Source organism: Temnothorax nylanderi, unplaced genomic scaffold (assembly GCF_030848795.1).
Source record: "Temnothorax nylanderi isolate EJ_2023f unplaced genomic scaffold, tnyl_v1.0 TNYL_tig0136_pilon, whole genome shotgun sequence".
In the NCBI taxonomy this organism is placed as follows: domain Eukaryota; kingdom Metazoa; phylum Arthropoda; class Insecta; order Hymenoptera; family Formicidae; genus Temnothorax; species Temnothorax nylanderi.
This window is the reverse complement of record NW_027249198.1, coordinates 424,371-495,408: the sequence shown is the minus strand read 5'-3', so window position 1 is coordinate 495,408 and position 71,038 is coordinate 424,371. Positions and strand designations below refer to the sequence as shown.

The window sequence follows — 71,038 nt, the reverse complement described above, 5'->3', positions numbered from 1 at the left end:
CTGACGTGGCGTTAAATGAATTCCCGGCCATTACGAAGGACACATCTTCGCTGACCTAAGATCACAGAACTGTCGTGGGCGGCCGGCACCCTCTCCTTCCCCTCCCCCCTCCCTCCTTGCACTCGCCAACCCTCCGTGTCCGTTTACCGCGAGCGCGCCAAGAGCATTGGTTTGTTCCAGATACCAGATAGAGCCATGCGGTTCGCCGGCCTGGTACCGGGCCTCTCTCTCATGAATGGAAGAGGGTTCGCCAGGATCGATGGTGAGGGCGTGTTACCTTCAGGGGAGGATTGGCATATAACCGTGACGTTGCCAACCCCACCTGAGGCAAGGTTGTACACGTGCTCGGTTACGTCACGAGGACGAGCGGCCGCAGGACTCGCGAGCCATTCAGGTATCATTCGTGAAAAGAATTGAAGGAGCGCTTCCACGAGGAACCAGCGCGATCCCGAGGTTGGAAGAAAGAGAGACGAGATTTCGCGGTAAGAGAAAAGGAGAGAGAAAGAGAGAGAATGTGAGAGGTGCGAAGGTGACACGAACGTCGCATGTGGAACGATAATAATCATAGTCCCGTGATTTATTTATTATCGGTTAATCTATCGATTGACGAACTAGCTTCAGCGTCTCGAAATAGCAAGAGAAGTTCCATAAATTCTGCCTCTCGAAATTTCATCAGTCGATCAAACCGCGCTTTTGTAATACAGCGAACCTGTCGCACGCATTTTTAGTTGTACAAAAAATATATATTAGAGGATAGAAAGCTCAGTTTTCTTAACGCGGTGAAAAAAAAAATTTGAACGGAGAGGGTGCGAATTTGGATAAATTTCGAACGTGCTAATTTATGTACGCATAAAACAGGAAGTAATTCTTATTTTAGTTTTAAATATGTCCTCTTATATTTATAAATGGCTATTATTACGTATATCTTTTATTAATCTTGATAAAATTATTGGAAAGTTATGTGAAAGTTGAAAGAGAGATAGCCCGGGGGAAGGACAGGTCGATATATCTCGATCGTGTCAGCGTCACTCTTACCCCCGCGACTTTATAGCGCTTATAATTAGCTTCATACCGCCACGCCCGATTACACACCCTTCTGCCCTTTTGCGTCCCTTGTCTTCTGACTCTTCGGAAACTTCAGAGGCTATTACCGACCGGTTTCGTTAACGACTAAATCTTGGCCAAATTACATCATTTCGACGTCCGCCAGCAATCAAACATCTTGTTACGAAACTTATTCTCACATCTCTAATTAATTAAATTCTATATTTTAACTAACTTGCACAGAACAGTAACAGTATATATTACGCAATAAAAATTTTTAAATTGTGAATATAATTAACGATACAAAATAATACTAATGTACGATTGTAATATTATTATAGATATATGAATGCACGTTACGGTAATTATTTTGGAAAACGATAAATAATCCGGCGCTTTATCCTCGTTTCGCGCATGTTATCGAACTAGCTGACTCTACACTCGTTATTGGATCACCTCGCCCTTCGTCCCTTCTCCGTCCGGGAATTTATTTTTTCCGCCGATAATAGGGCATCGCCCTACGTCGCGCAGATGTTACATGTGACGGGGGCATTTAAATATCTTCCTATTAAATTCCTGGCTCTCCCGTGCAAGTCTCCCCCCCCCCTCCTGTTCACGAGGGTTGCGTTTAAACCCCCCCTTTTGCTTCTCTCTCATTCTTGCGGAGGTAACCCTGACCCACAGCTTCGGCCGGCGAGGTTCCAGCCCTTTGAGGGAATGCCCTTATTGTGCTGCGGAGACCAAGCACTCCCCCTCCTCCCCCCTTTTCTCTACTCGTCCCACGATTCCTTCGCGATGGATATGAATTAGCCTTCGGGAAAGGGGGGAATGGGATAGAGTAACTACAGACTGCGGCAACTATATACAGACTCACCCTCCGCGGACACGCGTCCTTTAAAACGAGCGAAGCCCTCGGAAAAAGTAACGACTTTCTGTTCCCCTCGTTTTGTCACCGAAAAGAGAAAAAAATCTGGCATCATGTTACGTTTCTGAGATTGACAGGAGTTTAAAGTTTTTACGAAGAGAAACTTAGAAGCACTCTTTATAAAGCACTATTACGTAGAATTCTCTTTTGAGTTTTTCTGAATTTTTTAATCTATGAATTTATGTTTTATAATTAATTTAATTTAGTTTATTTGTTTTCTTAAATACTGCTTTGCACATTAGCATTTCTTATCACTTCACTTATTGGATACATGATAATGATAATTTACATTAAAAATTCATTATCAGCATCTAAGCAATCATGATATGTCAGTCATTACTTTTCAATTAATTTCACATTTTAGTTTCTCAAAATATTTCTCTCTCTTTGATTCCTCGCTTGAGATTCTACGTAATAAAGTAAACGAACCAAACGCGGTAAAATGAAACGGTAAATAAATGAACCATGCCAAGTATAAAGTTATGAAAAAACCAAAAGGACGAAGATCACTGACACGAGGTGCCATCGCGTCGAATCGGGGTTCAATGAACCGGGATGAGAAAAAGCGCCGTTAATGGAATAGAGTGTCGCGAGTGGAGGAAAGTCCCGCGATTCTCCGTGGAAACTATCAATCAGGATCACCGTCGACGCCGGTTACAGCATCCCCTATGCTCGCCGGCGTGAAACGCGCGTAAGCGTCGGTCGGGCAGCGGCGAGCGCGTGGACGAGGGGGTGTCGCGGGGAGGGAGGGTGAATTTTTCGATCATGCGAATATCTACCGTGCACAATGGGAACCCCAATGTCAGCTGCTCCCATCATCCCCTCGTCCATCGAGCGACACGGAGTCTCTCGCGCAACCCCCTCCTCTTCCCCGCGCGAAATAAGCAATAAGTTACGTTAGCACTGTGACGAACCATTCCCCCCCTCCATGATCACCCTTCGCGCGCGCGGCACCGACCCCCCCTTGACCGAGGGCACGCGCCGGGGTGAACGTCCCCCATAGTGCAGTTTCGGCGTTCATCATGTTCGCTTCGAGTCTGTGCGAGATGTAGCCGGTGTCCCGGAATTAACGCGATCATTAGCGACGGGATCGAGAGAGAGAGAGAGTCGCTTCTTTTCTTCTTTTTGCGCGCAAGAGATAATTTTTTATAATTTTTCTTTTTTTCAGTGAAAATTGGAAGAGGTCGCGAGATTTTGTTTCTCGAGTGCCAATTTTTCTGCAACCCAGTTTTCGAAATTTAATTTATTTAGTGTCCGGTATTGACGTCGAACATTTCTAGGATTGCAAATTTAAAAAAACATTGTTTTGTCGATTGTTTTAATTGACTAATTTGATAAAGAACTGGGTTGCAATTATTTCCAATGCGAAACGTTCATCTCGGCGTTCGTCACGTGACTCTGCTCTCGCGGTTGTGTGGATGACTGAACTATTTGGAAAAAGTATTTCATAGTCCCAGATATATTTTTATATTATATTGAATAAGTGCGTAATTAATTGTAAGTGGAAAAAAATAACGATCGTTTATTGTGATTATCGATCAATTATCTATTTTCGATTCGAAGGTTTCTTTTACAAGCAGTGACTCGTTATGCAAAATACATGAAACATTTTGCCCAATTAATTAATATAATACCGAAATACAATAAAACGTAAATTGCATTAAGAAATCCGGTTAGGTGTGCGCGAAATATTTCCAGGGAGGATCGAAGAAGGAAAACTGGAAATATCATCAAAAGTGACAAAGTGTGTTCTCTGAAGGTTTTAGAGAGAAATGTCTTACGTCCACGACTACGACAGATGTCTCGTTCTCTGTCATCAGCCTGACGAGTTTCAGTTACAAGAGGCCTGTTCGTTTTTGCTGAACTTCTTGCACGGTCCCGCACGGTCATCTTTCCTCTTTTCCCTGGTGGAAAAAGGTCTCAGGATTTTTCATATTATTTATCAGAATTTCTCGGAAAATTTCATTATTTTCTCAGAATTTTTATAAGAATGGAACGTTTTTTTTTTCAGAAAAACTCAGACAAAAATTGAAAAATTCTGAATATTTCCGAGTATTTCTTAATATTTCTCCTGAACATTTCGAGATCAAAATTTAACCACATAATTGATTAATTTCAAATTTTATGAAAATATTTCAGATTTAATATGGGGCTCGATTCTTGAATTTATTCGCAAGAAAAACGTATGCGCAATTGGCTATCGCATAGCTTCAAAGCCAATCAAGTTGTAGATTTTTCGCAAGAACCGGATTTACACACGTTTATCTTGCAAATTAATTCGAGAATCGGGTCCCATATTAAATCTTAAATATTTTCATAAAATTTGAAATTAATCAATTATGTGGTTAAAATATCATTTTTCTGTGATACACACTTCGGATTTAATTGATTAATTTCAAATCGTACAAAATTGTCGGTGACGTATTTTCTTCTACTTTGCTACTTGCTTGGAAGAGTCCAGAATTTCTTATATAAGTATATTATAATAGTAATGAAATATTTCAGATTTTTCCCGCTAACATATCTTTATAGAAATCTTAATAAATATGAGAAAATCTGCGCAATTTATCAGAAATTTTCGTACATACAAATACTTAAATTTTCCGAAAACTCTCATTTAATTATTTCTGAAAGTATCTGAGAGATTTCCTAAATATAAAATATGAGAAATTCTTAGTTTTTTGAGAAAATATGAGACATTTTTTCACCAGGGTTTCTTTTCACGTTGGAGAGAAAAGGAGAAAAGATGAACCGTGCAAGGAGTTCAGCTAAAACGAACATGCCTAAGGTCTGCTGGTACCGGACAATATCCGAAGGGCGACAAGGATCGAGACGAGAAGAGATGGGGAAGTGTGAGTCTGTGCTCCTTGCGTTCACTGCGGGCTTCCATGTGCCAACTTTTCAAAATTCATAAGGCACGCGGTGAATGCCAAGAGCGGACCAAATTCAACGATCTGCAGCGACTCGCGATCGAACGTCTCAGTGTGAATTCGTCGAGAACGTCTCAGGAGTGACATGTCTCACGTCTGATCTCAAGGTGGGAAAGGTCAGTATCAACGGATAACACGATGATACTATCTCCGTTTCTACTTCTCTGTAATCTTTAAGGAAACGTGAACGTAAATGCAAACGTGACTGACTATTCATTTTTGCATTTGCTTTTTCTTTAAATAATGATTAGTTGAATATATCCTCGACACACACTCTATTTATCCCCAAAGATTGAAAGTCTTCTGTGATTCATGTTATCTATAATTACCTATGCAATACATTCATAAGCTTTTATCTTAATAATTATTAATTATCCTTATTAATCGCACGTTAGTTGAATTGATCACAATTATATAAGTAGATATCTGATTTTGATAAAGTGGCTATCTATCGGCGTTCTATCACTGTCTTTATCTACTTTATATCTTATAAGATATAATCTTATATATCTTATATATATTATCTAGCTCATAGAGAGAGATCTTTTATTCCTTAAGATTTAAAAATATAAAATTTGGATAGAATTATCATCTCTTTAATTTTTATTACGTGTAAAAAAATATTTTATATATAATATTCTTGTGATACGTATTGATAAGTATTGTGCATTTGTGCATTTGTCACAATTTTACGACATTTTATCGTTCGTAATAATATTCCAAATCTTTGATATAACATTTAGAAATGTCCTATTTTTAGAATATCTATTTATTTTATTTGTTTACGAATCTAAACGCTGACATCCTGGCTTAGTCACAAGGCAAAAAAATCGACCTGTCGAACATAAAAAATTAGATATACATTGGATTCCTGATTTCCTCCGTCAAGCGCATCGAGCACCAAGATAGAAAGAGAAAGGGGGTAGAGTGGTTAACGGTAATGGTGGAAAACAAGCGTTCCCCGACGGACGGGGGTCGCCGAGGTCGGGTTTAAAGCCGAAAAGCCCCTAAATGGAAATCGGGGAATTCCCAGGGCGTAGGAGGACGAGAGAACGGCTGTCGGTTGTATCGACCGAGACGAAAGGGCGGGCGAGGGGAGATGCCGGCGATGGTGGGGAGATGCTGCGCGGTTTAAGGGTGGACGCTGCACGTTGCCTGGCAACCTTCCCGCAGCATCCCTCCTGGACCGCCGCCGCCACCGCCCCTATCCGCCGCCGCCGCCGCCGCCGCCATCGACGACCTCCACGATCATTGTTGTCGTCGTTGTTGCGCGTCCGCCATTATTCAGGATCGATATCTCACCCCGAGATGTCTCGTTTTCTTGATGCGTCGTGATTTCCGTGTGCACCTCTGTGCGTGTGTGTGTTTGCCTTTTTTCGGGAGAATCCTGGAATATGACATTTTGAATCAAAATGGAAAACTGGAGTTTGCGCGATTAAGAGAATCTGGAAATCAATATTTTAAAATTTTTATATAGCAAAGAAGAGGGAAAGAGAAAGTCGAGGATTCAAGGATTCTCTAGCGGAAAAGATATTCATGGTATTGTAAATATCTGATGTGGCAAAAGTTAGGGTGGCACTAAAAAGATACTTTAATCCCCTATAAATTATATTGTAAAATATTATGTAGAGCACTGATGTGTGTGTGTGTGTGTGTGTGTGTGTGTGTGTGCGTGAAAAATAAAATGTGTATGCGTGGAACAATCAGTTCGTTGCGTCCTCATTTCCTCATATAAATCCCGTAGATATTATTTTTACTGTTATAAATTATATCAAATTAATCCTAAAAATATATAATTGCTTTTCTCTTCGAACAAAGTTATGCAAAAATGCAATATTCAAGAAAGCATTATAAACTCTCTTAGCCACATTTCTTTAATTTGCTCTAATTTTGTTTTTATATATTAATTTATTGCAAAAGTATTGTAACAAAAATTAAGGTATTCCTTTCATGACACAAAAGTCTTAAGAATTAACTGATTTTTTGGTACGAGAAAGTTAAAATGCATATCTTTACGCCAGAAAAAAATTAAACCACATTACCGAACATATAAAGAAGAATTATGACTTTGAAAATTCGATATTTATATGTGACGTTATCGAAAAAGTCTATTTTCCACATTTTAATGTAATAATTTGTTTATCAAATATCTTAAGATATTAAATATTAACTGCGCTACATATTCGCTAAACTCTATACTTTCGATAGTGCCGATAAAAATACAGAGTCACCGAATATTTAAACAAAATATTTATGTTAAAAGTTGACTTGAAATATGGTTTATAGATGAATATTTTTAATGGCGACTTTCAAGGAATTATTTGGCAACGCTGCAAGCTGTTCGCTCATGTCACAATTCAGTAGTTCATCACGTACGGTTTATTATCAATTATTTATTATGTTTTAAAAAAGAAAAATAATCCAAAAATATATATCGCATAAAAAATATAAATAAAATATATAAATATAAACAAAAATATATATATAAAAATATATAAATATTAATATATATAAATTTATGTATATACGGTTTACTAATGTCACAATATTCTTTGATTAATGAAATTGACACTTACATTGACACTTTTGTTATCAACTTCACATTTTACAATCGGCGCCCTGAAAAGCGCAGCGTTGCCATATTGTTCTGACAGTAAAATTTACCGAAAAATGAAAAATTTCTAAATACACATAATATTTTCACTTTTTTCTTATAATTAAACATAATAATCAATTATAACTTGATTTTATATAAGTTTAATGCAATATACAAGAGTTTGCTGAGGCCCTGCTTAAGCGCCTACAAAATACGTTCCTCCGTGAAAGGAATACCTTAAGCAATGTACAGTAGCAATGAATACCAAAAGTTTCAGTTTTTTGTTAATCAATTTTTCAAATAATCTGTATAATTAATTAAGTGAAATAAATTTATCATACTAACTTCCAACGTTGAAAAAAATATATTCCCAAGCATCATAATCTAATTCCGAAATGTTTTGTTTAACTTTATTAATGCATTCATTCATCTTAATAAAAACTTTCAGCTTTGTGTATGGAATTTCCCTACTATTTTTCTTGACAAAGACCTAAGAAGCTAAGTGACAGAGAGATTGATCGTTATATGAAAACTAATTTAGCGATCCTTTTATACTTACTTTTTTCCGTATCCGTATTATTCCTTTATGTAATATCCGAGAAAAACGATATAATCGCGCCGGAGATAAATCTCTCTCTTTCCACATCTCCCAACATAAATCGCGCGAGCTTTATCGCTTTCGGGAAGTTACGCCAATTGTTTTGGCGGTAGAGAATACCAATTAAACCGCGAACTTTCCACGCAAGGAGTTGTATGTGCGAATATCTTGCGAACTTATAATCCCCGGCAAACCCGAAGGTAAATTGGGTCCCCAACGATGCTCGATGATAATGAGAAACAACAAGAATAGAAAATAAAGTTGTCGCAGGTGGTATAAAGTGCTCCTCGAGCAAAAGAGACATTACCTAATTATTCAATTGTAACTTAATGTTATTGAATCAGCTGTTGCCGCAAGAATTGGCAACAATCCTATCCAATCCCAGCGGCCGCGATTTGCTATTCCGAGATTTCTCGCGTGACGATTGTCGCAGGTAAAAATAAAAGAGACCGCCATTTCTGGCACGGTCCCTCCCGCCCGCGCGTGCCCCCCCAGTTTCCGTCGCCATATCCCGTCGTAAATTTCCTCGTCCCATCGACCCTGTGAAGCGTAGGCGCAACAAAGAAATTCAGATGAAGGTCACTTTGCCAATAGGAAGATAGCCTGACGGCGAACGGAGTTACGGAAGTAGGCGAGGGGAGGGTCCGCGAAGAGGATCCATGCACGCGAAACGGCGGGGGGGAGGAGAGGCTCGCCGCGCTCGCCGTGAGTTTTCCACCCTCCACGACCCTCCCGCGGCTTGTATCGGGAGCCTGACTTCCATTCAAGCGATGTGTTCTTAGGCGACCGCGGCCAATCCCAATCGCATTAGTCAGCTGTTAACGCGATTATAATTATTAACGCGACCGTTCCCGGCCCGTCCCAACATCGGACTAGAATTTGCAAACATTGCTTTTTAAAGTTTGCAAATATATTTTCGCTCGTTATTTATGGAAAACATTTGTTAAAATTACGTCGAGAGATTATTTAAGACTAGATTTAATCACTTTGTATGTTACAAGATTAAATATTAATGTATTCGTCGTCTTTCATTATATTCGCTAACTTTGTACTTCGTTACTTCGTAATTTCTGCAGATTTTAATTTTAATTATTTATAATCGTTCTCTTGGATTTTTAATAAATAGAATCAAAATTATCAATGAACATATCAAGAAGATCGACAGAAGTATCGACAAAAATAAGCATTAATGTGCACACAGATTGCATGATCTTCGAATTATATTTGACAATTATATATAGATCGACTAAATATAAGAATCTAAGATAATTATAATTGAAGCCGTTATTGCGTGCCTCGTAAGAAACGGCTCGTATTCGCCCCGCAGTTGACTTAATTGGACCTCAGATCTACGAGATATCGCGAAGCGAGAAAGAAATTCTACGACGGGATGGAGGGCGAGAGTGAGAGAGATTGAGAGAGAGCAGAGTGCACTTTATGAAATTGCATCGAGTATAATCACATATTTTCTTCATGGCTCGCGTCGCGGGCTTAATTCGAATGATGGTACTTCGCACGAAGAACGCGAGCGAAAAGGATGAAAAACTAGGGAAAGGTACTGCGAAATAGAAAATAAACAAGATGAACGGGGGAAGAAGAAAAAAATAAAAAGAACGGCTAAATGAAAAAGAAATAGAACGAGATGGTCGCAGGTGGACGGAAGATAAAAGAATCTGAGTAAATTGGGAAAGGGAAATAATTGTAAAGTAAATAAACTTCTCTAGACAAATTGATGGAAATTGATCATCTATCTCTCAGCTGTGATAGACCAAATTGAATGACTGCGAATTGATAGGGTCGCTTGGTAAAAGTGGAGAACACCTGGTCAAGGAAGCTTCGCGGAAACTGACACGAAAGACGCAGAAGTTTCAGGGTGAGGAGAAGGTGGGACACGCGCGAACGCGGTGGGTGGTGGCAGAGGGGACAGCCGGAGAGAAATAATCCAGCGCTTTTTCGGGAGGGAACTTTCGGCCTGGTTCGCGCGACAGGAACATGGTGCGATTACGTCTCACATACGCGAGACGTAAAATTATACAATGAGAAATACGTTTCGCATAATAATCGCGAGAGAGAGAGAGAGGCAGAGAAAGCAAACAAGGAAGAGAGAGCGAGAGAGAGAGAGAGAGAGCGAAGAGGAAAAGGGAGACATGCGAGGATGTTCGCTGGAACAGGGGGTAGGGACGGGAGATACGCGGGCTGAGATCAATACGGGGTCGCTAGGCAACGAGCCTCCGGCGATCTCGGTCCGGGTAGACAGGGTGCCGCCAAGCAAGCCGCTGTAGCCACCCCCCGCCACCCCCATGGTGGCTCGACCCCGCTCTCCCCTGATCGCTCCCACTGCTCCATCCCCAAAAGCGCCCATATTCCACATAATAAATACCGGCAACTGTGCAACACGCGCGCGGGATAACACGAGGAGAGAAGCGCTTCCCAGCGAAAATGGTGCTTGTTGACGAAAAGAGATCAACGAGAATTCGACGAGAATTTCTGGCGAGTTTAATTAACGGGCGGTTTCCGTACGCTTTTCAGCCCCCCCTCTCCCCATTCGAATTTCCCACGGCACTTTCGCCGATATCTTCCTCTCGAGGTTGTTTAGTAACAGGACTGATGCTGTTCATGTAACAATTGTTCTTAAAATACTTGGATTTAAAAACCAATCTAAGATTTGAATTTTCATGTATTTAGATATTATTCATAGGTACAAAAGACAATATTTTAAATTTTATTTCATGTCCTAGTTATTGTTTGTTACGACGCTGTTTATCGCTGGCATAAAAGTTTATTTTTCTCGAGCGAAAGAGTTTCATAGAATTATTGTTCTATTATAAAACGCAGCATTTTAAATACATAAAACGTGTTTTATGTATTTCAAATAAATATTAATGTAATTTTTATTGACTTGTAATCATTATGTATTCTATTTTCTCATGTTTACTATGTTACGTGAAAGGCAGGGGATGTGCGTATTACGAGACGGAAATTCCCGAACGCATCGCTAAGTAAGCTAAGCTTATACTTATGCATTTTCTTTTCTCAATCGCACGAACACCAAGAACTTAACATTGAAGAGAAATTAATTATCGCGACTCAGATCTGTTGAAGTAAATCTGTTCTTTAAAGACGGATAACTGAATATTCTCCATTGAAACAGTTCGAGGAATTTAATTCGCTGAAGAAAGTCAATTACGGCGACGTATATATTTTCCAAAGCGAGAAATGTCCAGGATTTTCCCGTTTATCAAGAGATCGATCCCCATGTTATTCTGACAATTGGCACAGCATGGCGGTGCCACGCAGGATCCAGTGCTCCGGCGGATGCGACGTCGGTAGCCAGATCGCGATGACAAAATTAGTTGAATGGCCGGTGGTCGACAGCACGCCCTTCCGCTCGCTGGTCTTGTACACCGGACACGTGTACGTGTCCTTGTCCTGCACCTGCTCCTTCGTCACCGGCATCAGCCAAATCTGAAAAGCATAACGCGTGGGAGTGAGTCAACGCGCGTTCTAAACCCCCTGCCCTGTCGCTCGATTTAAAGTTTGAACAGCCACGACGGAACATGTTGCATTTTTGGAAAAGTTCCAGAAGGTCCTTCGCAGGAAGCTCTGCGCCCTTCCACAAAGGAATTTGTGAATTATTTAAGCACCACTCGAAAAACATCGAATTTAGTTTGAAGAGAGATTGAACTTCGTTTTGTGTTGACACTTACGTAAGGCACGGTATCGTAAAGGATCTTCGGGAAGGATTCGTCGAGCTTCATTGTGCTCATGTTGAAGCGAGCTCCGTCGAGAAATAGCCCGTAAATGTATACCCCGTCGACCGGCGGCTTTTCGAAAACAGTGTCCTTCAGAGGGACGAAGTCGTAGATCAGTAAATCGATGGGAATGGAATACTTTCGTGCGTAATTCTGACGGGCACCGGTGAGGAACGCTTGCGTGAAGTAGAAACCGGAAATCCAGAAAGATGTGGGAGGTCCTTCCGTATACCAAGCCTAAAAAAAAACAGTTACAATCTGTTTAGATTCTATGTAATTAATTAAGATAATTTTAAAATTCTTTTATATAAATAAATCTAATTTATTATAAAATATAATGTTTACGGTTATATTGTATTGATAAAATAATATTAAATAAAGCTATGTAGATGTTACATTGTAAATATAACAAATTGTAAGATTATTAGCGTAACTTGATCAAAAAGCGATAGTCTTAAAATTCTAAAACTATGGTTTACTCAATTAAAAGACTACGAAATAATTTCATTTTTACGACAAAGCAAAATAATTCAATATATAATCTCTTTCGTTTTCTCTTAATTTCACCTGGAGAAAGTTCAGCCTCTTCAGAAAATCGTGTATGTAACTGCCGAGCGGCTTCAGAGAAGGGTAAGAATCCGTCATCCACATTTTGGGTATCCTGCCGATGATGATCGACGAGTAGACCTCTTCGAGGTCGGGACTCATTATCACCAGGCCTAAACGGATATAAATAGAATTCAGAAGGACCGTAAGACTCTAGCGAAGCGCAAGGACTTGTTTGTTCTTTACCCTTGATCGCCTTCTGGATGTTCACGAGGCTGCTGCGGATGGTCTGCAGGAGTCTGTTGAATCTGCCCATCTCCTGAACCAGCACGGTATTCATGCTCTGCTCGTACAGCGTGGGATACCTGTCAAGGGCGACCGCCAGATCGTAGTCCTGCGGCAATCTCGACAGGATGTCGGACGCGACGCCGTAGACGACCTCGTCCGGCGATCTCTCGGCGTCCACTTCCGCCTGGCCGGTGTCCTGAAAAATCAGAAGATTTCCTTAACGCGGAGCTTTCGTAAACTTTTGACAAGGTGCCTGCACCGCGCTGTTTTAATTCTGTTATCTCTGACAAGTAAATAGATTCTGTTCAACTTAAATTGAAGAACGGAGACTCGAGTTTAATAATGCTGTTGTGTAATGTTGTTAATTTTAATAGAGGTTGCGACGTCTGAGAAATCTTTCTTCGCATTATTTTCATATATCTGAGTCTAACTTATCATTCCTTCATTATTTCAAATAACAACGTCAGGTCTTTTCGTAAATAGTAAAAAATAAAATATTATCGTATGTACATATTCAGGTTTATATGTATGTACATATTCAAATTTATTTCAGTCATTATTGGTGTTACAGAATGGTAGCAAATAAAATATTCTTTTCTATATAGTCAGATAATTCTTCTAGAATTAATTCTATATTTAATAATGCAATTTTTGGATTGCAAAAATGAATAGGAACAATATTATAGAATACCCGCATCTTTCTTGATTTTCTTCCTTGACACTCGTGTGAAAGTTAAACGACATCATTATTTCAGTTATTTCAACTTTTCATAAGATTTCTTTCTTTAAATAAATATTACTTACTTTGAACTCCTCTACATTCTGGGTAAAGATAAAAAGACAACAAAAAATTCTCATTATTCCATCATATTGGAGGAATCGAGAAATTAAACAAAGATAAGAAAAATATATTATATAAGAATGGATATCGTTTACCTTGTTATATTGGAAACTTTAATTCTTATGTAATACCAGTCACGGAACAATAACGAAAGTTTTATAAGAAAAATATCTCTGAAGTTGAGAGTGCAATATTAAATTTAAAAAATTATATTAAAAACATTTTATTTAATAATATATCGTTAATGTATTATTTTTATAGGAAAATAAAACATTCTACCTTATTTAAAAGCTTTTTTATACTGTTAGCTTATCGTTATATAATTAATTAAAATAATTTTGAACAGTTAAGATTCGTGTTATATAAATAAGTCTGATTTATCATAAAATATAATATTGCGGTTTTGTTGAATCGATAAAATAATAAATTATAAATAAATATATATATATGTATATATACATGTCACATTGTATAAATATAGCTAAATTAGTACAACTTGATTCTAAAAAATCAAAAAGTCATAGTTTTAAAATTCTAATACTACGATTCGCTCGATTAAAAAAGCCCGACAGCTAAAAAATAATGTAAAAAAAACATTCAATTTTTACAACAATATAGCTCGACATATAATCCATTTTCTCCTAATTTCACCTGGAGAAAACACCTCTTCAGAAAATCATGTAACTACCTCCTCGTTTCACATTCCAGCGCCTTTTTATAATTTGTAATTTATCTCGAACCGACCGGAACACGTGTATGCGTGCGATAAATCCTCTTTACCGAAGAACCACGTAGAAGTGTAACAATCAATCTCGATGTTTCGGTTTAATACCTGAGTAGTCAGGATGGAGGACAGCATCAAGTAGCTCTCCTGCTGATCCTTGATGATGTCGGCGTTCTCGTGCATACCGAAGACGCTGGGCGCGGTGGTCATCGGCAATTCTCTCACGTAATCCAAGAATTGACCGTACTCGCTGACCGACGGTACGTAATAAAGGCCGCTGGGATCGAACAGATATTTCCGATCAGCCACGACCACGTCCTCGTGATAGAATCGCATCAGGATCGTGTTCAGGGTTCGTCGGTCCCACTCGTCGGTCACGCGACCGCCGTAATTGCATTCGCCTTGAAGAAAAAAAGGATTAAAAAACACGCTGACGAAAACTTGTTGCTTACCATGGCTTATCGCTTCGGATATTTCTTTCCACGACATTTCATTTCTACAATTTCTTGTTTCTAACGTCAATCAAAATTTATAATCTGTAATATACGAAGACGCAAATTACATTTAATATAAATACATTTTTAGATATTTATATTAATAGATATATATTTAACATAAATATAATTTTTATTCATTTATTGATTTTTATATTTTTATATGAGATGAGAACATTGTGAATAAAAATGATTGCTTAATAGACCCAATTGGGGACAATTAAACAATCATTTGCCACATTTATCGACTCTTCGCAAAGAATTGATTCGATAAATGTGGTCAGTTGGGTCGAATTAAACAATCATTTTTGTCAGTTATTATTGACGAAGCAAAAGATCATTTCCTATCATTTCTATATTTGTTTTTAATCAGGTTCCATTATTAACGTTAGCTAACTTTTCAACTTAATCCCGAATCTAATTAAAAATACGTTAAACGTTATCTATTTTTAATATATCTATTTTTATTGGGTTGTCGGAAAAGTTATAACGTATGGAACACAACTCCTTTAAGATTAACGAGTTCTGGACGTTTCTGGATGACAGATTCGTTCAAACTGTCCAATTGCCGACAGTATACACATTCGAATTGATTGTTTGGTTTCTTGGTAGGAGCTCGAAAAACACGACACCTTTAAAATCCCACCACACTGAGAGCATAACCTTCCTCTGATGAATGTCTGCTTTCGATGTCGTGTTCTTGTAGAGCATTGTCACCGTAAACTTCACGCAACTTTTCACAAGCTTGACGCGCGTTCTTCCCTTTACGGAAGTAAAACAGTAAAATATGGCGAAAATGCACAGTTTGGTCTTCCATTTTCAACTTGTTGTAAAATCTCCAAAACTCAACCAAATCGCTCAATTTTTTTTTTAGAATGAAGCTAGAACCGTCAGCTGTCAAATGACATAGCAATAACATACATACGAATGACTCTAGTACTTCCAAAACTGAATTAGTGCCATCTGTTGCAAAAATACGTCATGACTTTTCCGACAACCCAATATATCTATTTTTGACGTAAAAGTTCCATTCGCACACGCAATTGTGTGTAAAAAAGAGTTTAGACAAGGGAGGAGCAACGTGCGAGAAGTAACTTTTTCACAGAGTGACCATAAGCAATTTCATTCGAATACCGGTCAGGTATTTCAATGCGGTGAACTGAACGTCGTCGTATTGGTCGAGCAAGATCTTGAGCTGCAGCGCGCTGATACGCAAATCCGTCTCGTTGAATTCGTACTGATTGTTCCAGCCGATCGGCCCGAACTTCCGTCGCTCCTGCACGATACCGTGGAAGAAGCAAAGCGAGAACAGCAGCCGTTTGAAGGTCACCCGCTGCTTCGACTTGTCGAAGAAGTCGGGATCGCAGATCGGGTCCTGCCACGAGATTTAATCGAATCTTTTAGAGCAACTTGTCTGGTGAACGAAACGGGAAGTTGCATCTACCTGGTGAAAAGATCGCAAAATATTCGCGCGCAGTCCTTTGGGAGGCTCATTCGTCATCTTCACACCGTTCTGCAGAACGCTGACCGGAAAGTGCTCGACCGGATAACTCGTCAGCCACAGCCGGAAGTCCGGGTGCACCGTTTCCTTCGTGAAGCTCTCGCATATCTAAATATGACGAAAATATTAAGACAGCAAATAATGGAACAAAAAGATCCTCTTTAAACATTTTTTTTTAAGCTGCTCAAAATTCAAGTTAGAAGTAACAAAAAGTTTGTAATAATCTTACATTTAGATTCAAGTGACATATTTTAAACTAAATAATCCTGCACTTAAAGGTTTTATGTACATTTATAAATTAATTATTGAATTTAATGAATTTTTATGCTTCCCGAATTTAAAATTGACTTTCAAATTTAGAAATATTTAATAAATGTTTAAAAGTATAATCTTAATTAAAATTATATGTAAAAATTAATGTTCTTTTTCTTTTACCCTAGAGCTAACGTATACCTTTTTTACTATTTAAATGTAATATATAATGTATTTTTAAAAAGAATAATTTAATATATATAAATCGCTTTAAAAAAAGGGATAAAGGAAGGAAGTAAATTAATCAATTTAATTATTTACATATTGCAACAAAAGTCAGAAAATTTTACAAAATATACCATCATAAATTTGATAAGAAATTACAAATCAGTCATTTTAATTGCTTTGGAAGTTCTAGCGTTAATCTTAGTCGTGTAATAAATTTGAATTTATGCGAGAAGTTACTTTTTCCAGAGTGACCATAAAAGTTTTGGCGACGTGACAATTTTGCAACACCACCCAGGTGCCGTTCTTCACGCCTTCGTCAATGAGACCCTCGGCGATAATCCCTTGACCTTGGCCCAGGGACAAGGAGAACAGCCTGCTGGCACCGAAACCCTGATCGTCGGCGAATTTCAATAAGATCGCCATGGGATCCGCACCGGGTGTCAGGACGAATATCAGCGGGATGCAGGAGTGCGAGTCCGCGAAGGAGGCCGCCAGATCGAAGGGCGGTGGCACGATGTACTGATGCCCTAATTGTTCTATCGGATGATTGGAAAATTTAGGCGAGCAAAGTAGCAACACTGATGATTTCGGTCCAACGAATTTCTGGCTACATTATATATATCGAGTTTCTTTCGTATTTTATAAGGAAAGAGAGATACAAAGGGATAATATTACACGAAGAAGGATCTACTTCCCATTGTCGTAAAGAATTTAATTTCGCCCTTTCGCTCCGAAATGTATGGCCTGTTCTAGATTCTTCCCCCGCGCCATACCCTTCAGCTGGGTCGGTCTATTTTTAGATGTCGGTGGCCTCCTTTCTTTTTTAACAACTTTACCTTCGACGAACAATTGTGCCGCCGGCACTATCTTGTCAGGACGAATGCAACGAAGCACCAGCATCTTTTCGAAGCTGCTCAGTTTATTCCAAGGAGCGGGAAAAGACGAAGTATGAGGCTCTTTGTGATCGAATATCTTCTTCCATTCGTCGAGATTTTTCATAAAGGAGTCTCTTATTTCCTGAATGACAAAATGCAAAAAACAACTTTGTTGCAATAAGTAAAACTTTACGTTCTAATAAATTTATGTAATAAATTTCTCAATAAACCAATAATAGATTAAAGAAATTCCGTTAAATTTCATGAAAATATTCGATCGATTTTTACAAAGAACTTTTATTGGCTCTTATAAAAAAACTAACAATTCTTTTATAGAGAACGTTTGTATTAACATTGATGTTAATTTGCACCATTCCGAGAAATTTACCGAGAATCCTGGAACGCTGTCCAATCGGCAAAGTTCGTCCCAGGACCTCGCCGGCAGCCATTCGGTTGGATTGGCGAAGGGATTCTCGAGGCCGACGCCGCCGGTCAGCAGGAACATCCACTGGGCCATCGAGAGCTGGCCCTGCTTGTTCAGCAGGTTCACGGACAGCAAGAGCGAAAAGAGCAGCTTGTCCTTCTCGAAGAGCGAGCGGCATATGTTGACGTATAGGGAATAGGTGAAGCACCTGGTGAGGTCCTTCAGACGCTGCTTTATGTCTTCCACTGGTGGCGTGTTGTCGATCGTATTTTTAAAGAGATTGACGAACCAAGCGAGGGAGTACTGATACATCGGATCGATATTTGCCAGCATGGCTGCGAGAAAGATTAACGAACGATAAATAACTACGATAAATACTGTCTTCCCCCAAAAAAATATATTATAAATTATTATCATACGATTTTTTATATGACTTTAAATATATTTTAATTATACATTGCTTTTAAAAATTATTGCTTTCTATTTAATCCTTAGATATATATGTATATTATTTTTAAAGATTTTAATATGTAGGGGAGACCGGGGCTAACTCGACACAATTTTTTCAAAGGCAATTTTCAACAATTAATTAAAATTTTCAAGCAAATTTAATGGTACACATTTAAAGAGCGTTCCTTTAGGTACAAAATTGCTTCAGGAAATTTTGCTGTACGTCGCTTAGTTTTGCCCCCAGGAAAGGAAAAGTGACGCAAAGACAAATTTTCAAATTGAAAAATGCCGGCGTAAACTCGACACTTTGCCTGATCGACACAATTTGATCTGGAATTTATTTTTTATTGTCTGAAACTAAATATACATTTGTTTATCGTGTATTTAGAAAGTACAAAAATTTGGAATTAAGTAAAACAATCATTGGAAATAATGAGAACAAAAATTGTTGAACATTCAATTATTTTCATCTAAACTCATGTCTGAAAAACAATTTATGCAAGTAAATTCGCGATTACACGTGTGCACACATTTGTCATGGGCCATATAGCTGCATCACAAGCATCGTTTATTATTGGAAGCCAATAAAACAGCGTGTCGGCTTTGCCCCGAACGTCGTTTTTTACTTTTGTTACTCCAAAAATATAAAAATTTTGAAAATATGCAAAAACTATTATCAGATTCGTATAAAGCATCGAATTTCCCATCAAAATCACTTACCGGTAGATTCGGAAGAGTAAAGCTCGATGAAAGAGTAGACATTTTCGAGAGATCAGAAAAATTACTTTTCACTATCAAAAACGCTTATATCGTGTTAAAAATTACACTATAACTCAGAATGTTACCAAATTCCGTTGATAATACTGGCACATAAAGACGCATTTACAGTAGAAAAGGCAAGTTTCTACGATAGATTTAAATTGGCAAAAAGCCTAGTGTCAAGTTTGCCCCGGTGTCGAGTTAGCCCCGGTCTCCCCTACTATGATAGTTTAGGAAAACTAAGGGTAATTATGCATAAAAGAAACATCCTCTCCGATGACCTTGACCTTGACATATGTTGTCAAGGTCACCCTCCTGAGTGACCTTCAGAAGTTTTTAGCCGGCGGTCGTTTTTTATTAAAAAGTTATTAACAAAAAAAGTTTGAAAAATATAGCAATTATTTTAAGTACTGAGAGGCATAAACGACTAATATTACGTTTTTTTTTTAAAGCAGAGAATACTTTATTTCGCGAGAAAGTCGCTGCTTTACCAAAACACAACATTTAAAGCAGTAAATTGTTGATAAATTGAAGTCTTTTTGTTAAAGCAGAGAATACTTTATTTCGCGAGAAAATCGCTGCTTTACTAAAACACAACATTTAAAGCAGTAAATTGTTGTTAAATTGAAGCCTTTTTGTTAAAGCAGAGAATACTTTATTTCGCGAGAAAATCGCTGCTTTACTAAAACACAACATTTAAAGCAGTAAATTGTTGTTAAATTGAAGCCTTTTTGTTAAAGCAGAGAATACTTTATTTCGCGAGAAAGTCGCTGCTTTACCAAAACACAACATTTAAAGCAGTAAATTGTGTATAAATTGTATATTGAATATATGTGAGTATTGGAAGGCATAAATAACTAATATATATGTCGAAATAATTCACGCATACATGGGTTCGTGGCGTGCTTTACGAGCTCGTTTAAGTAGAGGTGGTATTAAACAAGATAAGTTAGTCGATCATCTGTGTGAATATTTGTGGCGCTATACAATAAACGAGCTCGTAAAGCACGCCACGAACCCATGTGACAACTCGTCTCGCGTGAAAAGTGTATGCGTGAACTATTTCGACATATATATTAGTCATTTATGCCTTCCAATACTCAAAATAGCTGCTATATTTTTCAAACTTTTTTTGTTTATAACTTTTTAATAAACAATGACCGCCGGCTAAAACCTTCTGAAGGTCACTCAGGAGGGTGACCTTGACAACATATGTCAAGGTCAAGGTCATCGGAGAGGATGTCCCTTTTATGCATAATTACCAAACTAAGATTCCTGTAAATTAATAGAATTTTAGACGCTGTTTTTATGTTACACTTAGACTGCATATTTCGTTTTTGTATATTTTAACAGAACTAGACGATTGGTTTAAATCAAGCGATTTCTGTACAGACTAAACGCTAGTTTGGTTTGGATTTTTTACTCGCCAATTGTGAAGAAGAGAACGGTGCTATAGACCGCAATTGGCGTGTACTGCAATCTCGCCGCGTCGATCGACTTCTCGGTAATTTCAGCAGCAGTCTGTTTAGTTTGAATCTCGTTGGCCAGACTTTTCGATGAGCTCAGCACACCGATAGCGGTTTCGTCCTCGAGGATATTCTCCTTGGACGCGGACAGCACCTCCAAGATCTTATTCTCTATCTCCTTTAACATCCTGCGGGAAAACGTTGTGAAATATCGTCCCCGAACGCGACGGAGCAACGATAATCCCGAATTGCAAACTAACAAAGCTCTACAGAATTAATATTTATTTACATACAAAATCTCTATTTTATTAATACATATTAATATATATTCATTTGTCATTTTCGGGAATTTTCGGTACTTAATTTCATCAATTAAGAATGAAATTGAACGATAATTATTCGTGATCAATTTTATTCGTCTCAGCGATATAAATATATTTTTTAATAATTTTATAAATGCAGAATAATTGTTCAATCAAATGATCTTACGATGATTTAATTTACTATTTTATATTCTATTTAAAATAAGAATAAAAAAGATAAGAAATAGAAATTAAGAGATAGAATAGAAAGATGTTTTTATTATACTTTTTATTAGCCGCTCCTTGAACTATCAGCTGATTTTTCTCGGACTCGAGTTCGGGTTTCTCCTTCGCAACGACTATTCCCAGAAGCTGATCGTCCAGACCGACCGGAGTGATCATAAAGTTCAACAGAGTGACTTTTACCACTACTTCCGGCAAATAATGTGGATTCCGCAATTTCGTAGTGATATAAAATCTATGGATATTACAGACAAAAATTTCTACCGTCAAAGTATATAAATAAATCTCACGTACATTTTATGACAAATTAATAAGAATTTTTTATATCAAATCCATTCTTGTTTGTCAAATTTCTCATAATTTTTAATTTATTATCAGACATTATTAACACCAAATAATAAAAATGACATAATTTATGAATTACTCTTATACCCAGTGTATTTGGAATGGAATAAAAAATTCGAGCAGGTCGACTTACCGAAATTTATCGGAATACTCGATAATGCTGTCGCCGATCTTGATGCACAACGCGCCGCCGGACCTAAAAGTCTGCTTCATCAGCAGCGGTTCCAGGGCCGCGTCCAGCTCCTCGCCGATGTTCTCCAGCAACACCGGCTGTCCGAACTGCACGGCGTTCTCCAGGATCCTCATGTAATCCGGCTGCGTCAGTCTGACGATGTGCAGATTCGATGCCTTTTCCATATTCTTCACCCACTTGTTTGCCTGACCCTGCGGATCGATCATCAGCGGCCAGCGACGCGAGTTCGTAATGATTATGGCATTGTCGATAGAGAACAGATCGCTCGGCAGGCCGAATATGTTCCAGCCGCGGATGAGCACCGGATCGCCCAGCACCTGCGTGAGCTGGAAGTCCTGAGTGCAGACAACATTCAGTCTGGTACAGAACTCCACCCAGTTCTCCACTTGCCGCTGCCGATACTGCGTCGTGAAGACGCCGAGGTAGGCCACCACGCCGGAACCGATTAAAATGTCGCCCGTTAATTTGTGGTAGCTTTCTCCGAGCAATCTGTCAGTAACCATGAGATTTCAAGTCATGATAATATTTCAGATTGCAATCCATTAATAAATAAACAATAAAAATTAAAATTAAGAAACAAAATAATAAAAGATTAAAATTAAAAATTAAAAGCATGATAATAGTCTTATGGACCTGCCAGATGCTAATTATAGCTATTCAAAGTTTAAAATCTTCAAGAAATGAATTTTGAGCTAATAATCACTAATCCTTGAAATTAAAGAAAAGAAAAGGATACAAAATTAAAATATTAAAGAAGTTATATTAAATGTCGTTACTTGGCGGTCTCGGACCATCTGGTGTACTCGCCACCGAGACCTCCGATCAGCTCCTCGGCCCTCCTCAGCTTCTCCTCGCATTCCTTCACCTCGTCGGTCATCGCTTGGTACTCGGCCCTTCGTTGCGCCAACAGGGTTTCCAGTCGGGCCAGTCTCTCCCGCACCTCCTGCAGCTGGTTCCTCTTCAGCGTCAACTGCTCCATCGCTGCGGAGTAGTCGGCCTCGGCCTTCGCTAGAGCCTGCCTCTTCGGCGCCACCACCTTAGCGACCTTATCGTACTCCGACAGGGCGAACACCCAACGGCAAAGACCCTCGCAGGCAGTCGACACCTGCCTGATTCGTTCCGGATCGAAGTTCGGATTCGTCAAGATCGTCGTGCGGATCTTGGTCATGATACGTTCGGGGATGTTGTCCTTGTCGTAGTTCAGCAACGATTCCAGGAAATGTATGTCGCCCAGAATGCGAAGCGATGGCTTCCAATAGTCGTCCATCGGACCCTCCGGACCTTGCACCCTCTCCGGCTTCACGTCCTGCACGATTTTCAAAGAGATTCTTAAGCGAACGGAAATCAGAGCAAACTTTAACGCATAAATTTATATTATTATATTCACGTTACATATTATAATTTATATTTGTGTTATAAATTTACATATATAGCCGGTTCGGGTATTTTATTACACATTAATGTTACATGCAATTAGGTGCTACATAAATATATATTTCATACATATATTAATATTAACGTGTTATTACTCATGCAGGCTGGAAACTAAATATTATTTGACATCGATTAATTTTCTATTTCCACCAACGAGCAAGATACACTTATTTACATATCGTTTATTCCTGCATAATTATTTAATATACCTTCAGTATGCAAATCGCTTCCATGACCAATCGCACGCCAGCTGGCGGGCGTTTCATGGATTTGACGATCTGGATGTCCTGCGGTGTCAGGGTGTTCAGTGCAGCATTCGCCGCGTCTAGTATCGGCATTACTTCCTGAAGGTCCGCGTCGCATTCAACGCGGATCTCTTTGGCTTCCGCGGCGACGATCTGACGGCATAATGCAAATTATAATTGGTCATTAAATCCCTCAAATTTATTTGAAATTATTTAACACGAAATAAATTAATTACCAAAATATTTTAATATATTAAAAGTAAAATCAAACTTGGAAGATTAAAACTAAAATAAACGCGGAAACTGATCAATTTCTAACAAACATCAAATCCGTGTGCAATATTAAAAATTAAATTACTTAAGTAATAATGGATTAATTTACTCGAAAAATTAAAACTGAAATTTAAAATATGGAGATTGATTAACGTTTTACATACTAAAGTATCAAAAATTCGAATTTATCTTATTTATAAGATAAAATATTATTAATGAGATAAAATAAAATTAATAAAAATATAATAATTAGGATATCGATAATGGAGACAATGCAAATGATAAATATAATTCAATTGTAAAATCTCTTCTCACCATAGCGGCCTCCTCGTCCTTCTTAACAACTTGCTCGATCTCGCTGGCTTCCTCGCTCTGCCGCTGCACGTCCAGAAACATGCCCTCCACGTCCTTCGCAGCCACCAGCAGCTTCGGCCGAAGAGCTACCAAGATTTGCTGCATCCTGGTGACCTCTTTACGCGTGTTGTCCAGCCTGCCGAGACCAGCCTCATATCTCTTCTTGCCCCGCAGTACTTCCTTTCGTTTCCGGTCTAGTAGATCCTTGAACGTGTTGATGAGCTCTAGGTAGGACGTAGGCGTGACGTAATTGTGACGATTCAGCCTTCTCAGGAAGTCTCTTGTCAGTTCCTGCGTGGACGTGTGGAAGTACTGACACATCGTGATGCAGGCGTGACGTTCGTCGCCCGGCATGTCGATATCGCCCAGGAACTGCGTGGCGACCGCGAGCAGGGCGTCCTCGGGCCAGGGTTGCAGCCAGTCGATGGTGCAACAGTTCACCAGCGCGGGGAACTTGCGGATCCGGGTGCGGAAGCTGTCGCCGATCGGCGACATCGTCACCACCACGTGGAGGTGCTCGCGCACCGTCTGCACGAAGAAGTTGAAGAGCGCCACCGGGCTGCCGTCCGTCTGTATGGATCTAAATACAATTCAAAAAAATTAATATCAATTATTTTGTATTAATTATTATTTTAACTATTTAATTAAAACTGAAAGATATTACTTCGACCGAATATTTGTCATGTACCTGGAGTATTTTTAAAATTTTTTATCATCTTTTAATGGTTTGATTTTTAATCTTACCAAACTCATAAAATATTAATTAATTTCTGTTTTAAACTTTAATCTTGATCTTCCGAGTTCATTAGTCAGTTTCATCAAATGCGTTAATTAATGGAAAAATTCTAAAACATAAAAAAATGTGTTTATGCACGGTGTGGAAATCTCTCTCGGTGTAACTTTAATCTTTCAGTCAATGCTAATATTTATTAATAAATTAAATTCATTTTAAATAAATATCATTTTACACGAAGCAAGTATTTGAGAAATTGACCTAAAAAATAATTACAAAATCATAATTAAAAGATTACGTTCGGTCTATATTTTATATTATTCAAAACCATTTTCCATATTTTATTACGCGAAGAGCGACAGCGTAATTATTAATGTTACTCAAACAATTCCATTCTTATTATACAGATTTAATAAATATACGGGCCGCGTCACGAAAGACGTATTAATATTATCGCTGATTAATCAAACAATTTAATTATCCGATTTCAATGGATTTTAATATTCTATATTCATGAATGAGATAAACCTGTCTCTCTGCCGATCAATGATTCGCATTTTCTCGCAGATCTCAGACTTCTCGTCCGCCGCGAAGAGATTGGGCACTTCGCCAGAGTTCAGGAGGTTGCTGATATCTTCCAGGAAGGTCTCCTCCTTGATCTGCGTGTCCATGAAGAGGAAGACCGTGTGAAGATCACTCGCGGCGCTTTTCCGCAGGATGTTCTTCAGGTCCTCGTGCCACTCGAACATGCCGTACTGCTGAGATATCTGCACCTGGAAGAGCTCGTAGTCGGATATGTGAGCCGCCAACTTCGTCAGGGATTGCCGACCGGAACCGCCCATACCAACTAGAAGAGCATGGCTGCGCGGTTGCATCATCACCCGACAGATCTTCGAGAGATGTTCTATCGCGAATCTGAGGGGATTTATTTGTTAAATTAATTGTCCAACTGCTCGATCTAATGAAATTCATCTCGAGATCTCTAGCAATCAAAACCGTAACATGAAAAAATAAAACAGATTTTAAATTGATATCAATTGTTGACAGCGCGGTTAAAAAAATTATATGTACATTGATTCGTGATCTTAGAAAATACTTGGGAATTAATATTAATTGTTATTTGATTTCTTAAATTTTCTTGACAGTGATTGATGTAATTTTCAAGTATATATTATATTTTGATAATTTTTTTAAATTAGGAGAAGAATAGATTTCTCTTTGCTTTGTAGTTTTAATATTTTTATAGTTTTAATTCAACGAGTTTAAGATTTCCTTCGAGATCGATTAAAAACATACCTGAAGAGCACCAGATCCATGGGCGTCTTCGAGATATCGTTGTACTCCGTGAGATACTCCTCCACCGCTTCGGCGAGCGCGTCCCAATCTTGGATCTCTATATACAACTTCTGCTCGGCGATCGGATCGTGGAAGTCGCAGTAGATGAGGTTTCGCAGATTCACCTCTGTTATTTCTGCGCCGGGCTTATCCTGTAGATCCTGGAAAAGGCGTTCCATATCGTCGTTCATATGTTCTTTTATCGTCTTCCGGATCTGCTCCACCAGCCACCTGCTGTCGGCCTCGTCCACCAACCGGTCCCCATAGACTCGAAGCACTTCATGGACCCACAAACGTTTCATGCTTATCTGAAAAATTCGTGAGATACAAAGTGTATTAATTTTTTGTAAAATCAGGGTAATGTAAGGACTAATATATATATTTTTAAAGAACGATCGAAATTCTTTCAAGAAGAATTAAGATATCAATAATCTTACAATCGTTTTCCTTTTGAAATTAGAAACGAATTAAGAAGATGACTTCACTTTGCATTACTTCCATTCTAATAATTAACTCTGCCCCGTACCAGATCGCTAATGGCTTCGGGAGTGGAGAGTAGCACGCCCTGAATAACCCGCGAGAAATCTCGCAGATTGAACAGATAATGCGATTTCGCGGGGGTCGGTAGCAGGTTTTTCCTGCTCTCTTTGTACACGTCCAGAGTGGCGTGGACCACTTGATCGATACACGGCTCGAAGAACTCCGGGAAGCCGCGGGTGGCAAAGTGCCAGGCGGTGATCCTGCCGAATATGGTAACCAGGACGTCGTCGTCGAACTCGGAGATCGCCAAGGTGACGAAGTGCCGTTTGAACCTCGGCGTGACGTCACGTCCGCCCGCGGGCGGACCCATCGCGCACATCAGCTGGACGTCCACGAGCCTGATCGGTACCATCTCCTTCCGGTCGTACCAGGTCCAGTGGTCGAGCCATTGGCGCAGAAGCTCGATGGGGGGCTGCGCCCCGTATTCCTCCTTCTGCGGCATCGACACGTCGTCCACGAAAATCACCCAGTGTTGGTCGGGCGGCGCACCATATAGACCTTATCAGAAATAAATAAATAAATAAATATGTAAATAAATAAATAAATAAATACTGAATAATAATAATAGTAATAGTAATAGTAATAATAGTAAAGACAAATACACTTCTCAACAAAACTGGAAACGTTTCAAATTGTTGGCAAAAGTGACGAAATTACAAATGTAACTTAACGATAATTATGGAGTTATGTTTCAAAACAGTATTTTGCCTTAAAGCTTTCTGCTTTTGCAACCTGTCGGGTTTCTTTTGGCGATGCTTCAAACGGCCGCATTTCTAAGTCAGTCGTGCAAACTCGACGAAAAAACTTCAGCTTCAAGATCACGCACGAAGCTAAAAAAAATTGTTTTCAACTTCGTCCAAGATCTCTTGAAAGCTTAAAGTCTCTTCTTTAAAGTACTCCTGTGAGCAAAGTTGAAAACAACTTTCTTTTTTTGCGAAGAGAAAATTTAACGAGATTTTAATCTCATATTTTAAAGTGCTTTTTAGAAAATGACTATAACTATCTATCGCAACGTTATTGAAATTTATGGCTCGAAATGATTTTTCGTTGCAATAATAATTTCTGGCGTTAATAATTTTTATCTTATTTCTAAGTATTTGAATAAAATAATAAAATATTTAAACAGAATAAAATAATAGATATTATTATCTGCCAATACGATTTTAAGGCCCAGTTTCACAAGTGTCGGTTAACTTTTAACCTTAGATTAACTCACTCTTCGTCTCTTTCTAAGAGGGACGTTAGAAGGAGACGAAGAGTGAGTTAATCTAAGATTCAAAGTTAACCGACACTTATGTGAAACTGGGCCTAAAAGTGTCAAAATCGACAATTGCAATTGATAATCTTTAATAACAAATTTTCTTCTGCTTCACGCATACTTTTACCCAACAGTAGCATAATAGTGTGAGTTCTGTCCCGGGTGCTCCGAGGGGGGAGTGGGGGCGAGGGGACTCGAGGGCGCGGGGGGCAGGGGAGGGGGGTTTGTCAGGGTGGCCAGCGAGCGTGTCGGGACACGTATTATAAACATTTATAAACATTTATAAACATTTATAAACATTTATAAACATTTATAAACTCAAGGGCGAGGGGGGCAGGGGGCAGGGGGTTTGTCAGGGGCGGCCAGCGAGCGTGTCGGGACACGTTTTCTCGTTGTTGACGATTTAACCGTCGCGGATTTTCCTTCATGTATATTTCTAGGAAGAGACGGTGTCGTTTTGACGATTTAACCGTCGCGGATTTTTCTTCATGTATATTTCTAGGAAGAGACGGTGTCGATGACGATTTAACCGTCGCAGCGCGGAATATCTCGGCTGCGCGCGTGGTGGCGCGGTATATTGTAACAGCGAGCGCCGATGTCCGGCTGCTAGAATGTATAAACAATATTTTTTCTTACGGAAATTATACAAATGCATCGTCGCCATGTATTCTTCTAGGAAGAGACGGTGTCGATGACGATGGGCGGCCAGCGAGCGTGTCGGGACACACGTTCTATAAACATTTTAGGCCAGTAAAATTAGGTTTAAAAATGGCAAAACGGATTGACAAGCCAATTTTTTTAGGGTGAGTGGAGGGTCATAGGAGATGCCTAAATTTACAAAGTTCAAACAAAATTTCCTTGTGCGTCGGCGGCCATTTTGAAAATAGGGGTGAATATTTAAAGTTTGAATATCTCGGTTCCTATTGGTCGAATTTTTTTCTTTTTTTTTAGTTTTGTAGGGAAAAATATTTGCTACAACTTTTGTTTGAAAAAATTTTTAAAAGCTGTCAAGGAAAAAAAGTTACAACTAAAAAAGTGCCGTCAATTAGGGGTTGAACATTTTTATTGACACTTATATCGCCCCCTGTTAGTTTGATCAAAAAAAATGTTCAAATAAAACTTGTAGATGATTCAATTCTCTACAATTTTCGTATATATACCGTTTTTTGCGGTGACTCAAAAAACACCAGAGATAGAGAGCGCCAAAGTTGAGTGTGTCTAGTAAATGCTCTTTTTCGTGGGGAAAATTCGCGGTTTTATTGTGAATTGTCGTATATTATAAAACTCTGTTCCGCGAACTGTACAGTGTGTTATTGTGTGTGTGTGTTGTTTGTGTGTGACATTGTGTGTTATTGTGTGTTATTGTATATTATTTTCGATCAGTCGTGAACTGTATTTCGAGCATTTCAGAGTGAAATTTCACGTAAATGAGCGAGTGTTTTATTTGTGGGAAAGCGCTAAGCGACGGCGAAATTACTGTCGTTCAAAAAAAAGGTGTGCAAACTTTACATCCGTTTGCTATTAAGAGGGGCGACGAGGAACATGCGCGCATGCTGGAGGACGTCAACAACATCACAGTGCACGTGCACTGTCGAAAAGTATACATCAACGAGAGAATGGCTGCAGCGGCTATTCGTCGTCGGAGCAACTGTGCTGTTTCGACCTCAAAATCACCTCCATCTTCTCCGTCGTCATCGCAATCTTCGAACCATCCACCGGCATTCCACGAAATATTTACAGTTATCCGATGTTACCGTTGAACAAGCGTTCGAGGACGCGGACACACTAATTGTCAAAACTGCAATAGAAAATGCATCTTTGTACGACTCCGTCACAATTATTGGTGAAGATATTGACCTTCTCGTTCTGCTCACTGGTCTACGACAGGAAACTTCTAACGTATTTTTCCGTAAATCCGGAAAAGGAAGAACTCGGGAGGCCCTATACTCGGCGAAAAGTTTCAAACATGTTTCTGTAATCGATCACATCTTTCTTCTTCACGCGTTCACGGAATGTGATACTACTTCAGCAATTTACAATATTGGCAAAACGAAATTAATCAACATTCTCGAGAAAAACGATGGACTCCGAGAAGTTCTTTACATGTTTAAGAAAACAAAACTCGATATCGACGTCTTGACAGCAGCAGGAGAAAAAATATTTTGTATGTTGTTTGGTGGGACCGAAGAAGTGTCGCTTAATTCCCTACGATATAAGCAATTCGTTAAATCAGTGACAAAAACAAAATTCAACCTTTCCTCCTTGCCTCCTACCGCAGCGGCTGCACGGCAGCATACATTCCGCGCATACCATCAAGTGCAAACCTGGCTTAACATCTACCAGGATCTAAAGGAATGGGGCTGGCAACGAACTCGACTAGGACTAGAACCAATCATGACCACCCAGGATCCAGCGCCTCCTGCGGTACTCAGATCAATATCGTGCAAATGTAAAAAAAAATGTGGTTGTCGCAAAGCTGGGCTTAACTGTTCGGTAATATGCGAACATTGCAGCGGGGAATCATGTACAAACATTGTACAGTTGCAGCAAGTACTTGAAGACGACGACTGCGACGACTTCGAATTTCCCCCGGTTGACTTCAACGATTCCGAAAGTCAGGAAGTCGTCACCGAAGAAAGTCGTGATATCAATGACGATGATATTGATGAAAGAAATATGCCATGCTCAGCGACAAAAAAGCAAAGAATTGCATAAATTGTTTTCACAATATACAGAACGAAAGGCACTTTCTCGGATCCGTGGATTATATCTACTGGAGATACCACGTAAAAAAAAATGCGCCTGAAACTCTACCTCAGTGGTGGTGCAGAAAAGAGTTTTATAATATACGACAATTCACAATAAAACCGCGAATTTTCCCCACGAAAAAGAGCATTTACTAGACACACTCAACTTTGGCGCTCTCTATCTCTGTTGTTTTTTGAGTCACCGCAAAAAAATATATACAAAAATTGTAGAGAATTGAATCCTCTACAAGTTTTATTTGCACATTTTTTGGATCAAACTAACAGGAGGCGATATAAGTGTCAATAAAAATGTTCAACCCCTAATTGACGGCACTTTTTTGGTTGCAACTTTTTTTCCTTGACAGCTATTAAACATTTTTTCAAACAAAAGTTGTAGCAAATATTTTTCCCTACAAAACTAAAAAAAAAAGAAAAAAATTCAACCAATAGGAGCCGAGATATTCAAACTTTAAATATTTACCCCTATTTTTAAGATGGCCGCCGACACACAGGAAAATTTTGTTTGAACTTTGTGAATTTGGGCATCTCCTATGACCCTCTACTCACCCTCAAAAAATTGGCTTGTCAATCCGTTTTGTAGATATTCGGTGTTTTTCGAGCTAATTTTACTTATTCGCGATACCGCAAAAGCGGTCAGTCGTCGCCGATACGTCGTCGAAGGTGAAACATTAGCGTTATAGAGATCGACACTCTGCTTTGTTTTCCCGCGATGGCTGCGATCGACGGGAGCGAGAATATTCGCGAACACGAGAAGATCGTGAAAGAGATTGCGAAAACGAGTGATTCGATTCGCAAGAAACTTCGCGCTTTAAAGACCGGTAAGATCGAGAAGGACATTGAGTTGGACACGCACTTTAAGCCTCTCATCGGACCATTGCAAAAGATCGTCGACAACTCGAGCTTGATCGCGGTGAAGAAGGAGAAGCCGGAAAGCGTCGCTGACGCGGGGATGGAAACGTTACCCGTTCAACAGCGCGGGGAGGAGGAGGAGGAGGATGCTACACCGAAGAGAAAGAGGGAACGATTAGACTCCTGGTCGGATCTGTCATCGACACCGCGTAAATCTAATCAATCAAAACGATCGAAAGTACTACCGATAACTTCTACACCGATAACTTCTACACCGATAACTTCTACACCGATGCGAACCGTGCAACGTACAAGTCCCGAATTACTCGAAAACGTGGATATTTTCGAAACCACCGACGACTCGATCGGGACGACCGTTCGAAAGCAGTTGCAAACGTCGGAAGGTCGAGAATTGTTTATAGAAACGTTGCAAAGTCACTTGGGTCCACTGAGCCGATTGTACATCGCAGACGTTTTGTGCGCCGATCCAACGACAGACAACGTGTACGGCGTTTATCTCGGCAAGAGTGAATTGATGCTCGGTAATAAACGTTTTGACGTGGACAAAGCGGATAACATTTATATCGGTGGCATACGATACGCCGACACACCCGGTATTTACGAGTTGATCTTCAAGAAAATACCCGATGATAAGCTCTACACGGAGGACGATAAGCAAAAGTACAAGGACATGCTGTTGGCAACGAGTGCTCATAAATACAAGCACGATCCTCGCGAGCGAGTAATGGGCAACAAGGGATACAAGTATCAATATGTAATCTCACCGTTGATATCGACCGAATCCAAGAAGAAAAAATCCGGAAAGGGATTATTCGCGCCTCGCGCGATGACGCTAACCGACAATAAGATCGACTACGTGCACTGGGACGACCCCAACGAGCTGGTGGATCGTCTGCGATTGCTCGACGCTTCGCGTCAAGCTGGGAACAATGCCCACGACAACGAGATCATGTCGATCATCGAGGAACTTCGCGAAGCCGGGCTTATTATAAATTAAACGGTGCTACAGCGATCCGTACAGTTAAGTGACGACGACGAACAGCAACGAAACGACAACGAAACATGAGACCGTTAAAATCCGATGTGCGTAAAAATATCGAAAAGCGTCGGTTGGTGGACGAATTGCACGCATCGGCGAGAAGAAATTTTCCCCGAAGACACGTCATAGTGCGAGGGTACGATGACCTGTGGCAAGCTGATATCGTTGAGATGCGCCCGTACTCGCGTTTCAACGGAGGCTACCACTACATACTCACCGTCATCGATGTGCTGAGCAAGCACGCGTGGGGCGGTGCCACTCAAGGGTAAAGGCGGCGGCGAGACAGCTGACGCTATCGCTGAGATAATTCGAAATAGCGGGAGGTGCCCTAGTAACCTACAAACCGATATGGGGAATGAATTTTACAACACCGACGTGCAACATTTCGTAAGAAAACACCGCATCAATCATTATTCCACGTATTCGGTGATGAAGGCATCGGTCGTCGAGCGATTCAATCGCACGTTAAAGAACGACATGCACTGAGAGAAAAGAAACGTTGTGTTTACTGATAAGTTCAGTAGTTCCAACTGAAGTAGTACAGTAACGCATGTTCAGTAACATCAGCAGCATTACGTCAGTAAATATGACAGAACCATCTATAATAACCGCAACTACATGCTTCTTCAGTAAAAACTACTGAATTTATCAGTAGAGACCGGATCGCGGTGCTGTTTTTTTCACTTCACGCGCGTGCTAAAGCGGCCGAGCGCTGTAAAGGGGGCACCATCGCGTAGTGCCAACATTTTTAAATATATACATATATATATATAGTTGAGGTACATTATTCATTAGTACATCAATAAATTTTATTAATTATATAATACATGTATATGTAGGAATAAATATTTACGTTTAAATTTTTCATTTAAACAACTTAAATTCCACTGTGTCAGAATATTTTCAACAAATTTGTCCATATCTTTATTTGATTAAACACGTACACGAGAAAGCCTGCGTTTGGAAACACCGTAATAGGTTACGTTACATTGACAGAACTAGTGAACCGTTACCCCTACCGGACAACGCTGTGAATATAACTGAAAAGTTCAGTAGATACTACTGAAGTAGGTTGTAGTAACAACTAAACAAGAGAAAAGTTAATTTTACTATTCACTTTTAAGTTGGTACAACGTTTCTTTTCTCTCAGTGTGTGGAAGATGTTTACGCTCAACGGAAATTACAAGTGGGTCGACGCCTTGCCGCTACTCGTGTCGAATTACAACGCGCGCAAGCATCGAACCATCGGCATGCGGCCCGTCGACGTTACCCCCGCGATCGCCGAAAGACTCTTGGCTACCGTATACAGCGCGATAAAGATCGCGGGTCCGGCAAAGTTCAAAGCGGGCGACTCGGTGCGCGTTAGTAAATACAAGACAATTTTCGAGAAGGGTTACACACCGAATTGGACTACCGAGGTGTTTAAGATCGTTAAAGTGCAGCGTACCAATCCCGTAACCTATCTACTCGAGGACTATCGCGGAAAATCCGTCGCTGGAGCGTTCTACGAGCACGAGTTGCATCGCGCGACTTATCCGGACGTGTTTCTCGTGGAGAAAGTACTGCGCAGGAGGGACGACGAAGTTTACGTTAAATGGCTGGGATTCGATGGATCGCACAACTCATGGATACATAAGGACAATGTTATTTAATTCGTGCAAACTGTATTTTATTCTTTACATAAAAAATATGCAATATGTAATACATATAAAGTTGTTTTGAAATACACATAAAGTACATAAAAATATGAAATATACACATGTGCAATATGTTTATTAATATTCTTTCCAATACTGTAATATAATACGCACAATCCCTTACGTTATACTACATACATTCATACATTCATACATTCATACGACAGACATACGTTATACTACTACTACTATATTATATATTACGGTACATACATATATTACTACATACATTATACTATTATATACATGTACTATTACATACGTTATACTATTACATTTTATACATACAATACATACGTTACAAAGGTATTACATAACGTCCCCACGGTAACGTATCGGTCGAATCGGGTATAATGTATCGCTTATCGTCGTACGGACTCAGAGCGATTTTTGTTTTGGACACGGTGTACACCTCGTGCGACTCCGATCGTATACAGGACTGCTGTCGCGTCATTTCAATTTCGTCTCGCAGACACCTCGTGTAATCGTCGAACGTTATAGTACGCGCTACGACGTTGCTCTTGACACCTTTCGCTTTTTTACAGTCTTTTTTACCATCCAGTCTCAACGCATACATCTTCGCCCTGAGTCCGACGAATTCGGTCATGATCGCGCCGTTATTCTCGTCCTTCATCAAGCCCGGCACCTTCTTGTTCGCGAGCGTTATACCGTACGCGTTGTCGATCGCGTAATCGCTCGTGTCGAATCTAACGATATCGCGTTTCACGTTCTCGTACACATCCTCGCACTCTACGTGATATATCAGACTGTCCGTATCGGTGTACATAATTCTACACATGTCGCCATACAGGGGAGACATGTACTCGTGATGAAATTCGTACAAACAGACTTTCGATACGTCGAGAATGCACATGCCGACGTAAATAGGTTTGTCGAATTTAACCTCGAGATTTCGCAGTTCGACGGCTAACAGATTTCCCGAAAAAATGCTCCTGCTGTGAAGATTTGGTTTCGAGATCAGTGCCTCCGCGCCGTATCTACCGTCCCACTACCTACACACTCTATAGCACTTTCCGGAAAATTCTACCCCTATTTTATATACTTGTGGTAAAAATTCGGTCCAATAGTTTTTAAGTTAAAAACGCACAAACATACACCACCCGTAAGGATTTTATATAATAGTATAGATATAGATATATGTATATATGTATATATATATATATATATATATATATATATATATTCTTATTTTATATTACACACACAAACACACTAAGAATATATAAGAATATATAAAGATCTAAAATATAAATGTGTTGAACTATAAACAAATATTCAGAAATATTTGTAGTATTAAATTTAATGTATTTTTCAGAACGAATCCTTGCAATTAGTACAAACGTGCGGGTTATGTGAAATGATCTGTGACCAACCAGACATCGCAAATCACCCTTGCTTGAAAGATTACAAGCGGTATACGACTGATCCTAATACGTTGTATTTTTATCCCTTATTAGGTAAATTATAGCTTTTATTATTATTAGAGTCCCTCTAATCAGAGTCTGGCCAACTTGCAGTTCTGGCAAAATTCTGTGAGAGAGAAGGATATAAGAAAGAAAGAGAAAGCGATATACATACATATCGGCTTATCCACTGATACCGCGATCTCAGATCCTAGGTTCACCCCGGTCTCTAATTACTCGATAGTTCTAATCACTGGTACCGGTTTACTTTTTTTCTTCTTTCCTTCGAACTTTATCAAACCCGGAAAGTCTCTGTCTCTCGAGGGTGGCGGAGATATCGACGTAATTCGATGGTGATCTCTTCGCCAAGATTTTTCGACACCGGGCCGATCACACGCGACTCTCGAGCACTTTCTCTTTCTCTCTTATATCTTTTTCTCTTTCTGTTCCTCTTGCTTTTGCCAAGAAATGGCGAACCAATCAAAAGTTGCTACTGTATGGCCAGACTCTGATTAGAAGGACTCTAATTATTATTATTATATTTAAGGCTCTTGTCCTCGCTTCTATCTTTGTTATTTATTTCTTTAATATTCTATTTTATTTTATTTTTTTAGAATTTTTGACTTGCTATTTCTCGCTTCTGACGTCATCCAAGCAAGGATAGAAGCGGCGAGTAGGCAGGAGCCTTAAGATAAAGCAAGATGTTTTTAAATCATATTTTGCAGATGATGGAGTGACCATAGTCAGGAAAAGCAGAATGCCGAACAATGAAGAACAAGTGGTAGCAACGCGATTATACGAGAGGAATATAAATAATAATTTATATAAGCTGGTTCGCGCGCGCGCGGCTGGTTCTACATATAATATATCAGTCGTATGTCGGAGTTGGATGTCGGAACGCAGCCGATGGTCCAATGAAAGAATTTTTCTTTTGAAAACGAATTTTCCTCATTGGACCAACGGCTACGTTCTGATATCCGACTTCGACATATGACTAATTGTAGAACCGGCCGTGAGAATCGTATAGAAATAATAATGTAAAACAATTTTTTTATTATTTATAATGTATTTTAATTTTATATTATAGATTCCATTAAGTCAAAACGGGAAGGAGTATTGTCTGAAGTGCAAAATGCTTTATTAAAGAAGCCCCAAAGCAATTCAAATGAAGGCGTAAGAGCCAGGCTGAATCACGACGATGAAGAAACTCTTCTTTTGGAGGTCCAGTTACGAGAGGCTCTTTGGAACTATAAACTTCCGCTAATACAACGAAATGTAAGGATCACGAAAAATTTGTGGCAGGAAGTGGCAAATGCCTTGAACGGAAAAATTACGGCCGACGAAGCAAAAGCAAAATTTAAAAGCCTTCACGACACGTATCGACGAATAATCAGATCGGAAGCGTGCGCCAGTGGATCTGCCAGAAAAGATCATGGAAAAAAGTGGGCTCATTATAATTCAATGGAATTTATGCGAGATTCTTGCTTGCAAACGGTTCATCGTACGTGAAAAATGAATAGAACCATTTTTGTAGAGAATTTCATGATCTTTCTTTTTTGTAACTACCTTAATTGACCTCCGAGCCATACAAAACGAGATTTTCGCAAAAAACTAATTTTTGTGACCTTTGACCTTGAATAACTTTTTTAGCACACCCGATATCGTTCTCTATTTTTAATATGTTATTTAAAACAACGAAATAAAGCGATTTAAAAAAAAGTAGTTTCTAATTTTTTTGCACAAAAAACCTAAAATGACTGGGCTAGATGTCACCTGTCAATGAACTGTAAAACGAATCGCGCGTTGGTAAACACGCGTCCTCCAACTTTTCGACGCAATCAATGTACTCGTACGGAAACGGAAAGACACCTTTTCGCGTCAGCAAATCGAAATTTTCTGCGGATAATTCACAAAATTCGCGTTGTAATATTTGCAGTTTATCCTTGCTGAGATAAGATGCCAATTTGTCGAGACTAGCGGTGAGAAACTTGTATGAATCGATAAATCGCAATTTGACGCATCTTTATCTTCGGTGCTTTTAACGTTTTTCGTAAACAAAATGTATTTTTCCTTCGTGATTGGAAGTAAGTCTACACGTCCTTCGTACGCTGTAGCTATTTCCGTGATAATGAAATCCGCGTCGTAGCCCGATAAATTGTGAAAAACTATGGGAATGCAATGCGAATCTTTATAATTTAAATTACAGTTGGAATGTGCGGGACCTCTATAACGACCGGTCAAGTGACAATGATCGCGTACTCGCACGTCGTCTGGCTCGAACGGTTTTTCGCACACGTGACAGTGCGTCGCGCTCTGAAATATCTCCCACTCGTCTCGCGTAAAATCTGTCATGGGTACATTAACGGACAAGATAGGTAGTCTTTACGTCGTGTGCTAAACGTCTTAGTTCCTCGGCGAACCAGGCGATGCAATCCTTATCGCGGCAAAACCGATACGCGGATAACGAATCGTCGTACGAGCACCGCACGTAGTATCCTATGCTAAATACCCGATGATGTTGAGACTTGAACGTGGACGTTTTGTTGGATCCGCATCCGTCTTCTCGAGGGTACATTCCAGGTCGGCGTATACGACATATGGAAGTCGTTCCTTCCTGCTGTGATTCTTGAAACTCAGCCACTTGTCGTCCTCGCTCGGTAGTCGGATTGCACAGTTGTTTATCTCTCGGCAGTCGACGGTGTGGGCTTCCAATTTCTCGCTCGTGTAGAAATAATGCAAACATCTGCAAAAAACAAATATTGTAAATTATTAAATAAAATATTTTATAATTTTACACAGAGAAAATTTTATATTAAGGATGTATGTGTGCCATCTCAAAGTCATTACCAAAAATCTAAAAATTTCATAGATTGTTCTATTATTACGTCTAAGTATCTGTGTAAAATTTCAGCACAATTCTCTTACTGGTTTAAAAGTTATTGTAATTAAGGATGTATTGGAGGTATTTCAAATATATTCAGAAAGTGCTGTAAATTGTTTCTAAATTAAATGAAAAATACTCTTTAAAATTTTGAAGTTATTTAAGAGTTATTTAAGTTTAAAGTTGATAAAATTAACATTATCCCTTATAGAGAATCGACACTTTGCTGTAAATATAAATAAAATATAAATAAACCATTAAGACATTTCTTAAACTTTTTTTATGTGTAAAACATACATCATTGATATTGTATTTTAAGTTTCAAAATTTTTTGCCATAAAAAATTTTTTTTAATTGTTTAAACAATACTAATTATTTAAATAACAAAAAATCATACTCAAACTGTTAACGGTAATCCCTTCTAACATATAACAAATTTTGAGTTGTTTGACATACATGCAAAGTCTTCAATCAAGAAAACAAAATTATAATATATATAGATATAGGTAAAACATCCTTAAATATTACTATGTTTTTTCACTAACTTCGGACCATCAAGGAATTATAAGTTTAAATGCTATGGCCATTGTTTTAAAAACAATAAAGCAACGCAATTTTTACGCTTTCTCATAGTAAAAATTTTTATGTCTCAAAGCAAAAACTTGCTGGATAAAAGTTAGAATTACAAAGAGAAGTAAAAAATATGTATCAAATAAATTTTTCCTGTACACCATAGTAAGAATTAACTCTTTCCACTTTAAAACAGCGTTTTCAAGTGGACTTTCCACTTTAAAACAAAAATTACTTTATTCATATAATAAAAAGCAGTGTTGCCATAGTAAAAATTACATGAAGATCATGTAAACATTTCAAATTCGGTAACTCATTGTTAAAAATTCGAGAAAAAGGGGAAAGAAATAAGCGTTGCTTGCAAGATCTTGTCGAGCATGAACGATTTTTGTTGAATAAGTAAACGCGGCAGTCAGCTAAAAATGTAATATATGCCATTTGATTTTTAATCATTTTTAACTTTAATTTGATTTATTAAATAAAATCTCCACCTTGTGCGTCCAAGTAGCGCCTTTAGGCGTTCTCGTTATTCTCATTAACTTTATTACATGTTTAATTTTAAAATATATTTAATATTATGTTATATTGTGTTGATATATAAATCTTATTCGTGTATCAACGGCGCTATCTGAACACAAGGTGAAGATTTTATTTAATGAATTAAATCAAAGTTAAAAACGGTTAAAAATCAAATGGCGTATATTACGCTTCTAGCTTTGACTGCCGCGTTTAATTATTCGATAAAATCGTTCATGCTTGATAAGATTAGTATTCATTGTATATCACTGTATTGTTGTTGCGTTGTTTTTAATATTTGCTAGTTAATAAATTTCAAGATTTTTGAACACATAAAGATGTGTTATATACGAATATAAGAAAGAAAGAAGCAGCAGAGTCAGAGGATCGGTGCTAGCGTGTTGGATCATCGAAGTCAAGCGACGCCGGGCGCAGATACTAGTTGGATGGGTGACCGGCTGAGAAAACGGATTTTCGGGTGCTATAGCCTAGCTGTTCGAAAAAGATCGGTAATATTCGTCTGTTAATTTTCAGACGGATATCTGATTATTTTGATGGGAAAAAAACCTGAATTTTTCTCTCAGTGTACGAATTTTTACTATGGCAAATGATAAAATATGTTAAGTAAGTTAAATTTTACTATGTGTACTATAATCTATACTATAAAGTCATGATGGTCCACCGATAATATAAAAAATAGTAAATTGTAATTTAAAAAATCGTATTATAAATCAATATAAAATTTTCTCCGTGTAGTAAAAGGAGTATAGGTACTCACCGATCGCAAAAGTATTTCCGGCCATTGTGCGTACTCAATTGCGAGCTCACGAAGCGGGATAGATTTTTTATCCACGCGAAATGTCCCACGTTGTCGTCTCGCGAGTTCTGCACGTACAGCAAATTGACATGCTTTTCTCTCTTCCGGTCGGTGAGCCGTATCGGGAGAACGTTTGGCGTCTTCTCTCCCTCAACACTATATACGTTGATGGAGATGTCGTTGAGTCGTTCGAAGTTTTTAACTTGACTCAACGTCATTGGAAACTCAATGTCTCGTAAATTCAGCACTGTTGTATAATGAGGATACGAGGATTCCCGTTCCGAATGTCTTTCGGCTGGATGTAGAGCAGCCACCACCGACCACGCGAAGCACGCATTGTCCATCGATTGCACGTTGATTACCGCTTTTTTCAATTTAATTTCTTGCGGTAATTTGATGTAACATCCCGCGCGCATAGGATTGTATTTGTTCACGTTCACTGTCAAATTGAGTATACGCGACACCGCCTACCCACTATCGCGTTCCTGAAACTCTTCGAGGGATGATAAAATAGGCTCGATAACGTGTCGCTTGTACCACTCGCGCAAATCTGAAAGAGTTTGCCCACGAAAGAGTTCACAGTTTCTCGTGTTGACACTTTTATTCGCACGTTTGTCACCCGTCACAAACTCGCCGTTGAACACAGTGTTTATCTTTACACTTGCGTGTCTTTGCATGACGTTCCGCACACGATCGAGCACGATGTCTCTAGCATTTTTGAGAAATTGTCGCGGTTCGATGTGATTGATATTTATCACCGCACCGGTCAATTAACGGCTTTCGAACGCGGTATCGATCTCTCGCCAAACGAGTCTTTCCGCGTTATCGTCACTACTAGTGCCCGCCGCGTACTTACCACCGATATGTACGAACCGTCTCTGTAATAGAGTCTTCGCACCTTCGAGTCGCGCGATTCTTGCCACTAAAGATTGTCTGTTTCCGATTGAGAGCCGCGGACGTTTGGAACGACAGCCTTCTTCGAGCCGCTCAATAAATTCCTCGCATCGCTGTGTCCATGCAAAATATTCGCCCAAGGTAGCAATTTGGTCGGATCGTTCCAACAGATCGCGTTCCGTTTCATCGGAATGTTCCATGTTTTGTTTTAATACAGTCTTTTTCACACTATTTTTTTTATATCACGTCACATTCTTCGATGGAGCACTTGCACGTGATTCGATTACACGTTGGACAATATCGTTTGTAACATTGAATGACATAGTGCGCAAGCATAAAATGATGAGGATTGAAGTAGGGGGCATTAAAGTGATTAAGGTAATTATTAATATCATTATGATCACGTTCATAAGTTCTTTCAAGCATCAATATATGATTAGAATCATTGATACGGTCAGGGTACATATACATACGTATCGAATTGTTCATCACCACCAATTCAACATACTTCCCAATACCTGTATAAATCTTAACGTATGTTGCTTCACAATAGTCGAGCTTTTCATAAATTTTAGTCGTCCAATAGCGATAGTCAACAATAGGTTTAATATAATACGGCACAACGTCAGCACGGCGAGCTGCACGTGATTCTTTCTCGCTAACGCACTCGTCCCGCAGCCGTCGATACACTTTTCGTCTCACGTTAGAATCCCAGTCATAAGGAGAATTGGTATTGATAACGACTCTTTGTCTAGCGATGCGTTGACCGGTTCCGCGTATACCGAGTTCGCGATCGCGAAGAAACTGCACCGGTGATATTCGTCGCACATCCGTCAATTTCACTCCTTGATCTTCTTTACGCAAACCATCGGTGACATCTATTGTAATATCTTCCATTTTTAAATCATCCACAGATTTTAGAGACTCTACAGAGTTCTCTTCAATTATCCACACCATGTTGCGCACGTTATATATGTCACACTCGCGATAATGTTTTTTTTCTTCACTTCGTGCAAATCGGGCATATGTTGCATGGAAATTGCTGTCCGCTGACATCGGACGATCAAAATTATTGTCTATCTCCATATTTTTTTTATGTTCACTGTTACGAAAAAAACTTTTTTTTCCTTTATATTACCGCCCACTTGACACAAGAAACCTTCACCCTCGAATATGAACGTTCGCGTCGCGAAAGCTAGTCGAAGACTGATCAATCAACCTGGCGACGATGCATTTGTGTAATTTCGGTTAAAAAACATATTGTTTATACATTCTAGCAGCCGGACATCGGCGCTCGCTGTTACAATATGCCGCACCACCCCACGCGTAACCGCCGCGGGATATTCCGCGTTGCGTCGGTTAAATCGTCAATAACGAGAAAAAATGTCCCGACACGCTCGCTGGCCGCCCATCGTCATCGACACCGTCTCTTCCTAGAAATATACATGAAGAAAAATCCGCGACGGTTAAATCGTCAACAACGAGAAAACGTATCCCGACACGCTCGCTGGCCGCCCCTGACAAACCCCCCTCCCCTGCCCCCCCGTCGCCCTCGAATTTATGAATGTTTATAAATGTTTTATTAATGTTTATAAATGTTTTATTAATGTTTATAAATGTTTATAGAACGTGCCCCGACGCGCTGGCCGCCCTGACAAACCCCCCTCCCCTGCCCCCCGCGCCCTCGAGTCCCCCCGCCCCCGCTCCCCCCTCGGAGCAGACAGAACTCACACTATTATGCTACTCCCAACTAGTAATTCCAATAAAATTAAAACAGGATAAATCGACGAACCTTTCTTTCTTCGGTCCAGCTTGCTCATGATGATATCTTGCGTCTGATTGGCAGTAGTCTGCGCCGAAAATATCACGAAGAGCGGTTTGAAGATCTCAGGATTGTTCCTCTTCAGCAGGAACTCCATGATGTAGACGGACTTTCCGGTGCCCGTCGGCCCGACCAGAAGGACCGGTTTATGATGGCGGACGAGGTACGAGAAGAGATGGAAGTATCGAACGGTCTCCACCGTGGAGATGATAATCTGATTAACCGGCATGTCCCTGGGGATCGGCGGAACGTCCTTCAAATCCTCCAGCCAGAGTTTCCACCTGCCTTTACCCTCCTTGATGTACTTATAGTCGAAGACCGAACCGGTGGTCGGTAGTGGGACTATGTAGGGTTTCTTCAGATCGTCAATTTCCGGCGAGATGCCGAAGCGTTGACGCACTTCCCGCGAAAATTCGCGTTCCGCCAACGCCCTGAAGAGCATACTAAACCACTCGCGGTAGTTGACCATCAACGTGACACCCATCGTCCAGATGCATGAGAAAAAGAAGCAGCCCTATACAACGAAGAATATCTCTTCCTAAGTGATCTTTCAATAAAATTAAACTTAGTGCTTTATGAAAATGATCAAAATGTCGATGAGTTCAGTATATAATTTACATACATAAAATCTGTAAATGCTGGTTATTAATTTAACATAACTAATTATAATGTGTCCAAATGTTTTATTATTAATAAAATAAATAAAAAGTAAAATGCATTTTTTGCAGTTGTATAAGAAAATAAATTTTTAATCAGAAACTTTTTTCTTTAATTAAAAATTGAACAGAATTAAAAAACTGCAATGTATAAATTAAGATTAATTATTCGTTATTCTTTTTTTTGTTTAACTTATTGACCTTATTGTTATTGATGAGATAAACAAAAAGAAGCAAACTGCGTTTTTTTTTTTTTCGAGAAATATATTTTTAATAAGAATTTTTTTGTTAATTTAAAATTGAACAGAATTAAAGTAATTATAAAGCTGAAAAAATGCCCAGTGGTTTCACAATTTATGTAAATATAATTTAGACTCACTTCCACTTGCGCTCTCATGTCCAAGTCGGAGAGCGCGCTCACGTACTTCTCGTCGCGAAAATCGTCCAGGAAGCAGTCGTACAAGTACATAACCGAGCGCGTTAGATTAGCATCCGGCATCGTTATCATTTCCTGCGGGCGGAGAGACCGTGAGAACACGTAATTTCCGACGGAAACGAGAAAAGTTTCTCCGAGGTGCGCAATACGCGAAGTTCATTTGTTTATTCTTTTCCTAACAACAAGATATTCTCCAGTGTTATGCATAAATCTAGAAAGGCGGATCGGGGTGCAAATTGGGAAGAATCTGAATGCTTCGAATTTCGGAGGAAAGAGTCAGCTTTAATGACGCCGCGCTCTCACCTTTGCGCCGCAACGGCGAATCAGATGCAACAGAGGCGGACAAAAGCGCAGGTACATGCCCTTCAAATGGCTTCTAATTTCCTCGGTGAAACTGGGAGGTAATGTATTCAGCCACGACGTCAAAAGTGGCGTCCAGCCCAGACTCACCGGTTCCATGTAGATCATACCACACCGTGACACCGTGGCAGGCGACGCAACCTGATAAGAAGGATATTCTAATAAAGTGTTTGAACACGCATTTACTCCAGATTTTTATCTTGTTACTAATAAATGTCACACTTTCGCAATTAGAAAAATTAAACGAGATACAATACCATAAAATTTCAAAAAGATTAATCAAGAAGAGATAAGTTTAAAGTTTATATTATATTTAAATTTGTTAATTTTTTGGATATACAATTTTAGTAGTAAGTATTAGGAGTGCTGCAAATTCCAAATCCTGTTATTTTGTGAGTTGCGATTATTAAATTCTAATTCCTAAGTTTCAGCTAAATTTTAAGGCTTAAATATAAATTTTTTTTAAACCTTGAATATCTATTCTTTTCAATAAAGTTAATTTAAAGTTTTTTCTAGACACAAATATTTTACACTTATGTGAATTCAAGATTATAATGCATTTTTAAAATACTTTCCCATAAATTTCAAGTAATAAAAAATTCAGCTTTTTATCTTATAAACCACCTTTCTACATAAACCAAATTCAACAATGATAAGATGGCCATTGTTTACGAACGGATTTTGATAAAATTTAAAATGTCACGGAGAAATCGCGGTTTACCTCCAAATCCATGGGCTCGAAAATCAAGTTCGTCGTAGGCGCGAGCTGGATGATCTCTCCAGATGTGAGGCAGAGCTTCTTGTTGTCGTCCAATACCGTGTTCATGTTCTCGATCCAAAGTGCATCCACCGGGCCGTCGAAGACCAGCCACTTCCTGTTCGGATTAACGGAAGTGGCGAAGGCTCGGTAGGACACCGCCAGAACACCGTCGCTCCACTCGTGCGACGCAGGATCGAATTGGCCATATAATTGGCCCATCGTGATGGCCTTGGGATTGATGACGGTGATCTCGACGCGATGCTCGTCCATCAATCCCCTGTCCTCCAAAAGGCCGAGGCAGTCCGCTAACATCCTGTAGGCCGAGGTCTTGCCGCCGAACGGCAGCCCGACGATCATGAAGCCGTGGCGCACGATCATCATCTCGTAGATCTGCTGGATCTTCTCTAAAAAGTGGTCCGTGCACTGCAGATTCGCCGCGGCGCACGCATCCCGCGTGCACGCGTTGATGTGCGTGTAATCCGGCGTCGGCAGCACGACGCCGGGAAACAAATCCGAAGCTATCCCTGGCATTAAAAAAGATCCATTGGATATTGACGTTTAAATCACTAAAGCTTGTAATTTTTTATCAAATTTATAACAGAACATTTTCTGAGATTTTCCGTGATTTTTATTACAATACGAAATTGATCAATTTATTTTCTCCCTTTATCCTTTTCTTAAAAAAAAATATAGTAAACTCTAAAATAGCAAAGTTAGAATCAATATTCAAATTTAAAAAAAATTATATAATTTGCTTTTAATAATATACATTTTAAAATTAATTAATTAATTAATTTTAAAATATTAACATATTAATATTATAAAATATATTAATTAATTAATTTTTGTAACAAGATTTCTATATGTATTTATTTTCTGTACGATACACATGTTTCAGCAAAAATTTACGCAAAACGAGTCAAATAATCGGAGAAATAATTTCACCTCCAAATGAAAAAAATTAAAGAAAAATCTACCCTCGAAGAGCGGCAGGTCGTGGACCAGAAACTTCGGCAGATTAACGTCCAGAATACTCCTCAGCATCAAGATATCCTCGGACTCGTCGGGGTAGCGAAGCTTCAGATTACCGGCGGCGATCAGCACGGATTTAACCGCCCTCATGCCGTAATCATAATGATGCTGACTGCTGAGCTGCTCCGAGCACAACTTGTAAGCGGTGACAATTTTTACGGCTAACGGTCTGCCGTTGTAGAAGCCATAAGAGTACAGAGTATTCTCCGCGATGAGAGCGTAATCGGGCACCATCATCGCAACCGGGCGGAAGAGAGCCTTGAGATTGTCCGGCAGCTCGGTTCTGCCGGCGTAGCCCGGATTCATGGTGATGAATATGGCGCAGGTGGGGTCGAGGAAGATCTCCGTGCCCTCGAAGATCATCTTCTCGGTGCCGGCGTTGATCGCGCACTGAATCGTCAGGATCTGCTGAGCTACGACCGACAGGACCTCCAGGTCGATTCGATTAAACTCGTCGAAGCAGGACCAGGCGCCGCACGAGGCGAGGCCCTTGAAGAACTTGCCCAGCGCGATGTAGTCGAGGCCCTCGGAGCAGTTGAAGACCACGCACTGTTTGGCGACCGCCTTCGCCAGGTCCTTCGTGGTCTCCGTTTTGCCGGTACCGGCCGGTCCCTCGGGCGCGCCGCCCAGGTGAAGGCTCAGAGCGCCGAAGAGGGTGCGGTAGCATCGATCCGTCAGAGGTGTGATCACCAGACGAGACGTATTGCCGAGATACTCGCAACCGTAACGTATGTACGAGTTGATCATGTACGCCCACATGTTGTCTTCCTGCTCAAACAGAAGAATCAAAAGTAAAACATAAAGTTGAAGATAAAATAAATGTAACAAATTAATTTGGCACGTTACTGATGTGAATTGTATTTCAATTGTAATCATAAGCGCTAATGTAATTATAAAGATTGAATAAAATCAATTAATTTAATTAAGTAAATTAATTTAGTAAAATTAAATATGTAGTTTAGTAAATTATATTACAATATTTTTTTCAAATTTGTAAAAAAGTAAAACTCTTTGTATTACAAAAAATAGTAGAAGATACATTGTAAGATTTTGCAACGCACTTTGACTGTTATTAAATATAATTTTAATATTAATTAGATAGTCGTACCAGCCAATAGTATCTAAGTTGGCACAGCCATCTGAAGTCGGTATTTTTTACCACTTGCTCTTTGTACAGTTCCGCGAGGACGTCCTTGCTGTGAACATCCAAAGTAACTAGCGCCTCTGAAAAAGACAAACATCATGAGGAATTTCCAATTAATATAAAAAAATTGTTAAAAGTGCACCCAAAAGTTTTAAAAGTTATACGATCCATCGTCGTTTAATTACGTACCCAAGGTGATGCGATTCTGCTTCGAGAGAGTTCCCCTGATCAGTAGAATGATATCGTTTAGCTCCTCTTGGCACTGGTCCAAGTATCTTTTCAGCCCGGCCACACCCTTCAACATGGCCTCCTCGACTTGTTGCGTCCAATACGTCTGATCCACGCAGAGAACGGTCTGGCCGGGCCACTCGAGGACCCAGGCCGTCCTCGCCTTGATGTGGTACGCCACGATCGCTTGGTGCACCATATGGCGCACGCTCTTCCGCATCTCGGTCTCGAGCTCGATCAGCCATTTCTCGACTTGACCCCTAGCGATGGAAGTGGATATGATTTCTAGGATATCAACCTCCTCGCCTTCTGTGGATCGCATCGCCAGCACCTCGAGGTCTTCGTTGAACTTCAGTCGAGCTATACCCTCGAAGCATTTCTTCAAGTGCGGCTGCACACTGAAGAACACAGTTTCATTCAATACAAAATAGTAATAATTCTTGAAATTAGATATCACAAATAAATAATAATTGTATTTTTTCTTAAAAATTAATCAAATGAAAAATAGTCTACTTTATCCCTTTCAGTAAAATCAAAATTAATATATGCATAAGATCAAACTGTATAAAAATACAATTATTATAAATTTTATACACGTATAAAATTAGAAACTAAAATTACTTGCTGATTATTATTATCATTACACTTGAAAGTTTTTAACTTTGTTCGAAGTTCAAGCGGAATTCAAATGTCTCGTTGGATCACGCGACCCGCCGCGTGCACATTCACCGAACGAGCGAGCAACACAACGCGAGCAAATAAATACCCCCGAAAATACGCGATCGTACCTCAAGCAAAGCCAGTCGCTCGTAACGAGGCACAGAACACAGTCGATTACACACCTCGCTCGCTTCGTTACTCACTCGCTCGGAATTCTCAATCTGAACCGAATATTTGTATTTGTAATTGTGGAGGAGAGTGAAACCAACGACGCACAGCTCTCATATCTGTGCAAGACGCCGCTTAACGCATTCAACAACAACGAATCGCAAAGTGTTCTCGCGTCTCTGAGACACGGAAAGGCGCCATCGCTCTCTCCTCCCTGCACTGTTGAACATTAAATTTCGTGTCGTTACTCTCGCATTTATTTCCTGCTCCTGACTTCTCACGGAAATCCTCCGAGTCACACTCGTTCCGCGCTCAAGTCTGAGCGACCCGGCATCACAGGCGATCTCGTCGAGATCGCTCCTGAACAAACTTGATATATTATGAATGACTTACCGCGTGGGATCCTTCGTTTCGGAGAGTATCTCCAGCAGCTCGTCGTTGGAAAGGAAGAAAAACCTGGGGAAAAAGAGTCTCTTTTTCTCCAAGTAATCGTTCAGACCTTTTTGAATCAGTTCTAATAGCCCGAAGCTCTTCTTCAGCCGTTCCAGCATCTTTTCGATCTCGACGATAGCGAGAACATGCGGCTCGCCGTGAACATTCTTCATGATGTCCCGCCATATTTTATCGACCTGTGCAAACTTCCTTCCTTCTTCCGGCATCTGCTGTTGGATATCCGGCGAGGTGAAGATTGGTTCCAAGTACATCCACGTGCCCTGTACCTTCAGCCACTGATCCAGAATATCCTCCAGCAAGTGCAACGTCTTCTCCCATTTACTGCAAGTGAAAAGTATTACGTAACAATATTAAATAATTTTTATAAATGTAAAGTTAATAAAATTCCATCTCATAATAGTCAAAACAAGAAACAAGTAACAATTATACAAATAAAATTACAAATAAATTATAACGCAATAATAAAAATATAAAATCACATAATAATTTTTAGAAATAAAACATGAAACATATAATATACACAATATAAAGAAAATATATCAAAATAAAATAAAATTTAAGATTCTTGGAAACGTTAATTCATTATTTTCAGCGTCAAAATCTTGCAATTAAGCTCACATTATTCGGGCCTCGAAAGGCTTAATGTAAGGCGAGTTCTTGATGGTCACCGCCTTCGTAATGTGATCGTCCAGCAAAAGCTGTATCTCGTCGACGCCGGCGATGACATAGGTGCCGGTGTCCTTGTAAGGATTCACCGTAAAGGTCAGATCGGTCCAGTCCCGCTGCATCTTGTCCATGCCCTTCTCCAAAGTGTCTTCCTTCGTGGCGGCTTCAGAAACACCCTCGAACTGCGCGATATAAGCTTCCAGACCCATAGCCAGGACCTTGCCCAGCGTCAGATCGGCGTCGAACTTGATGGGAACGCCCGCGATCGCCGAAACCTGATCCCAATGTCGCGCTTTCATCCCGGGATTGCCCAGAGTCATCACCGCTGGCATCCGATCCTTAAACTCCTCGATTCTCTCTCGAACCGCGGCTGCCAGCTCACGCACGTCCGGTTCTTGGAACGCTTTCTCCAGCTTGTAGATCGTTCTGAATCCGATTTCATCGTCAAAAAACCGAAGCGATATGTGCGGCGTAATAATAATATACGAATCACGTTAAATAACTGTTTACCAAAATTATATTAATTTTAACATTATAGCCGAGTAGTTGTAGAAAAAGATAGATATACAGTAATTTTAAATATTCTCATTCTTATATTTTCTATTTTTATCAAGACTTCTTATTTTTATTGCAATATCTTATCCCATAATTTTATTATAACTTTTTAGATGCGTATCGACCTGTAATACGTTCCTACGTCGTTGTCGATGTCTTCGGGATTATAAGTGCCGATCGTACTGTTAATCCATTTGTCGTATTTGGTCAAATACTCGCAGATGCAGTCGAAGAGCTTCTTGAAGGGTTGCAGACGATCGGCGATCCGTTTCCGCAGAGGATACTGTGTGATCTCCCAGCCAAAAGCGACCTCCTCCTCGTTGAACTTGTCGATCTTGTCCATCGCCGTGATCAGCCGGTTCTCCAAATTTTGCGCCCTACGCTGATACCGATAAACCTCGTCGATGTCGCCCCAGTATTGCATCTCCTCCACTTGTTTCACATACGAGTCCAATTCCTCCTCGAACTTCTGATATCTGACTGTAAAAATAAAAAAACAAACTCTGCCTTTCGAAATATTTATCATAGTGCGTAATGTTAACGTTAAAAATTGATTTGGAAAAATGCGGATGCAAACCACGCATAAATATAAAAGATTTTCAACGAGTTCGCGATCGATTTTTAATCAACTGTTACTCTGAAAAGTCAGACGTTCAATTTTTAAATACACGTGATTGATATTTTTGGAAAAAAATTAACTTATTTTTGGACAGAAAATCCTACGCGCCTCGGTTCAAATTATGAGAAAAGTTTAATTGATTAAATTAATCAAGATTATTGTCGAGCACTGTTAAATTTACAGCGTCAAGTTATTCTCAATTTTAGTCATTTTTAACCATTCCTATAGATCGCCACTGCTCCTAACTCAATATGTCGTTAATTTAATTAAACCAATTAATTTAATTAAACTAATAATTAATTTAATTAAACAAATAAACAATTATTTCTTGTAAACCAATAAAGTTAAAAAAATATTATAAAATACTATTTTGTGTTAAAATACTATAAAATACTATTAAATATTATTTTGTGTTAAAATAATAAATTTCGATACACATAATAATTAAAAATAACAAAATGTTATCTAACTCAAGGTGCTGCAATTTAAATTTCATCCATTAATATTCAACAGTGAGATCGGAGTATCGTTGGGTCAACCTTTCAGCGCATCTTGGTACTCCTGCGTCTTGTTCTCAATGATCACCCGGTTGTCCTCGAAAATCTGGGGCATTCGGTGGTACCATTGGAAGGCCACGCTGTTGTTACTTATCTCGCTCTCCGTTAGCAGCCAGTAATCCGACAGAAACGCAATGTGCTCGATCACGTCCAGCAGTCTGAGCTCCAGGCTCTTTAGAGTGACGTCACTGGTAGTTCGGACGAACTTGATGAGTTCCATCAGAGCCGCGGTATTGGGAGGCGGGGTCAGGACTCGCTCGGATATAGCTTCATATTCCGCTACGATACTGGGGTACAGATTTAGTTTGAGAGAATTGAACTCCATATAACGTTTCGGGATAGAGAATCGTCGATGAAACTGCGAAACTAACTTTGCACAGGATAACTCCAAAGTTACTCCGCAATTAAAGTTACTCCCGCGCGCTAAATACAAAAATTACATCCTGTGCACGTTTCATTGTAATAAGTATTGTGTATAAATAGATAATAGAAAATAAATCAATTTATATACAAAATTCAAATCTTGCGCAATTATTACAATCACCTATATACTCTGCAAGAAATATATAATCCTCATAAAATAATAATTAATCAATCTGTAAATAATTTTGTACGTATATAATATATTTATTATTAATATTGTTATATACGTACTTAAGGCTTTTAATTAAATATTAAGAATTTTTGTTGATTATTATCTTTAATTTTTCGCAATTCATTATTTTGATTAGTTTCTAACTAATTAATTTTAACTATAACATTCACTTCTTCGTCGTATTCTGATATCGGTCGTCAAGGCGATGAACTAGAAGCCCTTCGAAACGTTCGACATTCTCCACCACGGCCCTAACGAAGGGCGCGTGAGAAACTTCGAAGAATCCCGCGAAGACGGTCCTCTCGATCTCGATTGGTATTCTTCCGGCGAGATCGTGATAGAGTTTAATTTTCTTTTCGTACTCCCCCAGCTTCATCCTCTCGTTCAGCAAGAAAGCCTCCGTCCGGTCGAGCTCCTCGTCGTTGTAGAGGTGCTCGTATCTGTAAGAAAAAAAAACGAACGAATTACGTTATCATGCGGTTTATCACAGCCGCCTACGACAATAGGATCGATAAGCACTTTCTCAATTCTGCCATCTTCCGCTCTGGGATTATTCTTTCGCGATCGATCAGCTGATTTATCTGTCCCTTGAGCTGCTCCACGATGGGCTCCGATATCTGCGGCTGCGAAGCGCACAGACAGCTGTATGTAGTAATACTTTAAAATATGAGTATCTTATAATTCACGAAATATTATGTAAAAAATATAATTATACGTGTATGTATATATAATTCCTTTGTTACATCATAAATCATAAATTATAAAATTGTGATCTTTTAAATAATTATTAGGTATATACATAATAATTATAACAATTATTACAATATTTAAATTGAAATTATTAATAATAGTTTTATTATATATCTATGTATAAACAATGAATTAAATTGTTATTAGTATATTGTAAATAGTAACGTAATAATGACTTAAAAGATAAGGAAAAATAGTTTTATTTTGCAATTCTTATTTTACGATCAAAAGTTTCAAAATAGGAAATCAGTTCTCCACTTTTTGTGAAGCGAAACCTTGAGAAATTCTTGAGGCCCCGCCCAATCGAGATAGAGCTGCGTCTCCAGTCTTTCAAAATTCCTCACGGCGTCGCATATCGCCTCGAGAATGTCGCAAAGTGATTTCTTGAATTTGTCGAAGGATGGCTGAAAAGCTAGCTCCTTGGAGACCACGGCGATGCTCACCTTAAAGCGACAGGCTACAGGCTGTAGAGGAACACATAAAGGAAATAATGCGCTCTGCCGAACATACGTTCTGTCGAAGACTTTTCATGAGAATCAAAATAAAGGCAAAAATGAAAATCCTAAAAAAAAATTATACATTAAAAATTATAATACTTGTTTATCTGCAAAAATCAGATAAAGTCGAAGTCGAAGGTATAAAATCTAAAGGTGCGTTCCACTTATCGCTCGCAACGCTCGTGGAATCATTTCATCCTTGTTATTTGTCAAATGTTAAACAAGGACGAAATGATGCTCGCGAGCATTGTGAGCGATAAGTGGAACGCACCCTAAGAAAGCTAAAGAAAATTATTATTCTCCTAAATAGTATTTGCTCATAAAATCTGCAGGGAATGCAAGATAAACATTAATCGAAGACTTTACATAAGAAGAGATATTAATTGCAAAAATGGAAATTCTAGGAAAAATTAATTATCACAATAATATCTATTTATCTGCAAAGAATAAAATAAAAGCCAAGCTGAAGGCTCAAAACCTAAGAGCTAAATAAAACTATTATTTTCCTGACTACTTGTTCATAATCTGCAGGAGATGATGCAGAATAGATAACTTGTAATTTTCGACAGCTGTCATCTATTGTTTATTTTTATAAACCTTCAATTGATTGTCGTAACATCTGGGTTACGCGCGCGCGAGATGGGGGCCCAAGGCAAAATGAGCGAGCCCACATAGCATGCATATCAAAAAGACGTTCAGAAGATATCCCGAAGATATCCTATCTCCTAAATATATCTTCGGGATATCTTCTGAACGTCTTTTTGATATGCATGCTATGTGGGAGTGAGCCTTGAAAAGCCATGATAAGCAGAAATTGATGGAAATTATGTCTCGGATCGTTCCAATAACGCGCGCGCGACAGTATAAGCGGATAAGCGGAGGAAGGAAACGCCGAACGCGTGGATGTTTCCCCGTCTGATGGAAATGATTTCACGTCGATCGATCGCGGAAGGCAGATATGTATATATTTCACCTTGCCGTCCGCGACGTAATTAACGAAATCCCGCAGAGAGCGCTTGCAGGCCCTTAAAAGCTGCGACTCCATCAGCTTGCCGGCGCAATCGAAGAATCGTTTGAACTGCTTGCGTCGCAGCGGGCTCGGCACCATCTTCTTCCTGTTATTCTGCAAAGGAACGGGATAAGGAATCGATGGAAACGAAGAATGCTTCTCGCTCGTAAACAAATTTTTTATACGGATAATGAGCGAATTCAACAGACAAATAAACAAAGAAAATAAAAAGTTAAAATTGATAAGAATTAACTGTTAATTAATTTTAATTTTAATTCAGAAATTATATAAATAAATACTTAGATAAATAAGAAAACTAAATAGAGAGTCCATAAAAGCTCCAATTAACAGAGAAAAAAATCAGAAATAAGAATCGAGCAAAATAAATTGTTACTTCGTTTGATTTTACTTTTTAACGCAATGCCTTTTTTATCGACGTCATTAATATTATTCTTTTCCGATGCTTTACCACGAGAAATATCTCTTGAATCCCGTTATACCAGTCTTTCCTCAGAATTCGCCGATTGGCGACGATCTGACGAGTGATTAAGGTGTGAAAATTCGTCAGGTCCCAGCTTTCCTCGTGCGCGGCAACGTGCTCCAGATTGATCAGCCGAAATTGACTAAAAAGAATCGTAAAATCCGTTTCTCGCTAAAACAGCAACAGCGCGAATCGAAGTATATTCGTATAAATAATCGGATTGATACCTGTAATCGCGGACCCACTGTTCCAGCGTCATCCGCATGCATGGATTTATTAAATACAGATCGGTGAACAAAATTACGCGACAGTGTTCTATGTGTTTCGACGAGTCCGGCTGGATGCATCGCTCGTCCTTCTGAACCGCATCAAGCTGCAACGCGATCGGCAAGAATTAAATCTCTGATGACAAAAGCTCCGATCTCATAATACTCTATTTTGGAGCTTACGAAACAAGTGTTATTATGCTGAAGAAGGAAAATAAAAATTATTTAACAGCAAGTGTAAAGTAAAAAGAATTATTTGTTGCTACAATAATTATCTATATTGTATGTTGAGACGAAAAATCTCTCTACTAATAATTATTTAGAATAGTTTCCATCTCGATTTAAATTTATATATCTTTAAAAGATTTAAACCTTGCATTTTTTATATTGAAATAACACTCAATATATTTCTTATACTCTATCAAAATCTTGTGAATAAAATATTAAGTTTATCTTCAGTTGTCTCCGACCTGATTTAATTCTGAAATTGATAAAAAAAAATCTAATTTATAATGCGATTCCTTTTTGGCGATGGCCAACCTCTGAAGGATGTTCCTCGGGAACACCTAATCTAACCTCGGAAGGATCCGTGAGCGCGAACTCGACGATGGCCTTCTTCATGTTCTTCGTGAAGTCTTCCTTGATCTCGAGGATCAGATCACTGGCAAATTCGGGAAATTTATCGCGCAGGCTGCCGGGAACCAGATCGAGTATCGCCTCGACGAAGACATCCTCGATGCTAACCGTGTGAATCGTATCGACTCCGTTGCAAACATAATAATAATATCTATTGATGTCCTTGTCATCGCTCAGATCCACGTCTTTCTCCGATAGCTCTGGTTTCACTATCAAACCTACCATAAATCTATAATCGCAAGGAGATTCATTAAAGCTTCAAACTTCTTTCGAAAGAACTCAATAATTATTTATTATTATTATTATTATATCGTAATTCACATTATTAATAATTAATTATTCCACTTTATATTAAGTTAGCTTAACATTTATCTCTTTTAATATGCTCATATATTAAAAATCTTATAATTTAACGATTATTTTATTTTATTAATTTTATAATCTTATTAAATTAAAGTAATTAAATAAATTTCTATTATTTGAATTACTTTTGGCCTAATATTTATCTCTTAATATATTAAATATATGCTCTGCATATATTTAAAATTTTATATATTTTTAATGATAATTTTATTTTATTAATTTTATAATCTTATTAAATTCAAGTAATTAAATAAATTTCTATTATTTGAATTATTTTTGACCTAACATATCTCTAAATGTGCTCACACATTTAAAATTTTATATATTTAATGATAATTTTATTAAATTAATGTAATTAAATAAATTTATATTAATTGAATAATTTTATTTAATTAATGTAAATTTAAGATGATTACGGTAAGTTCAGATCTGACGGTACTTGAGAATTTATAGTTTAATTACTGACTGTGATCGCTAAGTAAATTCGAAGTTACTCTTAGAAATACAAAGTTTCGGGGTCCCCTTTTGCTTTTTGTACCTGCGAAACTTCTCCTCGCGTAGACGTTTCGCTGTGTGAGGTGCAGCGTCACGAAATTTTTGCATCTTTCCCGTCTTCTTGATTAGCGCCTCTCCTTTTCTCTTACATCTTTTAGGACTCATCAAGTCCAATGGCAAGGAAAATAGTGGTTCCACCTTTGTGTCGAGGATCTTCGGTATTCGAATCGCATCCTCGGACTCGCACTTTCGTGCCTTCGTTTCTTCCAAGCGAGAACTTTCCATGTTTATCGCAATTACGACTATTATTAATGTCACGAAGCGACATATAACAGACTTTTAATGAATTTCTGAAAAATATACAATAGTATATCACTGTTTGCGAAATTACAAACTTACTCTTGACCTTTATTCTAGAATAATATATTTTAATTAGGGACATTAATTAAAATTTCGTATAATATTAGAGTGAATAATAAGAATTAATAATTACCAACATTTGTATGAAGTAATTATATCTAGCTGCATTTTATAAATATTCTATTTCAAACAGATACTTAAAATTTCATGTACAAGGTGTGGTGAAAAAAGGTGGTACCAAATTTTAGGAGTATGTAGTACTCGTGAAAATAAAAGTCTTAATAAACATTACTCCAAAAACTATTTATTTCCGAGTTATAAAGCATTCGATGTATTCTCTGTTCGTTTTACGAGTATGCATTGTATAACGTATAATATTTACACGCGACCGCTCGTATACTCCTTCACGAGCTTCTAAGATTGACGAATAATGAACATTGTTGAACTTGTGGAAAATATTCCTCTTCTACGTAGATAACAAATGTGGTTCATGCACGGTGGTGCCCCTGCGCATTTCCTCATAATTTTTATCATACAATTGTTGGTAATTATTTACGTTAAAAGACACCTTTTTTTTTAATTTCAAATAATTATTATCATTTTTATTAAAATTTACATAAATAAAATTAAAAATATGACATAATAAAACTCTAATAATTTTTATAAAAATAATATAATGTGATGTAATATATGTAATAATATAGTAACAAATAATAAAAAAATATAATATAATATATATAATGTGATGTAAATTTAAAATATATTATTTTTTAATACGTTATAATATAGATGTCATAATTTTATAATAAAATATAAAATAATATAAATAAAATATATTACAATATATTTGTAATAATATATAATAAAATATACACAATAATACATACACAATAATAGTTATTACGTCGCTATAATATATATTTATAATTATTCTACATACTTATTATAATTAAATTCATGATTGCAATATTATAATATAATTCATAATTGTTTTGAAATATGTTATACTGCCGGTATTTTCACAGAATTTGAGCAATATATCTGCGTTTATTGGATTGTGAGATGAAAGGGGGCCCGAAAACGCCCTCTTGACGGAAGAATGATTACGGACCTGTGTTGTACTCTAACCTCTAACCTTCAAACACGGTGAGCGTTTTGTGTCGTTAAATCGCCGCGATATAGCTCTAAATTCGCAAAATTAGCCCAGTCTCTTACGAATATTCACTCGCTAGCATCTCGCGTGATTAACAGCTAATTTGCGATCCGCGTTTGCGCGAGCCACACTTCGCGTCTTCGTGTCATTCTTATATGGAGATCCGCAAACTGCACCCTCGGTCGCAGTCTCTAGGCAACGTGGTCGATCGATTCGGCAGGATTAACAAATCCCGCGAACCTCTCGGCGAAAAGACAATTCTCGCGTTCGCATATCTCGTTCCTTCACCTCTTCGGCGAGAAGTAGTCCCGGGCGTGCGATGTTCCCTTTTAGGTTATGTCCCAGGAACCACCTGCATGCCGATTGTGGCAGTAGCCCGAGACCGAAACTACGCGAAGTGTCACAATGTGACTTTGCTTTCCATGAAGATTCACGACCTGATCTTGTCTACGTGACATTTTCTTCCCTGTATTTTACATTCACATCAAACGGAGTTGGTAGCCCCAAGATGCAGCCGCTCAAATTAACGCATTTCCCCAAGTTGTTTGTTGTATCAGAAACTGGCACTAACATGAGGTATTCTTCAGATGATTCCGGCCCAGATATTCCGATTGATTCACACGAACGGCCTGCTCTGGCAGGCCACGAACAAATCCCTGCTGGCTAAGCTGCGAAAGAAGACCGGCTACACCTTTGCGAACTGCAAGAAGGCCCTGGAGCTGCACGAGAATGATGTGGATAAGGTAAGAGGCACTCCACGACCGCTTCAGCATGCACCCCTGCGACTCCAATTGATTTATGACGGAACCTCTTAGTTCTTCCTTGCTCCAGGCTGAGAAGTGGCTGAGAGAACAGGCACAGCAGTACGGCTGGACTCAGGCGGCCAAGCTGAAGGGCCGCAATACCAGCCAAGGGCTGATCACGGTGACGGTGGACGGACATCACGCAGCGCTGGCCGAGATCAACTGCGAGACCGACTTCGTAGCGCGGAACAAGAAGTTTCACAATCTCGCAGAAGTGGTGGTCTCCGCCGTACTGAGTCACGCGAAGTCCCAGGAGATTCAGAACGAAGTGCAGCGGACTATCTTTCACGCGGACAATCTCAAAGACCTGCCGGCCACGGACGGCAAGCCCCTGAGCGACCATTCCGCCCTGACGATCGGCAACGTGGGCGAAAACATCAGTCTGAGGCGCGCTCTCGCCATCAGCGTACGATCGCCGGACGTGACGCTGTTCGGCTGCACGCATCCGGCGCCGATGAATCCCATACCCGTGTCCTTCGGCAAGTACGGCGCCCTCGTGGGCATCAAGTGCGAGGAAAATGACAATATGCTGGGTACACAGCTCTGCCAACATATCATCGGTAGGTCTTGTTTGTGAAGACACTCGGATAGTTGGATCGAGAGGCGAAAAGAAGCGCAACGCATTCGCAACTGTTTTCTTCTTTGTAGGCATGGATCCGCAGAAGATTGGAAACCCGCGGGTAGACGAGCCGCACAACAACGCGGACGAGGAGCAATGCATGATCTACCAGGAATTCCTGCTCGATCCTAGTCTCTCCGTGCAGCAATTGCTGGCGGAGGCGCGTGCCGAGATCGTTGACTTCGCGCGTTTCGAGATCGGCGAGGAGCTTGACGAGGAGCCAACGCTGAAAAGCGTTCTGACTTGCGGCTGATGTCGACTGCCGATTGTTATCTATCGTTAATATTATAAGTTTCACGGTAATACACGATAGCTATTATTTTTATTATTTACATCAAAAAAGCGAAGAAATCGTATGTGAAAATGGATTCTTGAGTTCATCTTTAAGAACGAACGTTTGAAAGTAACAGTCACTCTCAGTTTTAGTGCTATGTACAGTGTATTGTATTGTAATAAAATCGATGATCTAGCGTAAAATTTAAATTATTATTTCAATTATCCTTTTAACGTGTATCAAATCTTGAAGCTCCTGTCTTCTCACTGCAGTCATATAATTATGTTATTATAGCAAAAGAAATTAAGAAATCGTGTAAATTCTTTTTTTTGCGCTCTATATATTTTCTTTTTCTCGATAAATGCGACAGAATATTTTACACGCGTCACCAACATTGTTCGAATGTTAAAATGTATTAAAATATAAAAAAATTGAATATAATTCGAAAATTCGAAAAGTATGTACATAGTCAAATAAGATACATGTTACGAAAGATCCTCGCGGTACAAAGCGCCCGCAGGAATTGTCTTCGCTTTGGTCCTTTTCAGTTTTCTCGCGAGCCTCACTGACTTCCACAGCCACATCCGGGAGTCCTTCTTCCAATAGAGCGCGATATCTACGGGGGAATGCCTGATGCCCTGCAGGAAGACAAAATCTTAATATTTTCCTACGATCTTCAATATTTAATTCTTTTCTATACAATTACAATTTTTAAATTCGATATAGGAATATAAAAAATCAAATATTCAAGAAAACTATTTCAAAATCTCGTCCTTACTGTCTTTTTAATAACATTCTGAATATCGTGAATAAACTATTTAATGTCTGTTTGAATTTCTTTGTCAATATAGGTTTTATACAAGTCCTGAATTTTGAAAAATCAACTTGCTTCCCAAAAAGATCAAACAGTCATGGATAAATAAGAACATTTGACCTGGAAAATTAAGATTTCCGGTCCCTGGATCACCAATTGAAAGGTAGATTTTTCTCTCGTCTCGAAGAGCGGAACGGTTTGCTCCTGCTCGGAATCATTGAAGTAATCCGTTTGCACGTCGCTTGTTCTAAATCCTAGGTGATTCTTCGTCTCAAGCTCCAGATTTTCCAAAGCGGACGTGAAATTTCCAATGTCCTTGCAAATCCCAATTCCAACCTAAATCAAATAAATTCATTTAAAAAACGCAATAGTTTTCATTTTAAAATATTCATCTTGCACTATATAAAAATATAAAATTGAATAATTAAAATGTACATTAGCTCGGAATCTTAAAAGAATTAATTAAAAATTAGATTGATTAATTTATATATTTTTCAACACAGAATTTATAACACCTTTTTAGAAGAGGAATATATAGTCTTTATCACTTTTTAATTCTTAATTCGTAATTATTTATATATCTTTGTATTTATTTGTAATTATTTTTGTATTCAATCAATTAAACATTTATCTACACGGCCGTTTTAATTCAAAATTAAAATAATGTAAAAAATGGAATTCCTTTAACTTAAAAATTGGAATTAAATAACAATGAAATGAAATTGTTATAATTATATATAGAATTCAATTGATTTATAAATATGTTTAGTTTTAATGTCTCGATAAACCTGAATTCCTTGAGAGCAAACGTGGCGATTTAAAGCGGCGACGGCGGCGGCGGCGGCAGCGGCAGCATCCTTCGTCCTGGCCGCGGGATGATCGTTCTCATCCCACTTCAGGTTCTCGACTGTCCGGAAAGAAAAAGCGTACGTTGTACGTTAGGAAGTTCGCAACGTCCTTCTACCTCGATATTATACCGCTCGACTGATCAGATTCCTCGTTTCGCCAATCCATCCTCGCGCCGTCGAAGGGTGGTAAGACGGAGACAGCTCTCTGACATTTGTCGATGAGACCCGCATCCCGCATCCCTCCCGTCAGGGGAAAAATGCGCAGCGAGCGCACTTTGTTTCAAGGACCGAATCGAATCGAATTTATATGGCTTCAGGAAACTCGATGCCCGATTAAAAGAGACCTTCCATCATCATGCTGGAGGACAAAGAATAATATAAAAAATATTATATATAACACAGTATAAAGTTGTGTATTATTTTTTATGTCTTCTTTTGCCAGAAAAACGCATATTAACTACGTTGCACGTATACCTATTATAGAAGGATTTTTAAGTCTTTGTTCAGCTTTAAACTTTCATAATTTCCGTTCTATGTACAATAAAATTAATCATTAAAAAAAGTAAACGAAAGAATTTGATTTCTCAACACACCGTTATTATGTTTTTGCACTAACTACAATTCTGATGTTTTTCACAAATTAATTCCATCGCATAGAAAACGGAGGTATATACGAAAGCTTTAATGAAAGTTTAAAGGTGCACAAGGACTGTATAATCACCCCGTAATTATATATAATGTGTCTTCTTCTTCAGTGCCATATCAGGTCCCTCTGACATTGGGGATCACTCTAGAGAGAGCTATTCTGTAATTACGTGATTTACCCATCAAAGAGCTGCCCGGAACGAAGGGCCCTTTTGTTTTCTCTCTCTTTAGAATGATCATCCTGGGAAGCAATAATCAGAGGAGAAGCTGAGAGTCGGGATCAAATTTAAGGCCCGGTGATTACAAGTCGATCGCTCTCACGCCTCCCCTCATACACATAACGACAATTAAATTACAAATGTATAAATGAATATCGCTGCATTTACGTTGCGCGTCCGAGCGCGTCGTGGAGAGTCTTACAGCAATACAGATTAATTTTGTATCTTGATCGAGATAACTTCAATAAATCCGCAAATTACATTCATCCTTTATTCTTTTACTTTTCAGTTTATTTTTTTATTTCAACTTCTTTTCCAATCTTTGTTCAATCGCCACGATCGGTTCCTTATCCGAGATCTATCGGCTCTCCCGAGATCTCTCTCAGTTTCTTACATTCGTACGAGGAGCGCATTTAACGCACGTAGGAGCGGAACGGGTCCGCGCGCGCGCGCGCGCGCGGGGGGCCCATTGCGTGTTCTAGGACGTGTAATAAAGCGCCGTGCTCTATCTATCCGTGGCGAAGTAACGTTGGGAAGGCAACGGACCTCGGAACAGATGTGCGCGTGTGTGCGTTGTTGTGTGTTACTCACAGGCTAGGCTATCACAACGGGCCCCTCGGGCCCCCCGGGCGCTCGCGCGCTCACGTATTCATGAGGCCGCACAGAGCTCGTCCCAGGCCGCCTGCCGTTCCCCGTTGCCGTCGGTCACGGCTGGCCGGCCGGAGTTCCGGGGCCCACTTCCGGACACTCGCGCGCGGCACCGGTACGGTCTCGTTTTCAGCCGGGAATATCAGGCGTTATTCGCAGTGTACAGTTAGCCGCCGCGCATCATACGCGGACGCGGAGAGCTCGCGCGCGTCCTGCTCCTTCGCGCGTGTCCCTCCGCCGAGGTAAGGAGGCGGTTTAAATGGGCCCCGGCCTCTCCGTGCCGCGAGATACCGGAGAACAATGGACTTCCCCAGGCGGGTGAGTGAGATCCATTCCGTTTCGCGAATCCTTCCGACTTCGATGATCTCGCCGGAGGGCGAGAGACGCGGGGAACGATGTTTTTCAAGGAAGATCCTTGAACGGCGGAACCGGATGTCCTTCGATCCTTTGATTAAATTTCCGATGAATGAAGAGAGAGAGAGAGAGAGAGAGAGAGAGAGAGAGAGAGAGAGCCAAATATGACGAATTTGGGAACAATTCTGAAGAATATACATAATTAATGATATGATAATTACGTTAATTGAGACACAGTCTTTTTCGTTCTTTGCGAGTAATGTTTATTTTTGAGAGATGTTTATTTTACTTCTAACTTCTTTTTTTTTTACTTTTCTGTAAAAGTTTTAATTAACGGGTAAGTTTATTCTCAGCCTCGGGTTTCTAAAAGATTTCTGAAAGACGTTGAATTTCTTTTTTAAGTTTTAATTAATAAGTTATTAAATTTCCTACTCCCGCTCTCATTTCTGCTCTGTTTAATGCTCTCATGTTCGTTTAAGTAAATAAAAAATTATGACTAAAAACTAAAATACACAGTTGCAAATAAGACGGAATTGTTGAATATTAATTAATAGGAAGAAGATTACTTCTCAGTGTTTTATCATAATCTTGACTACTTGAAGAAAGCATGATAAATCAATTCATATAAAAAAGGACATTAAAAGTGTAAAAAAAGTACACTGTTAAATTTGAAATGTCAAATTATACTCAATTTGAGTTTTAACCATTGTTGTAGGTCGCCACTTCTTAATAGTCGATAAGATACATCGACATTAATTTAACTAAATCAATGGAATTAAAATAATACTGTTTTGTATTAAATTAATGAACTTTGACACACATGATGGTTAACAATAATAAATTATTTAACTTAAGGTATTGGTTCAAATTTCATCTTTTAATATTTGATAGCGTGTATTAGTTATTTTAAAAAATTCAAACAAAAAATGATATACATATTTTGAAGAATAATACATTTTAATTATTGAAGAAGATTGCATAAATAAAGCACGATTTATTTGTAGATGATTAAAAAAGAGACTGTAACACAGATAATTCTTTTTTTAATTTATATTTACTAATACTGTTTTGTGTTAAAATAATAAATTTGGTAGTTAAAAATAATAAAATGTTATTTAACAAGATAGTGATTTAGTTTCATCTTTTAATATTTAACAGTGTATATTTTTCATTTTAATAGTATTTCTATGAAAAATCTATTAATATTTCTTGTCAAATTTCTGGAAAAAAAATTAATTAACAAGAACGGTGTTTCCATACGAAACATGTATAAAAAAATCGCCAGGGAGAAGACTAATTATAAATATAATTTTAACTGCTTGAAGAAATGATGATAAATCAATTAACTTGTTTTTAAATCTTATATACATCGTGTATTCTACAATCAAATACTCCTTTAAAAAGAGAGATAAAAATCGATGCCACCGAAATTCTATTTCGCGTTTCCGCTGCCTTCGCACCATCTGTTACACCACCGTCGTTGAACGAACGAGTCTTTCGCTCTACGAGCGAGGGAACGTATGCCATCCTCTCCTGCGAGGGAGACTCGTGGCCGTTCGCGGTCGGGCGACCGCGAATTCTCACCTTTAGCCGCGATTCCCGCGGCAGAGATGTGGGCGACAGTTGCGACTTCCTGCCCTGTCCCGCGCGGCGACGATGATCGTCGCGGATGATGGTCGGGCCGCGCGTGTGCGTGCGTGCGTGCGTGCGTACATGCGTGAGGCGAATGCGAGGGCCTCATGTATGAATGAATCGCGCGGTATATACACGCACACTCGCGCGCATTACACGCACACACGACACGCCGCGGCGAACGAAACCAGCACAATGCGACGGCGCGGCGCGGCATAATGGGCCCTCGTCTTCACCGGGATCCGATGTGGTTACAGGTCAATCAACTCGAGCCGAAAGCGAGCAGCACAAAAGCCGCACATTTTCCTGACAGGAAAGAACAATGACAATTGCTAGTCGCGATGAGAGATTTAAAAAAAAATTTATTCCCCTTGTAATTTGTCCGGAACGACCGCTCTGGCGAAGCGAACGTCTAACAGCGTCATAGAAATGTCCAGGAGAAACGTTCGAGATCTCTTAGATATTCTTCTAACGTTTCTAGATAGCGACAACTTTTTAAAGCTTCTTTTTAAAACTTATAGCAATAAATGAGTAATTCGAGCCATTTAATATCTCAATCGTCAAATAATTAATTTGCTAATTAATTAAATAAAATAATTAACTGAATAAACTAAAATGCTGAATTTATATGTAACTTAAAAAAAAATTTTTTTTAATCACTCAGCAATTCACGCGGCATCAAGAAATGGTTAATTCGAATCGTTTTACATTTTGATCATCAAATAATTAATTTACTGATCAACTAAGTAAAATAATTAAGTAAACCGATGATATATTTAGCTTCCAAATTAACTGATCGATACAAGTTTAAATCGGACTACGCAATGTTGGAAGATATATGAGCTAAATTGATTCGAGGTAAACTTATTTAATGTGCTAAGCGCTCTTCCGGCAAAGGCCGCGTGCGGTGCGTCGAGCACGCACTCGAGCGCACCTGCGAGGCGAAGATCCTCTCGCGCGAGCTCTTGTATCCCAGTTTTCAGTCCGCTCGCGAAGCGCGTCTGTTGCGAAACACCTCGGCTCGCGCCGCGCGCCTGCGAATGTAATCGCCGACAATGTTATCGCGCACGCCGGAATTAATTACCATTAATTGCTGCACGCGGGCGTCCGTCCGTCGACCTTAGAATCCATTTTCGAGTTTTCCGGCAATTTTTCGCGACGATTTCGAGAACTCGCTAGAGTGCTTCGACTCCTCATTCTTGACACGCGATCGCTGGATAAACTCTATGATCTTCGAGTCTCGTCTCGACTTGTTCGTCACTTTGCGCTGCGATATTATTTTTGAGAAATAAAGTGCGAGAAAAGCTTCGAATCGTCGGGAGGAGAGGAATTTTCGAAGAGCCGGAGCTTGTTATTATTTATTCGTGGACGAACATGACGAGCGTGCTGTACCCTGAAATTATAAATACCGTCCCGCAGGACGACAGGAGCTGTCGCAGCGATGATTCCGGCGGCGAGGTCTTCAGAAACATCCCGAAGAACAGCAGCATCTTCCGAATCTGGAAGATCGAGGTAGCTATCAATAAAAATGATTGAATAACTGTAACACTGTGACATGGACATTTTCTTCAACGATAAAAAATAATATGCATTGCGGTACAAAAAGAAGATCATAAAGACTAATGTATAGTTGGAAGATTAATGTACAAAGTTAGAAATATATTGGTCATATAATAATCGTTATATGGATAAAAATGAGTTGTTTTATGTCGGCTGCAAAACAAGCGTCATCCTCTTTATAATAGTCAAATCAAATTCTATCCCTTTCTTAAATTTATACTCTAATTATTAATCTTGTATTTAATTTGATTTATATTTAATTTATTTAGTATATATATATTTTATTTCATTATTTATTATTTCTACTAAGTATTTACAATTATTTATTAACTACACAGAAAAACAAGAAGTGTCAAATAAAAATTTATATATATACTAGTACTTATTATATACGCAAGAATCTATAATCTTTTCATAAGAATTTAACTTTTTTTTCATGGTTTCAACTATAATACAAAATGATTTCATTCAATGCAAGTTTTCTTCGTTTGACGCAATATAATCTTGTTTCAAGATTTCCACGTTGAAACAAAAGATATATTTTCAAATCAAGAATATTTTTCTGTGTATTTTTAGCTATTATTTATAATTATTAATTTCCTCTAATTAGTCTTATATATAATTATTTATTTCACGCCTCGTTTACTCGGTGTTACGTATTCGCTTTTGTCGGACAGGGTCTACGGGCGACGGTCGTAAGCAGCAGCAACATGGGCCTCTTCCTCTCCGAGTCGGCATACATCGTCTACGCCGTGTCCGCAAAGGACGGTGCACTTCCTTACCCGGGCATGCCGGTACTTTTACTTCCATTGTGTTACGTCGTCGTGAGAGAAACCGCACGAAAGCGCAAGCACCGCCTCGCCTAACGAAATCCACGCCCTATTAGAACGTGATTTTTCTTCCACAGACTTTTGACTCTTCGAGTTTGGCGTCGAATCACTCCTCCGCAAAGAAAATAAACTTCTCATACACACGTAATTGTCTATGCAAAGAAGACATTTACATTTATTAAAGATAAGCTGCGACGTTTAAAAAGCTTGACATTAAAAAAGATATTTGCCCTTCTTTTCTTCTTTTCGTCTTTTCTTCCTTTCTTCTTTTCTTCTTTTCGTCTTTTCTTCCTTTCTTCTTTTCTTCTTTTTATTTTTATTCGCTTTATTATTTAGTTAATATATTCCTGGTGGTTCCTTCTGATAGATTAAGGATCTGAAGGACAGCTCGGTGGTGCGCGCCATCCACTTCTGGATCGGCGCCAACTGCGACTCGACGGCGTCCGGCGCCGCGGCGCTCCGCGCCGCCGAGCTCGACTCGCAGACGTCGGCGATGATCCTGACGCGCGAGGCACAGGGCCGCGAGAGCCCGCGGTTCCTCGCCTACTTCCGGCAGCGGCTGATCGTGGAGAACCTGCACCACGAGCCGCCCGCCTGCGCCCTGCATCGCGTCTCCGGCGTGGCCGTGCCGATCCTGACCGAACTGGAGAGGGTTCACTGGGAGCGCTTCAGCTGCCGGGACGTCATCCTCGTGGACGTCCGCGCAAAGTGCGTGACAGTTCAGGGCGATCGCGTACTACGCGACGCGAATCATTTTTACGTAACCGCCGGACGATGTCGAAATCCGCCGGTGAAAGTTTTTCGCGTGCAAAAAATGTATATACGCAAACCGAGGACCGAGTAATGATAGATCTGATCCCTTTAGCACCTAGAAATTTAATACGTCTAAGAAAGTTTAATAATTTCGTTGGAGTTGTTGAATATCCTAGATAGAATTTCAATTTTCTATATTTCGTCTTTTGAGAACTGAAAAAAATTGTCGTGTAATTATTTCTTCTTTATTTATAGTTTTTTTACTTTTTAATTTTAAAATGCAATAAATATTTTTAAATTCTTGAATATATAATATCTCCTTTTTTTATTAGACTTTTATAAATTCTTTTTATTAATTTTACAAAGAAAAGCGTGTTTTAATTCGTAAATAATACAACAGCAAAAGTTGCAATCAATAATAACACTTCAATTTGCCGAAATTAATTTTCACCGTTGTTCGTCCAATTTTACAAAACAAATTCTTGTTATTAGTTCCCGATAGAACTGTATGTAAAATCTATATTCCATTTTCCTTTATTAATTTAGCAATTAATATAATTTTTTCTCTATTAATTTCGTAAATAAAGTAATAAAAATCCTATAACAATTTCTTCTATATAACCACGAGTTTTCAAAAGTAGTTAAAAATTACAATCAATAATAACACTTCAATCTGCAAAATTTATTTTCATCACCGGCTTTCCAATTTCACAAAATAAATTCTTGTTATTAGTTCCCAATATAACTCTATAACTTCTAAATTCCATTTTTCTTTATTAATTTAGCAATTTATATAATTTTTTCTCTACTAATTTTGAAAATAAAATAATAAAAATCTTAGGATTTTAATTTCTTTTATATAACCATGAGTTTTACAAGAGTAGTTAAAAGATATTTCCCTTTTATTCTTAGGGGTGTCGTCTTCCTGTGGCTGGGGTCCCTGTCAGATCCCCTGCACAAACGTCACGCCGCCAGTCTCCTGGAGTCCCGGAAAGAGAACAACAACGGCCGTGTGGTGGTGGTCGAGGACGGCTACGAGCAGACCCTGCCCGCGGACGACCGGGAGCTCTTCAGCAGCGTGCTCGATCCCTCGGCGAGGGTGGTGGCGCCCGATCGTCAGCACCGTGTCAATCCCCCCAGCCCCATCAAGCTGTACAAGTGCAGCGAGCAGTCGGGCAAGTATAAGGTCGCCGAGCTCAAGTCCGGCCCGATTCTGCGCGGCGACCTGACTTCCGGTGCCGTGTACCTGGTGGACCGGGGCGAGGCCGGCGTCTGGGCCTGGGTGGGCCGCGACGTCAACGCGCGGGAGAGATTGGAGGCCGTGAGAAACGCGCGGGGCTTCGTCAAGAAGAAGGACTACAGCGACGGCGTGCCGGTAGCCAGGACGACGGAAGGTAGAGCGGGATTTGTTTTATCGCGCGATAAAATTGTCACACTCGGAGGCACAGTATTATTTAAAAAATCTCTTAAGAATACATGCAGATAAATGCAAAAGGACCATCAGCGTCTTAATTGTAACGAAAGAAAGAAAGAAAGAAGGAAACAATCGACACTATATATATATAGAAATTGAATGTAATTAAGTCGGTGATTAAAATAAAATTAAATAAAATGAAATAAACTAACAAAATTTGAGCCAGTAAGTCGGGAGAATTTTTAGAATTTTGAGTAATAGTATAAATAACGCGCGCCGTGCGTGTGTAATAGTCAAATGAGATTAAATGAATGAAATGAAACAAAGGTCACGAGCCGACGGAAATGAAGGCGCTGTTGAGGGGCTGGGAGCCCTCCAAGACGAGGCCGTTGACCTTGCCGACGAGCTTCGAGCCCGATTACATGAACGAGAGGCCCAGGATGGCGGCCGAGTGCCAGCTGGTGGACGATGGGTCCGGCGAGCGGACCTTGTGGAGGGTCGAACTGAAGGAGGGCATGGTCCAGGTGGAGGACGACAGGGGAATCTATTACGCGGAAGCTTGCTACGTGATGCTGTACAAGTACGGGCAGGGGCGAAGGTGTCGAAGTATTGTACGTGGAACTCTTTGAATTTACTAATCTTTTTTTTTTTTCGAGGGAGTCTGTTAAACGTAATGTTTCGTTTTGTATCGTTAAATTATTACTAATTATTTAATTTGTCAATAAAGCTTATTAAATGTTTTTCAATCGTGTCCATAACTATTAAAGGAATTTAATATCATTCGTAACTTTCTGAACACTACACAAGAATTGGGAAAAGGGGGAGGACTTTAATATCTTTTAACGTACGCGAAGGTAGCATTCATCTTGTGGTTGTAATTATTGTGAAAGATTCAAACAGAAACGACTATATTTTCATCAGGTTTATTGCTGGGAAGGTGTTCACTCTGTCAAAGTGGATCGAGATGCAGCTTTGACAGTGGCTTGTCGTCTGTCTGAAGAGACGAACGCACAGTTGGTGAAGGCGTCCCAAGGGAGAGAACCGCCTCATCTATTGCAGATCTACGACGGGAAGCTCAAGATACTCGCCGGACGCCACCGTGACTCGCGTAAAGTATCTCTCTGCTGTTATTCGGTTAAATAAAAGTGTAAAGAAATAACGATAAAAAAGAAATATATAGATATACATATAATAACGATAAATGAAAAATAACAAGGTACTGATCGTTAAAATATTTTTGGCAACAAAAATTTTTGACCTTTATGAATCTTGAAACTTTCTGCTTGGTACTGAAGCGGATCTCAATTTGGATCAAAATGTATACACTGAGAAAAAAATGTTGTTAATTTGACTAAACTCGTTTAGTTGTAGTGATTTGTTTAATGTAAATATTAATATATTTAAATCAAATATACGTGAGTAATATCAAGAAATATTTTATTTTATTTTATATAATATTTTTTGAATTAACAAATGTTAGC

At 39.1% G+C, this 71,038-nt stretch overlaps 4 protein-coding genes and 1 pseudogene across 5 annotated transcripts in view; 2 read left to right on the top strand and 3 right to left on the bottom strand.

Annotated features, from left to right (window-relative positions):
* Positions 1-10,752: 10,752 nt before the first annotated feature.
* Dhc36c (Dynein heavy chain at 36C) lies at positions 10,753-56,917 on the bottom strand. The gene is made up of 37 exons (XM_071714203.1): positions 56,676-56,917; positions 55,679-56,003; positions 54,861-55,043; positions 54,356-54,505; positions 53,161-53,349; positions 52,655-52,758; positions 52,306-52,575; positions 51,523-51,827; positions 50,490-50,844; positions 49,762-50,235; positions 49,084-49,464; positions 47,824-48,260; positions 47,599-47,714; positions 46,436-47,258; positions 45,420-45,982; positions 44,642-44,839; positions 44,282-44,413; positions 43,217-43,760; positions 26,677-27,188; positions 26,112-26,458; positions 25,344-25,730; positions 24,044-24,662; positions 23,420-23,608; positions 22,553-23,082; positions 21,717-22,265; positions 21,282-21,473; positions 20,655-20,881; positions 17,983-18,353; positions 17,556-17,736; positions 16,957-17,255; positions 16,183-16,347; positions 15,873-16,113; positions 14,353-14,645; positions 12,638-12,875; positions 12,413-12,564; positions 11,801-12,082; positions 10,753-11,558 (listed from the first exon to the last, which is right to left on the bottom strand). Exons 1-37 carry the CDS (start codon positions 56,915-56,917, stop codon positions 11,352-11,354), a joined length of 11,772 nt encoding a protein of 3,923 aa, XP_071570304.1. The 3' UTR covers positions 10,753-11,351.
* On the bottom strand, positions 40,488-41,736 carry LOC139777017 (uncharacterized; annotated as a pseudogene).
* A 1,133-nt stretch (positions 56,918-58,050) lies between the features above and the next one.
* On the top strand, positions 58,051-60,044 carry Mefts (elongation factor Ts, mitochondrial). Of its 2 annotated transcripts, none has more exons than XM_071714177.1 (4): positions 58,051-58,138; positions 58,733-58,888; positions 58,977-59,508; positions 59,597-60,044. In XM_071714177.1, exons 2-4 carry the CDS (start codon positions 58,733-58,735, stop codon positions 59,818-59,820), a joined length of 912 nt encoding a protein of 303 aa, XP_071570278.1. In that variant the 5' UTR covers positions 58,051-58,138; the 3' UTR covers positions 59,821-60,044. The 2 variants fall into 2 exon arrangements, with proteins under 2 accessions (XP_071570278.1, XP_071570277.1); XM_071714176.1 differs by lacking the exon at positions 58,051-58,138 and adding an exon at positions 58,145-58,638.
* A 203-nt stretch (positions 60,045-60,247) lies between these two features.
* On the bottom strand, positions 60,248-62,765 carry LOC139777029 (uncharacterized). The gene is made up of 5 exons (XM_071714178.1): positions 62,225-62,765; positions 61,633-61,861; positions 61,444-61,562; positions 60,776-60,991; positions 60,248-60,479 (listed from the first exon to the last, which is right to left on the bottom strand). The coding sequence occupies exons 2-5, from the start codon at positions 61,739-61,741 to the stop codon at positions 60,327-60,329; spliced, it is 597 nt and encodes a 198-aa protein (XP_071570279.1). The 5' UTR covers positions 61,742-61,861; positions 62,225-62,765; the 3' UTR covers positions 60,248-60,326.
* Positions 62,766-66,093: 3,328 nt separating this feature from the next.
* Qua (villin like protein quail) overlaps positions 66,094-71,038 on the top strand; it is a 6,548-nt gene continuing 1,603 nt past the window's right edge. The window contains exons 1-6 of the mRNA XM_071714175.1: positions 66,094-66,512; positions 67,238-67,354; positions 67,758-68,098; positions 69,056-69,537; positions 69,885-70,168; positions 70,479-70,665. Coding sequence (XP_071570276.1) covers positions 66,375-66,512; positions 67,238-67,354; positions 67,758-68,098; positions 69,056-69,537; positions 69,885-70,168; positions 70,479-70,665 — 1,549 coding nt within the window. The 5' untranslated portion in view covers positions 66,094-66,374. The remainder of the gene's footprint in view (positions 66,513-67,237; positions 67,355-67,757; positions 68,099-69,055; positions 69,538-69,884; positions 70,169-70,478; positions 70,666-71,038) is intronic.

Bases quoted from the DNA above. Each gene is read 5' to 3' on its own strand.
- Dhc36c (XM_071714203.1), bottom strand. From the start codon at position 56,917: ATGGAAAGTTCTCGCTTGGAAGAAACGAAGGCACGAAAGTGCGAGTCC. The intron at 43,761-44,281 runs GTGAGTCTAAAT...TTCGTTGTATAG, and splicing joins ACATGAGAGCGCAAGTGGAA to GGCTGCTTCTTTTTCTCATG. The intron at 12,083-12,412 runs GTGAAATTAAGA...GTTTTTTTTTAG, and splicing joins AGAGGCTGAACTTTCTCCAG to GCTTGGTATACGGAAGGACC.
- Mefts (XM_071714176.1), top strand. From the start codon at position 58,465: ATGTTCCCTTTTAGGTTATGTCCCAGGAACCACCTGCATGCCGATTGT. The intron at 58,639-58,732 runs GTTGGTAGCCCC...GGTATTCTTCAG, and splicing joins TTACATTCACATCAAACGGA to ATGATTCCGGCCCAGATATT. The intron at 59,509-59,596 runs GTAGGTCTTGTT...TCTTCTTTGTAG, and splicing joins GCTCTGCCAACATATCATCG to GCATGGATCCGCAGAAGATT.
- LOC139777029 (XM_071714178.1), bottom strand. From the start codon at position 61,741: ATGCGGGATGCGGGTCTCATCGACAAATGTCAGAGAGCTGTCTCCGTC. The intron at 61,563-61,632 runs GTATAATATCGA...CTTTCCGGACAG, and splicing joins GGAATCTGATCAGTCGAGCG to TCGAGAACCTGAAGTGGGAT. The intron at 60,992-61,443 runs GTTTATCGAGAC...TATTTGATTTAG, and splicing joins TTTGCTCTCAAGGAATTCAG to GTTGGAATTGGGATTTGCAA.